This window comes from Cydia amplana, chromosome 13, assembly GCF_948474715.1.
Source record: "Cydia amplana chromosome 13, ilCydAmpl1.1, whole genome shotgun sequence".
NCBI classification, from domain to species: domain Eukaryota; kingdom Metazoa; phylum Arthropoda; class Insecta; order Lepidoptera; family Tortricidae; genus Cydia; species Cydia amplana.
The window spans coordinates 14,738,367-14,810,455 of record NC_086081.1 but is presented as its reverse complement, the minus strand read 5'-3'; positions in this window follow the sequence as shown (position 1 = coordinate 14,810,455).

The window sequence follows — 72,089 nt, the reverse complement described above, 5'->3', positions numbered from 1 at the left end:
GTAAGGTGCAAAAGTGTAAACATATCTTTGACGTCGACTGTACCTAAGAACACACGATCAAACCTTCTTGGCGCAGTCCGTACCATGTTTGTCGGCACATAGTGTAAATCCAATGCATTTTTTTGCCGTCGTATTTTTTAAAGAACATTTCTTACAAATGTGTGGGATTGGGACTGAGTTATTTCCCGTCCCTTATCCAGAGGACTACATTTCAAAATATAAAACAATTCAAGGAATTTACCTTTTTGCCAAATTTCACCTAAAGCAGTTCAGTTGTTTTGCACATTTACAATAGTTATTATTAGTACAGTTCTAATGGGATTTATAGCCATAAAGCTGATTATTTTTGACTGGTATTGTTACTACTTGGCTTGGCACCGACTTCAAACATATCAGTTGGTAACGCATAGACTTCAAAAAGGATAATATTTTATTTCATCCTTTTTGAAGTCGGTTTTCTTTTTTTGTAAAAAGTTTTTATTTTTCAATTTTTAGTTTTAACGCATTTAGTTTAAGAGCGCGACGCATGAATGAAAAACGAGATCACGTTTAACATTAAATTCGTGTACCTATTACTTTAATAAATATGTAATCAGGAATTTTCTCGAGTCCGTCTGGGAAATTATAATTCCTGTCACTATCACTACACTAAATCCATCCTCCGCCCCGCCACTGACCCAATCCCTCAACCCCCCCGATCACTCAACCTCACAGCGCATCAACCCCTGATCCAGGAACCCCTTGACCCTGAAGCAACAGCCCTTCAACCGCCAGTCCCCGACCCCTTAATCCCTAACCCTAACCCCCGTCCCCTAACCCTATCAGTAGCCTTACCAGCATACCACGAGTTTGACATTAATATATTCGCTAGCGTGTGTGTAACTTACTTTCTTTGCATCTCGCTCGTACTGGCATATTAGTGCGAGCGAGATGCATAAAAAGTAAGTTACGAAGACGTTAATAGCGAATATGTCAATGCCAAACTTGTGATATGGCTATACTGATCAGGGGTAGTGTCGAACTCATGGTAAGGCTACAGTCGCACTAAGTACATCAAATTGGTGGTTTTCCGAAACAAATGCTCGAGTTACTTTAGGAAACACCGAAATCACTTTACACGTGCTCCTCATGGATTCCATCATCAGACCAGAACCAAAAATAATACGGAAACACCTTGGAGGTAACTTCTTCCAAACAAAAAAAGAATTACTTAAATCGGATCACAGGTGCCGGATTAATCGCTGAACATACTACATTTTTAAAAATCATCATCATTATCATCAAAACAATCATCATCATCGGGTCTACTTCATCAAATTGGCGGTTTTCGGGAGAAAATGCTCGAGTTGCCTAAGAAAACACCCAAATCACCTAGCTAGCTCCTTTCAAACAAAAAAAGAATTACTCAAATCGGACCACGGATGTCGGAGTAATCGGTGAACGTACATAAAAAAAAAAATGCCTAACCCGAATACAGAACCACCTCCTTCTATGAAATTGAAGTCGGTTAAAAATGGCAGTATGCACTTGAGTATAATTCTGCAATCTGAAATAATATTCCATTTTATTCCTTAACTCGGAAACGAATTAACCCATTCAGAATAATATAATTATTCACTGCTATGGTAGGTTAAACTGTTTTGTAAATGTATTATTTTAAAATGGATCTTGGCTGTATAATTTTCGTCATTAATATTAAATAGTGTTGATACCGAAAGAGCACATTTTGGTTTAAATTCTCAAACCATCAACTACATAGCATTTTACTTTTGTTCTAATTACGGAAATCTTGAGCAGGAACTACATAAAATAAAGTATATTGAGTACATAATAGGCAGAATGAAGTAGGAATTACCCTAAGATACCTACTCCCAAATACAGGCAAATCTAAAAAAAAATGCCCACTTGAATGCCCGTCAAAGTGTTAAAGCTGCAAGTTTTGCCAAAAAGTTAGGTATAACATGTGTTTTTTTTATATTAGGTAATTAGGTACGAAATAATAACAAACGTTTACGCAATTAGTACCTAATATAAATAATATATTCCAACCAAGTTTTTTATCACTCTTATCAGTTACGATCTACTTGGGACAGGAGTTTTTGTTTGCAAATCATTGGTAGGTTCTTGACAAGCGTAAGTGCAATATAATATGTTTACATTTTAAAACAAAGATCTTTGACTTCCCTTCAAAAAATTCACTACTTTGCATTCTGCGCATCTGTCGCGGCGCTCTAACGTGCTTCAAACAATTCCATTCAAATTTCCGTCCGTTTATAATTCTGGGAAAACCTCACTGACCCTATACATAAAATACAAGGCACGTGCCGGGCTTTGAGCTCAAACTAAGCACAAGACGTTGAATTAAATTTCCTAGCAAGGTGGCACGCAGCGAAATATGGGAGAGGCCAGAGAGGTTCTAGCCTGATAAACAGAGTTATTATTGTTATGCGTTTACAAAGGCAGTATCTGTTATGCTGTGCCAAAAATATATGGGTTACGTGAGTTGCGGATATTCTGTACTTCGTGAGAATACTGCATTTTATCTTTTTATATATTTTATTTATATATGTGTATAAAAGATAATTTTATGCTTCTAAGGAAAAATACAATAATGACGCCGGAAAGTAGTGATTTGAGCATATACCTTTAAAATGTTGGTTTGTTTTGTATATTATAACCAGAGATCGGACAGATTGGCGTCATTGCTCGCAATAATGTGGACATGACGCCAAATTTGATTAAATAATTAATCATTTAATTATTTTTTTACCTGAGATTTAATTTTGTTCCCTAGTCAATAAATAGCACTTAAATATATTTTTGATATAAAAAATGAGTACCTACAGAAAATTTGGAAAACATACTGATTATTTTCTTTAATAAATTTACATTCTAAGAAATCTTTGTGTTATTTATTGATTAGGAATTAAAATTAAACCTTAGGTAAGAAATTAATTAAATGATTAATTATAAATTAATCAATTTTGGAGTCATGTCCACATTATTGCGAGCAATGACGTCAATTTGTCCGATTTCTGATTATAACCATTTACTAAGGTATTAATAATATAAGAACTTCTGTTTTGGTTTTTCTATCTACTCACTTATATGTATACGTTATCCGCCGTTATTTGACGTCATTGGATACCTACTACGTAATATACAGAACTAACATCCGTATATTGACTACGAGTGAGCAGTCGCATCTTGCAGTCGCTATAGTTATTCGCTCCTCCATAGTAATTGGCCACCACTTTGGCCACTCTTAACAGTAAGACTACTACTACCTTGTTTCTTTCTGCCTTACTAAGGAGTGGCTAATTACTATGTATGGGGCCAATATAGCAGTCACCCTACTCGTAAATATCGGCTAGCATTATACGGTTTTTTTAAATACGTTTATACCGAGGTGAGTTATGACAGAGGAAAGTTGTAACATTATCTATTTTTTTGGAACCTATTAACTGTTAGCGAGCTCGCAACAGTGCGCGTTTTTTGGCTAGTAACTTGAACACAAATCCGCGCTATTGCGAGCTCGTTATTAGTTAATAGATTCCAAAAAATCGACGATGTCACAACTCTCATCTGTCACAACTCACCTCGGGCTAATAACTCTTTAGTATGAAGAATAGAAAACAGATGCATTTAACAGTTTTGAATGATTCACGGTTTGTTTCACTAGACTTATATCGACCGGGATATGAACCGTGATTACCTTTTGTTTTGTTTTCGAGTAAATTGTATTGTATTGTTTTGTTTTCAAAAGGTAATCACGGTTCATATCCCGGTACATAAGTCTAGATGCATTTAACACAGTCGCAAATGCGATTGTCGCTTCAGGAAGCCTATGAGTTTACACAAAAGATAAAGGTCTCTGTTAGGCTAAAAATATGGCTTTTGGAGAGAGCTACGGCTATTTTGCATAGGACGGCTTTTAGCTGGAGATTTATGACAGTTACCAAAGTGCTAAAATAGCTGGAATACGACAACGAAAGAAGACGGTAATCTCTTTAATGGTAACAAAGGTATTTATCGAACCACGCAAAGGCCAAAACTTTTTCAATCTGCTCCTGAGTGGTACTACACTGGACTAGAGTTTGTTTGAGATTGTATTTCCACAACTCAAATATGGATGCTATGAGTTACATTACAACACACATATGAACTGTCTTTTGTACTTACACACACTGTGTTTATAAACCCCTATTTTGTCTCCCCGCGTTTTTTTTTTAAATACCTAATTGTTCGACGTTCGTATGTTTATAAACACTAGAATAAATCTCTGACGTTGATACGACTTGTAGTTTTTTTATAAAAAAATATATCATAGTTTGCTAATAAGCATGAATTTCACAAAATATAGGTACAAAATTGTGTCAAAACTGACTTATGTATTTAAGTTTTGATTATACCAGTTGAATACTCATATGAAGCCTTTTTTTTTAATCTTGTTTATTTTATAAGCCATACATCTTATGAGCTCATATGAAGCCTTACTTTAATGCAAAAAATTGTGTATTATTATTTTCTGCAAATAGATAAGAAGAAATTTAAAAAAATCTATATTTTAAACTTTACTTTTAAAATCTTAAATAACGGCGTATTCGCACAAAATCCCAATAGTACGATACGTAAAATGCTAATACGAAATCGTACTGAAATGAATTACAACGACTGGAAAACTGTAAGACCTGTTAGTATTTGAAATAAGGTATTTTATATCAACTATTTCTATTCTCTATGCTAAATAATACAAAGCAATAAAAATAAATAATATTTAGTTGAAATAAATGTAGCCTCGAGGAAAATATATTCCATTTTTATTCCTTCTCTCGAGAACTGCCAACATCGTTAAAGTTTTCTTAATTATGAATCGTTTTTAACTTTTTTCTGGCCAGTAATAATGTTCACGTGTACAAAAATGTGGAATATTATTTATGAGGAAAATGCACTTTTAGCAATGTTGGTTTTAACAGATACTTAATGAGCGTTTCATTATGATGCTGTGTTCGTTTATGTTTTTGGTGTTTATTCATGTGTTACTTATTATTGTACTCGTACTTATGTATGAATTAGGGCATGAAAATAAATGTACTCGTAGCATATATTTACTTTTATTCTTTAAACAAAATTATTATTTGTATTTATTTATGTTAATTTCTTTGTGGTTCATTTATTTCGAAATGTAACGAAGCGTCAATTAATTCTTGTATACCTACTGTAACCCAGACCCAGGCGAAGAGGATTTTTAGACAGGCTATAAATAATTCGGTAAAAGCTAGCGGGTTATATTTTTTCAAACGTTTTACTCAAAAATTCATTTGAAAATAGGTCATAAGCGCACTTTACCAATTAACTTGTTTCAATAAACAATTGACTGCATACTTACTAGGCATGACAACATCACCCTACACTAGCTTATTGTTTATCCATACATAATACATCAGTCCATTCATTACTATAATACAGCGCTAGCCAAACAGAGATAAGCATTGTTATCTTGGATTACTATTATAATCCCTTGATGCCTGGCCGAGCTCAGACTCACACTAATTTGCCCATGGCATTTGGCTTTGGGCTGCTTGGAATGCATACGTAAGCGTTGGAATTAGCTTTACATGTATATGCTTCAATGATTTTGGTTGGAGTAATGTTTGATTAAGTATTAGTAGTAAAACATTTTATTAAATAATAAATAAATATTATAGGGACATTCTTACACAAATTTACTCCCACGGTAAGCTCAAGAAGGCTCTCATTCGATATTTGGATCATTCACAGATTTCTGTTAAAGGTCAGAAAGTTGTTGACACAAATTATCTGTCACCATTAGAAATAAGGTTCTAGTATTCTTAAATTTAGAGAAATGATAAATATTTTCGTTTTTCGGTCTATGCGAGACGAGTCAACACCTCTATCCTCCATTTTGTGAGATCACTAGATTTTTTTTCTTGACTTAAAATATAAATGAAGGTAAATGGAATGGAACATTAGAATATCATAATATTTTTAAGATATGACGAGATTTAACGTAATGGGCTGAAGATACAAAATGGAAATTCACTGTTTTCTGATCAAAAAAAAAGATCTGTTTCCATCGATCTTTAGTCCCATTTTTTACCCAAAAAAGGAGTGTATTGTTATCAGGGTTCATATGTGTATTGTCCCGAGTTCCATACGGTCAGATGTGAAAATGTCAAAATGGGATCTTCTTTATATTTGATGTTATGGAATATACTAAACTATACTACTACTACTACTACTCATAAAAGTACTTACTCCTATTTTGCACACCTCCCTTTTTTACTTGCAGTCCTATAAAAATTAAATGATTTTTTCTTTGTTTGAAACAATACCAAATAAAACAAATATGTTACCGAGCAAGACTTGTGATTTGAAGCATGTCATACTGACATAAATACTTCATCCACCATGCCTAAAATGCCACCCTCGAAACGGCTTTCAAATGTAGATCGCCGCTAAGGAAACTTTTCCACAGACTCGCAAACGCATTCGACGAATTCCCACAAACAAAGTAACTCAATTAGCGATATTGGCTGCTCGGAACTAGTTCCTTCGTGAAATACGACGATTTGGGAACTAGTTGCATAGAAATTCGGTTCGGGATAAAATGGGCTCACAACTTTATTGAGTTTGTACATTTGCTAACGCTACGATAATTAAATAGGCTAGAGTTAGAGTTAAGGCTATCCCACTGGGAAACCTTTTCACATTTACTCTGTCATTGGCTAAAACCGAAATAAATGTCATACGAAGGTACTTGAATAACACAATGTAAAATATTTTTATAGAAAGTAATTTAATTAGTTCTTAGAGAACTTTGGTCCTTAACTATGAAAACGTTATATGATGTGTCACAAAACAGTTTATTCGATTTCATATTAAGTTACAATTATATTTGTTTAAAGATAACTTTTATATCACAATCATATAAACAAAACTCCTACTGTGAAATTAAACTTACGTTTTTTTAAAGCGGGATGTTCGTACTTAAGGTTGAAAAAAAATTGTATATTGAAAATCCTTGATGTACAACAACGGTTGGACAAAATAATTTCTTCCGAAATCAACCGTTGATCTCTGGTCAATAGCAATTCAATTAACAAGTACCCACATCGGCCCTAATTATTCATATCCGCCGTCTTGTCCAAACTTCATTCGACAGCTGTTCCCCAAATGATCCATAAACAGAAGTGTTATTCATCATGTTTCTTGCGAATCGCCTCATTGTGGTTAAGAACCTCTTATACGTTCTGGAAACACTGTAATATAAATTTTAGGTGTAACTGATGTTTCACCTTTTACAGTTTATCCAGGTTTTAAGGTGTCATTGGATGAATGGAGTTATTTTGATCATGTTACTGAAAATTTCCAAGATAAAAAGCAAATTCCTTGTTCACTATCACTATGTGGCTGGTGTCACGTACCCTCAATGTGCGCGCCGTTCACCTCGAAGATCGGCTCCGTCAGCCATCTTAGGCCGCACGAGCGCCGAGCAAACTAGGAATCGAAGTGGTCGCCATAGCCGAAATCGGCTGGAAGGATCATGTCACGGAACTCAAGAAATACAACTGACTTGAGCTTAATACTAATTACTAAACAAACTTGTATAAGAGATTTCGTTTCCGTTTTTACTTTATCTCAAACTTCATCCCCTTACTCCGATGAAATCATGAAAACCTGGGTTGAAAAGTGTGCTATATCCTAATCCAGGTTATAAGCTACATGCATGCCAATAATTCTGTCATCCAAATCTTTTGAACCTTTTGCACGATTAAGTAAAAACATCCAAATAGTAAACAAACAAATTTTCGATATGAAACTTTCGTGAGACATATTTTAAACTGTTTATTCACTTGAATTTTTAGTCGCTATTGGCGACATGTTTCGGGCCCTTCGGGGGTCCATCCTCAGGCTCGAGTGCTCGTGGCGACTGCAACTCGTGCACTGATCGCGCCGCCCGCCTCGTCGCTCGTTGCGCGCGCGCTGACAGGGCGGGGGCGGGGGGCGCGGTGCACTCCGCATCCGGAGTTGTCACGTGAAGGTTTGGTAGGGCGGCTGTATCGACTAACGTCCAGCACACTGCACTCACTATGTCCACGCGATCATCACAACGCACTTAATGCCAGGTATTACAGGTTTCCATGCAGGTGGCAGCATCCAGCCATAATAAACGATGGGCTCGGAAGGCTTCGGGAATACCAACCTAGGGAACGGTTACGCCATCCGTCCCCGCAATCTGCCGTTTTCAAGTTTCTGCTCTATAGGAAGGTGCCCGTTATTACTTGACACGTCGATTATAGTTATCGATAGCCTTGGGATTGGTCCGTTTACAGCCCAGTAGGGTTTGTAAATTTCAGTCTATACATCTGTATAGGGAAATGTGTCTATTTTAGAGTGACACTTTTTACTGTGCTCCTATTGGGATATTTTTGTGAAAAATATTTTGTAAGCTAACAATGCCTAGGCTGCAAAAAATGCCGAACAAAAATTCTAAACAGAAACAAAGCGAGTCACATCTCTAAAATATTTTATGAGAGATGAAAAAAAAAAGAAAATACGACTAAGCATTTAATGCTATCTGTTCTGTTAAATAAATAAATACCTAAGTCCCACAGTAAGCTCAATAAAGCTTGTGTTGTGGGTAATGACTACTTAGACAACTTTAGCTTATTCATTTATTGGACAAAATGACAGGTTATTTATTTATTTAAACTTTATTGCACAAAATATATACAACAATGTACAAATGGCGGACTTAATGCCAAATGGCATTCTCTACCAGTCAACCATAGGGCCAAACAGAGATACCTTCAATTGGTGCAGAGAGGATTATTGTGTAGGTACATTAAAAAAAACCTAATGATTAAGAAATCTATAGTACCTAGATTCGTTTTCTTAACTAGAAGAAAATTATATTCGAATAACATTATGCATCCTGTTAATCATCAAACAATTGGTAAGTACTTAACAAAATATCTGTAAAATAAATTACCGTAAAACCACCATACAATCTAAAGGTGACAGTCCATTTCCAACCGCAGCTGCACTACTGTTCATTTTACTATGGAAATTGACAGTAACAGCGACGCGTTCAGTACCAGTAGTGCAGCTGCGGTCAGAAATGGAATGTTACCCTAATACTACAACGATTATCCGCAAGTTCAGTGGTACGTTATTAAGTGTCCATACCAATGTCCTTTTCGGGTTTTTTCTCTCAATTCGCTGCACTTGACTTCCGAATTTCACCTTTATTGACGCGGTTGTCTGGGATTCGTGTCAAGGTGATATCGTAATAAAACCAAATTGTGAAAATAGAATTGGTCTCCTGTACACACTTAGCTTGCTCACAATTTTCCTCAACAGAGAATATTCTAGAGAGCCGCGGTCAAGTCCGAATCTAATCCCTGTCTGCGTCGTTGGATGAGCGTTGTTTCAAAATTTAATCCAAATGGCTTTTCCTGTATGTTTCGCTTCCAAACGAAACGAATTTGAAATATGATTTTTCTTTCCATTTCTTAATGCATTCGTGTGTACCTTTTTTAATTTTTTCTACTTTTTAAGGCTTACAAATGTTTATTCAATCTACTGTATGTTTTTCCTGAATAATAACACAATCTCTTCAAAACTAAAGTGAATAAATTTGCAGAAACAGCTATGTAGATACCTACATAATTAAATCTTAAATTATTTATTTGAATTTTATCTAAGTCTTTCCTTCGCTCTAATCACTACACCTAATAAAAAAAGTCCCCCGCCGCGTCTGTATGTTTGTGTTATGTTCGCGATAAACTCAAAAACTACTGAACGGATTTTTATCGATATGCCGATGCCGTGTAGGTAGGTACTTAATCCAAAAACCGTCTTTTAAAAAATGCGTTGAGGTGACTGAGGAATGTGAGAAAGCTTCTAAAAAACAACGTTAATAACAGAATCGAAGGAATAAAAACCGGCCAAGTGCGAGTCGGACTCGCGTTCCAAGGGTTCCGTACATTAAGTCCGACTCACGCTTGACTGCACATTTCTAATAGGTTTTCCTGTCATCTATAGGTAAAGAACTATTTTGTGTATTTTTTTCAAAATTTTAGAGGCAGTAGTTTCGGAGATAAAGGGGGGGGGGGGGGAATGCTCATTTTTTACTTATTTTCTTGAATAACTGCTAAACTATATATCCTAAAATTATAAAAAATATATATTTGGGATTCTTAGAATGAGCTCTTTCATTTGATATGTAACACGATATACAAACTATATCGTTTAAAACATTATTTTTTAATTTTCTCATTTACCCCCCAAAATTGTCTCCATATTTAAAATTCATTTATTTACGTTACATGTCCGTCTTTGGGTCACATACTTATTATGTGTGCCAAATTTCAACTTAATTGGTCCAGTCGTTTCGGAGAAAATAGGTTGTGACAGACGGACAGAGAAGACGCACGTGATCAGTGATCCTATAAAAGTTCCGTTTTTTCCTTTTGAGGTATGGAAGCCTAAAATCAATTTAAAAAATGCTGTACGTGAACGCATTTATTTCACATCTCTAATACTAAAACCTCTAGACTTGGCGGCTTGTTTCTTCTACAAACGTAGCACATGCGACGTCTATCGAGCTATGTCTGCAGCCCGTTTGGGTCGCAATCTGTTGTCCCGTGCCAAGACGATCAATCTCACGCCTGACCGTACACTATTGGTCACTGAGCAAGCGAGTCCAACAGTTAATCACACCATTGTAACTACTCTTTTACTTCTCAGGGTACAAAGGCGTGCGGTAAATTCAAATAGTAATTTATGTAACGGTTGCATAATACGATCTATAGTTTGGCAAGAGCTCGTCACTGAGCAAAGTTGGAGAAAATCAGGGTAAAAAACATTATTTTATTTTACTGTTACCAGATTGGCGTCATTGCTCGCACGAATGTGGACATGACTCCAAATTTGATTAAATAATTAATCATTTAATTATTTTAATTAATATTTTACCTGAGATTTAATTTTGTTCTCTAGTCAATGAATAGCACTTAAATATATTTTTGATATAAAAAAAATGAGTACGTACAGAAAATTTGGAAAACATACTGATTTTTTTTAAATAAATTTACATTACAAGAAATCGTTGTGTTATTTATTGATTAGGAATCAAAATTAAACCTCAGGTAAGAAATTAATTAAATAATTAAACTTTTTTTTTACATACTTAAATAAAAAAAAATCATAATGATTAATTATTTAATCAATTTTGGAGTCATATCCACATTACTGCGAGCAATGACGCAAATTTGTCCGATCTCTGATTATTACTAAAAGTTTTCCGGCCGGCCGGTTTCAGTTAAATAACGTTACAATACTTTGTCAAAATACTAAATATTTTTATCACTTTCTCGCACAACAGTATAAGTGCAAGCAAGACGCACACAGTCATATAAATAATGATAAAAAAATATAATTCCAATTTGTGCTGCTAAACGTCAGCGTTCGCCTCGGTATGCAATTAGTAATAACGCGCAAGAAGTGCGGACGCAGTCTTTACGACAAAAGCCGACTATGCCCGAGCCTGCCCGAAGGCGATTAGCCTGGGAAATGCTTAAGTAGACCCTTGACGAATTACTTTGGATGTTAAGGGGCATGCAAATCTGTCTTAAGATTTAAGAATGTAAACAGTTGGTGTTAAAATGGTTGATTGGGAGACTCATGTAGCCTGCTTTAATTTACATATTTGCTACACTCGCAACTTCCTACTTTCAATGGTTTGTATGTCGACCTAGTGCCGACCCTAGCGTGAAACAAAATCATACATAGGCACCTGGCCTAGTAACAATTGTTTAAAACAAACGAGAATCGAAACTTTATGGAAATTATCAACTGACTATTCGTTCACTTTGTCATCCCGATTTTTACTTTTCCCCCAATAATTAATAAATAAAAAGTGCATGACCTGCCCGGGTCAGCGTACCTACGGCGGGTAGGTTATGTTGATAGCCTCGGCCGGCAATGTTGTTTGGAATTCCATAGCCTGCGCGTTATGACGAACATATTAATGACAATATTTTCGCACATGGTAGAGAAAAAGTGATTATAGCCGATTAAATCGCGTTACGTTCAAATATTTTTGGATGTTTAATAATGTAACATTTATACGAAACGACTTATTGTATACTTACTTACAAATCATCGTATAACAACACAATTTCATCCTACAACTCGTAAATTCCTCAGCGTTCGTTTTAAGCTGGTAAATTCGTACACATCTGCTGCCTGCCCTTAAGGCTCTGACGGATTGCTTTCGCTAAGATTAAGACGGGCTCGTGTTAAAAAGGCGAGACAAATTCCGTACGAACATTCCCGCAGTAATTAAGGGCTCTCATTACAGGATTTTTGCTATTGCTGTCTGTTTAAATGTAAAAGATCTATGTAAGTATAATATTTAAAACTTTCGCGGTTTGAACACATATTAACTCACATTTATAGACGGGTCTATCGCGAAATTTATTTTATTACCGTTGTTTACCGACGTTTCGACACAGGTTTCATTGGTCGTGGTGGCGGCTAACTGATGTCCCAGCAAAATGTCAAGCAGCTACCCGACGAAAAGTGTATGAAAAAGTTTGGAGTAGACATCACATTTTCAAACCACCCACTACACATAATAGACCCGACAGACCCGTCCCCCCTATACCCCCGATCCGGGCGATAGACCCATCTATAAATGTGAGTTAATATCTATGTAAGTAGGTACCTAAGGAGATTAGAAGGGAATTGAGGTTTGGGTCTACCGTTTGACTAAAACGGTAAGCCTGACTACATGGTACGTTAAGTAAAAACATAATAATTATATAAACTAGTTTTAGTCCTCAAATTATGACCATGCGCAAGAAATGTCGTACAAAATTGAAGCAGGCTGTAAAAACTGTGTTGAATCTGATGATGATAATCTTTAATATCGAGGAGTTTTTGAAAATGTTAGTTAATTAAGTAAAAGATATTTGAATCATGTTATTTAGTGATCATTACACATTGACATTTAATTTCAATATTGATAAATCAAATTCAGAATATCAATTTTCAATCCATAATTTAATAAGTAAAATATTGATGGCCAGAGCAATATTAATATTTTATTGATGGATTCTTGAGAGAACGAAGAAAATTGAAGTGGATGTTCTTGTACTTGATGTCAATAATAAATGGGCGAGTATTTTAATGGTAATATTTTAGAAAATATGAAATTTGTGTTATTTGAAGGAGACATCCTACACTTTACCTACCTAATAATACCCCACCTCATGTTTATATTATTTAAAAAAAATACCAAAAAGCGTTAATTAAAAAAGAAAAGTAGGTATATATTCATAATAAGTGGTCGCATTTTTATCACAGCTGTCATGCTATGCGTCACTTTCGCACTTACATATTTGTTAGAACGTGACAGCCATGGTGACAAATGATAAAGAGACGGCCATCTTAGCCCTGCGGGCTCAGCAGTCTCAGCACGGTTCCATTTTTATCGACTATCACTATGCCCGTCACTTTCGCACTTACATACTTGTTAGAACGTGTCAGGCATGGTGACAAATGATATAAATGCGACCGTGCTACTAGGGCTGGTTGCATTTCGTGTCCACCAATCAGCGCGCGCCTAAATGCTATGCTAATTGGTGCTCACGATCAAGGTCGTATTAAAGTAAGATAAAAACCATATCAAATTGTTAAATCGAATCGGCCTCCATGAACGGAAAAGATTTGTAGGTTAATCTGAAAATACTGAATAGAATAGAATAATCGTCATCAGTTTAATTTTTAATTAGGTTTATTTTAATGTCAGTTTAGTTTTGTAGGTAGTTTTAATTTTAGGTTACTTTTAGTTAAAATAAACTAAATAAAATATAATCCGTGACATCGACATCATAACAACATTTATCTTAAAATATTTTATAGTCTATCAAATGACTCACAGCAATATATTTCTCAAAGGCCCCGCGTGCGGTCTAGAAACTTGCTTCCACATCAATTCTATTAATTCACCGTCCAACTTCCGAGATATGCAAATATTAGAATCTGAGGTCCACAGAACTTTAATAAAACTGATCGAGTCATGCTCTGAGGTAAGGCAGGTCTTTTAATGGAGGACTTTAATTAAAACGGGATTTTGTCATTGGCTTCGATGGGATAATTATAAAGAGGAAAGTGGAGGACCCGCGCCAAATTGCCTTTTCATACAAACATAGTCCTCATTTTCCTCTCTGGGTGAATAGTAACATTATTAAAAATATATTGATACGATTTGTTGCATATCAAGTACAGCCAACCCCTATGTTTGATTTTTTGAACTATTAATCATTATAAGAGTTCAGAGAGAGTATAGAGAGTTAGCATTTAAACATTTGTATAAAATTTGTTTTTCGCTCCTATTTTTTAAAATAATCAAAATTCGGAAAAAGTCAAACGTAGGAGGCATATAAGCTATGGTTAATATAAATCAAATTATGTAAAAACCCCTAACAAAATTAGGTTGCGTTGTTTCATCACAGAGTTCCTATGGCCACCTCCTGTCTCCATCATCAGATCAGCTCGATGGTACCATAATATTGCATTGTCACCAGACTTACATGTATATGCAAAATTTCAGCTCAATCGGAAACCGGGAAGTGGCTCAAATTTAACTTGCAAGATTCCATTACATAGTTACATACAGGTCGGCCTAATAAAAGCGTGTTAATATCCAGAGCGTTTGTATGGAGAAGCGGATGTCCTCTTAATTTTCTTAAAAATATATTTGCCTCAGTGAGTGTATTTGCCACATGTCAAATAAACATTACAAACACTTCGTAAACTAGTGATAATTATGTAATGTTAGTGAATAATTTAGTATTATTACATTAGTAAGAAATGGAAATATTTAAAAAATGACTTTTCCCTACTATATACTAAAATGATATGACTCGGTATGCAAAAAAAACATTATAAATTAATTGAAGTATGTATATTTTTTGGGAAGTTATTTGGGAAATCAAGGGTGAACAGGCACCTTCTGGGCAGGCTCGCTCCATCGTAGGCCACGTCTACGCCTCGGCTAGTCTATGGCCATGAGTAAGCCCATTTATAATATTAAAAAAAATCCCACTTTTTATTTTCCGCTATCAACTTTTCACATCAAATTACATTGTGTAGTTTCGTCCAGCCTCCTTTTTGGCAAACTCGGTGCTGGTTTGGAATTAGTCCATTGCACAACACCAACCTTTTGATCTTTGCTGAATTATGATGTTGATTGGCGTTTCCGTATTTTGCTTTTACATGCTTTGGCATTTTTTAATGCAAAGTAACTTACACTGTTTAAAGCCTTGTTTACCATTTTATTATAGTTGGAAAAAGGAATTTAAAAATACTTACTTAGCCTTGTTTACCATTTTTTTATAGTTGGAAAAAGAAATTTAAAAATACTTACTTATTTTTACTGTTAAAAAATCAAATCTAGAGTCTCATTCATGCAATAAAATCATTATTTTGTCATCACTCAATTTTGTTAAACTTTTATTAAAATTATCTTCATTAGTACTAGTCTTGATGAACTTGTGATGGTTGTTTTATCTCCATCAACAAAATATTCTAGATTGCCAAAATATTCATAAATCTTAAGCTTAAATTTTATTATTGTGTTATTTTATTTAAAAAGGGCCATCCACTATATTTTATTAAAAAAGAGGTTAACAAAGAACAACTATTATCTAAAAGGACAAAAATAAAATAAAAACTTTGTTACTTAATAAAATAGATACTCGTCACGCTTCCAGTGCTCGCTCCCCTGTTCCTCAACCTTTGTTTATTAGGAACGAGGTCAAAACCAATAACAAAACTCTGAAATATAATAAATCAGCGTGATACAAATAGAATTAGCTTGTTACTCTCAATTTCTCAACAACTTGGTAACATTGTTATTGTGAATTCGCAGTAATCTCTTAGATTAAGCTTTTTATGAGCCGTTTATTGTTGTCGCTGTTCAAAGAAATTCTATACAGCGTCAGGGGACTTTGACTGGACGGCCTGTATAATGCTCTTATAGTAACACAGCATTAGCTTTCGGAAAACCAATGAAAAATGACCTATCTACCGATAACCATTATAGGTACGTATTGAAGATCAAGATCATACTAGTTTTTGTGAAGTGAAAACTCGCCTGCTATTGCTAAGGGAACAAATGGCTGGGCTATTCGATCATCAGCCTCGTATTTTTATTGACAGCTATTGACTACATAAAAAAGGAACCTGACTAATAGGAAAATTTTGACTTTTTATTAGATGTCAAACGCTGTGATGCTGATAAATTTGTAGAAAAAAAAATAATCACCTTAATATTGAGGGTATTTTAGAGAGGCTATAAAATTATTTACATTCAACATCACAATACATTTTAACTACACAATGGAATATTGAATCTCTAAATACTATTCGGTACAATAGTTACAAATAATACTTCGAGTTCAAATCTTTAATATTCGTATTGTCGTAATTTATTTCAAACAATAGTTTTAGAGCAACAGAGAATCTTCTCTCACAATATTCAGCAATAATTAATTATTTCTTATTATCGCCTCTTTAGAACCTTAAGTGCAAATTGCAGCTCTTTATGTCTCATATACAGCGTGCTTCCTGTAACAGGAGCAATAAATTAAACTAAAGGCTGTACTCCTCAAACTGACCAACATTTGTTCAGCAACTTTTGAAAATTATTAATCCTTTAGACTTCCTCTTTTTCATACAAAATAAATATTGCCTTCAATGTACGCTGACATCAGTGTGTTTGACGTTGCTTGTCACGCTTTAAACATAACAAAATTTGCAATACGTTGCGTCTTAGAATAAACTTAAAAGTGTAATAAAAATCAAAATAGGAGTTATTTTTAAAAGTTGCTGAACAAATGTTGGTCAGTTTGAGGAGCACAGCCTACAGTTTAATTTATTGCTCCTATTACAGGAAGCACCCTGTAGATGGTTGTACAATTCACTTTGAGCTAACACTAGCTGCTTAGCATGCATTACATAAGATCTATTATAAAGGTAATTTAGTACAGATTAGAATTTGAATCACGCTCTTTTTAAACTCGCCAAGAACCAGTACCACTTAATAAGTCCACGTAATCATTGAACATCTCGTATTGGAAATCGACCGAGCGCATATTCATTTTAAATGTATAGATTTCTGAATTTCTATGGTAAGTAGGTGTTCCAGTTTGAAATTGGGTTTTGCATGTGAATTACAATTTAGAAGCACATTTGAATATTGATTTCGTTTGTGATGCTCTCGCGTTTTAGCTTTTGAGCACTTGAATACCCATTTATGGCACAGGGGCCTGTTCAGATAGTCATTTCTTATTATGAAATGGTTAAGGATATGATTTCATGATGATGATGTCTTCATTATAATTTTTAACAAGCAGAGACGTCTGCGAACGATGCTATTAAGCTTAGAATAAATTTAAAAGTGGAAAAATTACTGTCTTGGGTGAGACGAACTCACGGCCTCTGGATCGATACTCCAGAGCTCTGCCATCTGAGCCACCAAGACCTCATCTATGGCTAGCAAATCTTTCCACCATATGGGTCAAGGGGACCTGAGCGACAAAAAAATAATAATGCAGCGTTTCCCCCGACCACTTACCGCCCCTTAAATCTCGACAGCGAATTGTCAGACATTAAAACGATCCAAACTTCTTAATGGACAGCGTGGATTACCGTTAAGTAGATTTTAAGAACATTAAAACTCAACAATTCGCTAAGTGTCGATCGTAACAATAAAAAACTGCTCTTAACAAGTTTGCCATAGATTTGAAAACCTTTCCGAAGAGCAATTTTTTTTTAACATTTTTGTTTTCAACTGTATCTGGATTTGAACTTCACAGATCTCATATTGACATTACTCGTTTTTCATGCGATTCACGACAATAAATATAGGTACTTGAACAGTCTATTCAGTTTCGTCTGAGTCGTCTGACCTCTGAACGAAGAAGGTTACTCGAAAATTAGCTAGAAGAGATCCCTTATAAGTTCACCTTTGTACCTCAATATCTACCTTAAATGTTATGGAAACCTGTGTTGTTTTCAAATACCTACGACGTCTGTTGTGAACTGATGTTGACGCGGCGAGTCCATTTAGAAATTGAAAATGTCAATCGTTCCGTATGTCAGTTAGCCAGACAGTCAGTCGATGTTTAGTCATCACGGATGTTAGAAGCTCTGTCGATATTAGATAGATCGAAATGTATTTATAGGTATTTATTATCTCTCGTCAAATAAATGCTCTAAGGATGGTCCCTATGACAGTTCGTTGTTATTATAGGGTAGCTCTGTTACGTAAAATTTTGTAGACATTTTTTGGATGTATAATATGAATGTGAATTTATTTAGAAATGTAATGTCATGTATTAAAATGACATTACATTTCTAAATAAATTCGATGCAAGAGGTATTACTAGATCGCAAGTTATGAATGTTTTTTTGTACTACATCAAGACCATTGTCATTTTTCAAGAAATCTTCTAAAGTGAGTGATCGATCGTATTCAGACTTTCAATTAATACCCTCTGGGCCTCTGATAGAAAATCTTTGTTTGTTATTCTTCTGTTTGCTTTGGTAGATATAGAATCTATTTATAGTATGACTCAAATTTTTTATTGGACTTTATTAGGTAAGTATAGTACCAAAATTACACGTCATACATTAAAAACGACATTATTGCAGAGGCCGGGAAATTGAAATGGTTATGTCGGACGATGCGAAGTATACAGAGTCCGACAAAAAAGACGAATCCACGAATTGCTATTCCTGCCGAGGCATAGGTACAGCATGTGGCCTGTAACACGGGCGAAAAATTAAAACGTAGATTTCACTCCTCACCTAATGATAAATAAAGCAGGGATCATATCTAATAAAAGTAATATAGGACAACAAAGACAAATCAATAGGATAATAGGATACAATAAATCACGCAATAAGACACTAATAAAAACTAATAAGTCATTGACGACCAACTGGAGTAAAGTGAATAGGCGAATTGATTCTTATGTTAGGATGGGGCCATTAATGGAGCAATAACTGTAAATGATGTGCTAATAAAATGAACTTAGGTGTTCATTTAATAATATAATAATAAAAACAACTTGATATTTGAGTACACAATACTTATTACATATATAGGTTCTTTCTTTGGACCACCGAAATGTATTGGTATAATTTTATTACTGATTCTTATAGAAATACTTATGTGCTAGACAGGTTAGGTGCAAGATTTTTGTATTAATGATATAGGTATGTCATTAATTTCATAGTAAAATTTAGCTCTCGTAATATAGCTCATAAACGAATTACAAACAATTAAAGTTTTTTTCTTCTTATTTCAGGTAATTGGCAATTTTTTGATGTACTGTAGTGACATGGCGTATCTTCAACCAAATCATCAACCTTTGTAGGTACGTAGAATAAATAAAAACGAACTTTATACTTTGCACCGTTCAAAAGCAGGCGAACTAGTTAAACTAGTTTAACTATATAGCTCGCCTGATTTTCGCTTATTTTCTAAAGACAGAAAATCAAGTGAAATTTACCTCGAATACAAAGCTTAATTCACCAGCTTCTTGAATTAAGTAGTATTCCCGTTAGCAAATGTGTCTTTTCAGCCGGGCTAGCACATGATTGGCGCGACAGTATCTCGCGGCGAGATAGACTACCCATCTTTTTCTACGTTAGTAAAAGAGGGTCGGATAGTCTGTCTCGCCGCGAGATACTGTCGCACCAATCATGTGCTAGGGGTGGAGGGGCCTAGTGAGATTCGAGTTCATAGTCGTTATTGCGCCCGCTTTCAAAAAAACCACCGCCTTACCAACTCACTCTAACTAATAACATTATGAATAGGTCCATCCATCACAACCATGGAGCCGGCGGGATCAGAATCACCGAATCATTTACCATTAGGTCTCGATGAAATGTTTTTTGTTGAAGAGTTTTTGAATACGGAAACGGTGAATGCACTGCATGGGTTTGAAATGATATGAGGTGTTATTTAAGTAAGTGCATGATTATTCTCATCTCAACATTTGTTTTGTAGGTATATAATCTCTTATGTTTTTGGAATCGTAAAAAGTTAGCGTAATACTTGTATAAGGTAACTTTGTCTAAAAACATCGACCACGCAACTCAAAAAGTTTATTTTATTTTATTTTAAAGTCTTATCTACCTTTTTGGCAATATAAGTAATCTATTGCTAATATTTCTGGCCGGTTAAACCTGAAACTGTATATCCGTCATCAATAAATTCAGTTAGCAAACCGAGAAAAAACCATTATTAATTCCTTCCGAACATTTTTACATGTCAGCAGTATTTATTTCAAAATGAAAGCGTCGTGTTCGAAACCGTTTATTTGATTAACAGCCATGAAAAGCTTCCGATGGTATTCAATACCCGATATACCAATTTACTGGAAGCAAATGCGTAATATACAGATGTAGCGTATAATACGTTCGTATTTGTCATGCTACTTCAGTCAACCTCAGTACTTTTTGTACTGAGACTGACTTAAATAACAAGACAGGTTCGTACGTTTCCGTGAAAATTCGATGGAAAATAATTATGCGTCGCAGGTTTCGCGCAGCGTAACATATCTTTTGTTTTCTTCTAATTTCCTGGCTGTAAGCTTTAATTAATAAATGAAAATTTAATATTATTTCAACCGTGCAATGCTCCTTGGCAATCGAATAACACCTTTTTCCATTATTTCTACACTTGCATTTTGGAAACTGGACTTCATTATGTAATTAACACTCTACTGTCATTGCATCATCATCATCATAATTCTTAAGAGCCTGGCTCTTGTCGGTGGAGTAACCGCCATTCCGTTCTTCTCTCTGCCACTGTTTTGAGCTCCTGATACGTCACTAGTCACTACGTTGATTTGCTCTTTGGCTTGGTCCAAAAACGCACGCCTCGGTCTTCCTCGGCCTCTCTTTTTTTCTATTCTTCAGGTGCCCCAAAATGTTTCCCCTTCTGTATGTCATTGCAAGTATTGCAAAATCAAGTAAGCTTGATCAGCCGGGTTAGCACATGATTGGCGCGACAGTATCTCAAGGCGACATAGACTACCCGTCCCTTTTTTATTAACATAGAAACAGACGGGAAGTCTATCTCGCCGTGAGCCAAGGCCTACAGGCAGATCCGAAGAGAAGAATACCATGAAAATTTTGTAAACGTACGATCGATCAATACCACGACACTCTGGCCCTACCACTCGGTGTATTTTGCCCCAAAAGGGTAAGGATATTGTTTATTGGTCATTAACAAATTTCGGTATTCATTCCCTTTGATACCTTAATTTGTAAAGGGTATCGGAAATTAAATGTCAGACGCGCTTTGTTGGAAAATTTAATAAGAAATATAATAGAAATACGATAGTTATCATGCTAACGATATTGAAATTTGAAATTTATCACCATGGAGAAAGGTTTAATGTTAGACTCAATGATACGATCTAATGAAAACAAGGTTTGTGACATAAAATAAAGGAGTTATTTAAATAGGCCTAAGGTCGTATGGACAAATTTAGAGGAACGCAATAAAAAGGTTTACTTAGTGAAGTCCTAGAAAAAGTTCTCGCCGGTATTTTGAACAGTCAATGATTAAACCATTTGGCATTATAATTTATTCAAACAAACGTGTTTTTGCACAAACAGATTGTTCGATCCCTAGAGCGGTATTTAGATTTTAATTTGACCAATTTGACCAATAGGCCAATTCAAACTTACATTTTGACATAAAAACTATATATCTATATCGTTTTTTTAATATTCTCCCGTGCGTAAAGGGCTTAAGTGGCTCCAGTGATGTTGCTTATGTCCATGGGCGACGATGTCCGCTTCCCATCAGACGGCTCGTTTGCTCGTTTGCTGACAAAAAAAAACGGTTTTAATCCGCCGGTCAGACAACTGCCTTTTCTGCGGTCCTAAAGCAATGAGAATAATGCCCAGATACTTATAGCTGGTCAACCAAATCTTGTCAGTAAAAAAAGGCGATAATTCAAATTTTCTATGGGACGATATCCCTTCACGCCTACATTTTTCAAATTTGCCGCCTTTTTCTACTGTCAAGATCTGGTTGACCAAGTATAGTTTAGATCCGTTTGGTCATTTCGTGAATGTAATTTGGACAATGAATTGCATGTGGATTGTTTGATTTGGACCGGATATTCAATGGAATTTTCAGGCATAATTGGAAATGTAGTAATTTAGCGGGCCTTGTTTTGAAATATGCGTAATTTGAAATGTTCATTTGCGGTTGTTTATTACAGTTGTAAATTATTATACAGACATCATATTTCATTAGATACGTTTATTGTTGTTAGTATGTGTACAGTCAGTAGCAGAAGTTGCTAAGCGGGCGAGGTGTTCAAAATTACCTTGTCGCGCTCTTATCCTTTTCCCCAATAAAGTCGCGTCAAGATAATTTTGAACGCCTCGCCCGCTGCGTAACTATTGCTGCTGACTGTACCTAAGTGGCATATTTTAGAAACGAGGACTATAATACGTATACCATGGTTTATATAACAGAATATATGAATAATACCTTATTCCGTGGTAACATGGCGGCCGATTTTTACACGCCTGCCTAAAAAAAGAAGTGTACCTATTCGTCTATTTAATATATTATAAGCTAAAATTATTATTAAATAGTTCCCAGAGTTAAGAAAATGATTGCTTTGAATTTGATATCCCTATTACCATAATTCATTTGTCTTAACTTTTAATTTATTCTCTCAAAAACATTCAAAGCGTCACAATACGAGGGAACTCAAGTTTTTTCGCTCAAGAATCCGCGCAAAGTATCAAATAACTCCTCAGGCTAACAAACGCAATTTTTCATCCAAATCGTGTTTAGCTCGTTAAGGTCCCAAGTTATTTCTACCGTGGAAAGGAAGAAAGATATTCTCGAGAGACATGGAACGTTTACTAGAAGCCTTTCCCACGAGTTTTGACAGTAAACTCTCACTAAGTACTTACCTACATACGTTAATTTATTACATACCTACCTATAGTTTGTCAAAGGACTGTCCCATTTCAAACATAGACCGAGAGAATCACACTGTCTTTATGTTACACCACCTAGTACTAGGACCCAAAAGAAAAGGATGAGTACCTATAGTTTTATTTTGTTCTTATTGACTGAAAAATTGGTTGGACCAACTATACTTACATGTCTAATATATGTCGATAAAAAATAAACGAGCTTATTTTCCAATTAAATCATATTACATCTGTGGAGCATGGTAACGACGTAGCTCGCAAATTAAATGATAGTAGTAGCAGTAGAAGTAGTAGTAGTAATATTATTTCTTGTGAATATTTAAATCAATAATTCATTAGTATTTGATGGTTCCGCTATTTTACCGCCAGGTGCTAGATTTTAGTCACTTGGATTTCCAAGGTATTTATTTCATTTCCAAAATACGATTTAGTTTCACACGTGTTCAGTGTTAGTTATATTTTCAGTATTCATATCACGTCCTCAAGGTCACGAAGCTTGATTTATATTCTTTTCTAGATTTTTATTCCCTTACCTTTTTCTCAGACCATTATAAGATTGATCTCCCAACACAAACCATCTTTACCCGTTTCGAGGTCTCGCTTACTGGTACCTATGTGTAAGACCATGGGAATAGCTTTAACTTATGATAATGAAGAGTAACAGTGACGTATGTCAGGCTCGGTAATCCTTGTATACGTCCGACATGTTTGTGTTACGTCATCTTGATTTAGCCCTGATCAAGGATTCAATGTTGTTGAGTGTTAAGCCTATGAAAGTATGTATTTTTGTATAGGTATAATCTTAGAGATTTCGTGTGTAAGTACATTAATTTTATTGGAGGTGATATTTTTTTATCCCAGAGACTTGTGTGGGATTCTTCGAAAAGGGGTTATGTTTGTCAAAAGGCGACAGCTTATAGCCGTCTAGGTACCCGAAGCTAACCCTTCAGGCCCTAAATACACATTCAATTTGATGTTATTAGGCATTGAGATCTACCTATGGTTAAAATAACACCTGCGCGAGCTGTGTCCTGTACCTACGTTAAAATAGGTACCTACCTATTTTTTTTTTACAATTTACAATTTTTTTACACACACATTAAAAACAATGGAACAGAAATTATAATATTTAATAATGGAGGGAGACAGTCACAAAATCGCGTTCAACTGGTCCAGCTAATAATGTACCGTTTTCAAAATACTGCATTTCGTGCAAAGTGCGCTTTCCCAAACTTTTAATCTGGATTAGGCGGTCTTTACACTGGGGCCGCATATACGGTTTGACGCCGCCGGCGTGATAACCGCCTTAGGGTCCGATTCGGATTTTGAACTAGATATCTATTAGATATCTATTAGACATCACCAAGATACGACAACTATATTTTTAAGATCTAGCCTGTCAAATTTGACATTTCCGCGATTCTGGAGATACTCTTGAACGATTTCCACAATGTCTAAAACGTCTCGTTATGAATTTTTAGATCTCAAATCGACTTTGAAACGATCTTAATACGATAATTTAACGTAAAAGTGACATTGGTTGCCCGAATTGAGCTGCAATTGATATCTAATTGAAATCTAAACTACCAGGTATCTAGTAATGTCTTATCGTTCTCTTCTCTAGAACGGATCTTGTTTCCGAATACCGCGTTTAGAAGCTTGTGACACGTGCAAACTTAATGTAAGTGTAAGCATAAACTGTGAACTTGGTTGTTCACGACGATAATTAAAATTCTTTTTGCGACGGAAGCGTGTGTATCGACGTTTCGTGTTTCGTACCAAAAACAAACATGATTGAATTTGGATACTAGGTTCTTCAAAATAAATATTATAGGTTGAGATTGGAATGAAACTGGATTTTTAACGGGTCTGAAATATGAATATATTATAGATTAATAATAGTGTAAAATTAGTAGCCAATAAAGCCATCGATTATTGTGTCATTTATGATGTGACTCCATGGAAGCTATTCATGCCACTGCCACGCGATGTTGACTGATAACTCAATTTAGGTACCTACATCGCTTAACAATAATTATTAGATAACTTATTTCTCTGTAACTAATCATATTCTTAATTAAATACTATAAATCATATTAATTTAGATAAAACTCCTAACAAATCTACTGATCCCCTCGAACTACTTACTTACGCGTTTGCGTTGATGAAAGAGGTTTTCACATTTTTTTTACGCGCCTCCAATTATTTTACTTTAAAACCTAGTAACATTAAATAATGCGATGATACTCAAAATTATTTGCAATATGATTCTAATATCGGTTAGATGTCATGCAGTGCACGTTCAAATTGGCCTGTTCAAATTGGTTCATACTTGATGTATTAGACACTAATTCTTCTTCTTTTTCGTGTACGATCAAACTTCCTAAAAAACTAAATGTTTGTCTGCCAATGCCTTTTGCTTGACACTGTAATTGTTTTGATGGAATCACCTACGCTACCAACTTGCCTAATTTATGAAGTGACTTAAAGCCATTCATGCCAGCACCACACGACGTTGACAAACAACTCGATCCTAAGCCGAACAGATACAGTGTCAAGCGGAATAATTAATTCCGATGAGAGCGATCTGTCACTACCTAACATGAGCATTGTAAGCCACCGATTACGTAGTATCTATACGTACCGTACTGGATTATTAAGCTAATAATACGGTTTAACTGAGGTATTTTTAGTCACTCGCGTGACATGTATCGGAGAGCCTAGGTCTCCACTTTTAATCACTAATAGTGCATGAGTAGCGTTCACGATAGTCGCGCGCCGCGTACTGCTGTACACCGCGCCGCGCGCTGGGCGCGCTATGAGATAACCGGTTGGGACTATTGGGAGTGGTCGTGTTATTAGGTTAATGTTAGTCTGACCCACGACAGTTAAGTTTCGTGTACTGGATTATGTTCAAGCCCCGTTATAGATGTTGGAGATAAATAAAAATATTAAAGATTGGAAAAATACGTTCGCTAATTTCGCCTTCGCCTTAACTGGCATCATATCACTATTGCACTATAGGTAAATTGTATCATGGGATTTTATAAACGCTTTCAGCTAGCTATATGGCATTAAGTTCGTCTTTTCGGTAAGATTTTTTTTGTGAAATAACGATTAATTTAATAATTAGCTGCTATTTCGAAAAATCACTTAGGTATAGTACAAAGACACTTTGAAGTTCACAAGGCTGCAAATAGCTAGTGTTTAATCCAGTCAAAGAGATTATTTCCATGAAGTGTATAATAATCTACCTATTACATACTTACCTGCAATATCAAGATAATTAATTGATATAATATACCATGAATATACCCGAGCGATTTTCCGTTAATGCCTCAATAAATTTCAACGGCCTCATAATTAGACATAGAAATTTTTCAAGCACGAACGAGGCAAAGATATATATTCCTTACGATATTTTAGTTTATTCTTGTTCATTTATTTCCAAATGTAGCCTTTGTACATGACATTTATAAGGTACTCTACCAGCGTTACTAATCTAGCGTTGCTGCACAGCAATGCTGTCGACCGCACTGCTGTAGCAATTCAATCAGCAGCATAGTCAATGTTGATATGGATATTTGACATTTTTTGCAGCAGCTTATGTCGATAAATGCTGCAGAAATAACGACAGTATACTTAAAATCGAATTGTGTAGTAGTAAATCTGAGCCGTGTCATGTTAGTATCACATCAGTAGCAAATCGAGTTGATATATTTATCTTCTAATAGGCTTCCAGTTCTAATAGTAGGTACTAATTGGGACTCCGACAAACACCAAGTTTAGCATCACGACAGCTAAACAAGAGTTAGCGTCATGTCATTATTAATTGGATTGTAATTAGAGTAGTGAACAGCTAGTGAACATCAATTTGTATTGATCAGACGTGTGTAAAGTTTCAAACTGGCCTTGTGATTATACTTGTATCGTGAGTGTAGGTGAGTTAGGAAAACTAGTATAAAAGGCCAGGCTGGGTTCAAAATAGGTAAATATTTTATTAATTTATTTACTTAAGTATTATAATTTTGATTCAGCGCTAAAACATATATTACAATTTAACACTTGGGCGACAGAACGGCGATAGTTTCCTGGAAGCGTTTGTTCTTAAGTCTGATTTGGCGTATTGCCTCACACGGCGCAGTAGGCACGGCTAGTAACATAACAACACTTTGAGGTGTTCTTGGTGTTCAAAAGGTTACATACTATCTCACGATTCCTGTTTTTATTTGAACATTTCGATATCGTTTGCAGAGCAATCTTGCCCATGGTACATATTTAGCACAACCAAGATACATTGCGAATGGTGCTCAAATGAGCCCAATCGTGAAATTCAAATAAGGCCGTAAGTAAACTCGTAGGTTTAACAGTTTTGAATGATTCACGGTTGGTTTCACTAGATTTATATCGACCAGGATGTGAACCGTGAATATCGAGAGCTCTAAAACAATACAAAAGGTAATCACGGTTCATATATATCCCTGTCGATATAAGTCTAGACGAACTCGTAGGTTTGCCGAAACCAATGACACGCCTGTGATCTCTGTAAGCCTTTGGAATTAAAGTTGGTATACATTGGTGACGTTGATTGGTAATGATGACGACTCAATCTAAACACCTCGCAAATTCTGTGAATTCAAATTAAATGTTTGTCTTGTTCCAACAACAGTTCTGCTTTAATAGAGATTGATATCGTGATAACGATTAGAATAGTCAAATAAATAGATTTTAATTAAAAATGTTGGTAATAAACTTAAAAAAAGCGGCCAAGTGCGAGTCGGACTCGCCCATGAAGGGTTCCGTATTTAGGGGATTTATGACGTATTAAAAAAAACTACTTACTAGATCTCGTTCAAACCAATTTTCGGTGGAAGTTTGTATGATAAATGTACATCATATATATTTTTTAGTTTTATCATTCTCTTATTTTAGAAGTTACAGGGGTGGGGGACACACACATTTTACCACTTTGGAAGTGTCTCTCGCGCAAACTATTCAGTTTAGAAAAAAATGATATTAGAAACCTCAATATCATTTTTGAAGACCTATCCATAGATACCCCACACGTATGGGTTTGATGAAAAAAAAATTTTTTTGTGTTTCTGTTCTAAGTACCTATGGGGAACCCCCAAAATTTATTGTTTTTTTTTATTCTATTTTTGTGTGAAAATCTTAATGCGGTTCACAGAATACATCTACTTACCAAGTTTCAACAGTATAGTTCTTATAGTTTCGGAAAAAAGTGGCTGTGACATACTCGGACAGACGGACGGACCGACAGACAGACATGACGAATCCATAAGGGTTCCGTTTTTTGCCATTTGGCTACGGAACCCTAAAAACTATTTTAAATAATTTCAATCGATATTTTACTGTGTTATACTCGTAGCAGAAGTTAAATATTTACCTGTACTCTAATATCAATTTAATTAATATTAATTAAGTTGAAAGTTATTATCAAAATAAACAACTACAGATTCCCCTGTAGGTATTATGAAATACCCAATTTCTCATTTAATTAAATAGACGGAATCATGATTATGTAACAGGAAATTCCCAGACGTGGGAAGGGATTCCATCGAAGTTTCTATGTGTCTAAACTTTGCTCGATATACTTCGGAAAATACTAGCAAACATTCCGTCGGGGGTTTTACTTGTAATAAGATACGGTTCTACCTATATACAGTGTGGCTACCGTTTGGCACTGACATTAAACGCTATCGAGAACGTAACTTAGTTTCTATGCATCTCGCTCGTACTCGCATATTAGTGCGAGCGAGGTGTATAGAAAGTAAATTATGTAGACGTTAGCGTAGCGACCAGTTTTGACACTGTCAATGACTCATGGTACGGGTATAGACGTAACATTGGATGGTAACAGTGAAAACCTTTTGGTGCCAAAGGCCTGGTTTGCGGTATTACAGCTAATGTTAAATACTGAATAATTTTACGGTTTAGACTTACTTGTGTTAAGTAACTCGCGCGACATGCCGCCGCCGCCGTCATGGTCGTCGTGAACACTGCTCGCACTGTTAGTGCTTGAGAAAGGAGACCTACGGCCCAATTCGAACTTTAAGTTAAGATACGTCAGTTAATAGATCTAGAAAAGATATGAGCCCGTACCATGAATCACTGACAGTGTCAAAACTGATAATTTACTTTCTATACATCTCGTTCGCAGTAATATACGAGTACGAGCGAGATGTATAGAAAGTAAATTACGTTCTCGATGGCGTTTATGTCAGTGCCAAACTGGTGGTAGCCGTAATGGATTAGATATGTCAGTATCAAAGGTGACGTTTTTGTTTGAAGAAATGTCACATTTGACACTGACATATATAAATCCATATCTTTTCTAGATCTATTAACGGACGTATCTTAAAGTTCGAATTGGGCCGCTAGGCGAACGCTAGGGAAACATGTCGCGCAAGTGACTTTAAACAAGCGAGTCTAAACCGTAAAATTATTCGTTAGTATGTCTCACAACAGTTTAAATTCGATAAATGTTAAATAGTTACATGCAATTTTGTGTTCGTTCCCAATTCAATGGGTACAGTGCAAGAAGGTAGGTAGGTAAATAAACAAACGGAACGAAAACTAAAACTGAAATAAACGTTAGTAAGTATTTACGTCGTTTTTATTGCGGACCGCGAAGAAAGTCTGTGAGTTTGTTTGTCTTAAGTCTAATCGTAGCTAAATGCAACCTGATAACCGCATGTATAAGTTCCAAAATGAAGTAGTTCCAATAGAACTTTCTATATTAAAAACTATTTATATGTTACCCTGTGCTTGTTTTTCGCGTGTGACGACAACGAACGAGTTAAAGTTCCGTTTCCGTTTTATCCCGCATTTCCTGTTTTCTATTCATTGCGTTCCAGTAAATTGATGCCTTTGAATACCATTTTAACATTAGTTTATATATGTTTACAAAATTGGTACCTACCTTTACATATAGACTATAAATAAAGATGGTTTTAAAATTGTGCCGTGAGAGTGTGCTAAAAAGTATTAATTATTAAAAAACGATAATGAAATTAAACTAGTGATTTTTTTAGCTATTTGTAAATACTAATAGCATTTTTGTAGGCAGGGATATTTGACAGAGAGTTAGTCATACAACAGTCACGTATCATCATAAAAGAGTTATAAACATTCAGTTATAAACTTTAGTACTTATAACATTAAATATGGAAATTGGTGTAGAAAACAATCTCATACGAGCAAAGTCAATAGAAATCTCATTTCATAACTTTGTACAACTTCAGTCAGTGAAAGGTAAATAATTCAAAAGTATAAAGTAGCGTCTTTAAGCACACATCGCATAATCACATAATATTCTCTGCAAAGTTATCCCGGAGCGAACCAAAGTACGGAAAATGATATATGGTGGAACTTTTGCAAAACACATCAGCCTGATATAATGCTGGGATATTCTTTCTTCCGTACTTCTTCGAGTTTTTGCATGTATCCTTGTTTCGAATTTTGCCCGGAACTGTGTTTTGGTTTCAATATTTATAAGATATATTTTTTTATATCGTAAATATGGGACTACATGATTTTTTCGAGTGATTAATTTTCAAGTTTGCTAGATGAAGAGCTTAGATTAGGATCATATATTAAATACATTTTTAAGTAAAACATGTAAAAATAATAGGTACCTTTAGTATTACATTTTATGTTCAACTCACTCGTACGAAATATGTATAAAAGTTTTATTATTGTTCATTTGTCTATACGTACAGATAAAACTAAATATATTTTAATAATTGACATATATAAACATGGTAAAAATACCTAACTAGTTATAAATAAAACAAAAACAAGCACGAAATTCACGAGCCCAAAATTATGATTCGTGTTATTGACTCGTTCTACCGGATATTGGTTTGTTTACTCATAAATACTGAAGCAAAATTTATGTGCACCAGGAACAATTTGTTTTATCACGGACTATCAATTAATAATGAACAAGTCTTAAAGCGCATACTTTTTTATCAATTATTTATCGAAAAAGTATTGATGATGATGATGCATTCCTGTTATCTCTCGTTAGGGACATAGGGCTCGCAGAAGAATCTTCCATTTGTCGCGATCTTGAGCGGCAACTACCAGCTCTTTCTAGCCGAGGACAGTTGAAAAAGTAGTATGTTACAAACATTATTTTAAATTATTACCATGAGTTTATGTTTTAATGTGGGTTTTTGGACTACATTGTCATTGTTATATAACTGGCGGTCTAGCATAAGTTGCGATCTGGCGCGCGAGTCCATACTTGAAGTCGCGCTAGATGTATGGAGTCGCGCGCGAGAAGGCAACTCATGCTAGCAGGCCTGAACGTGTATCCTTCATTTATTTATAGCAATAGAGACAGGATGCGTTGCTTTGTTTGCAGTACTTCAAATAATGCATAATGTGGCATAGATCAATAAGTACTGAATAAACCAAAACAACGTTGACAAATAATTTTAGGAATACTATTCTTAGGTACTTACGCGTCTTTTAATAAATGTCAGTAAAAATTTCAACTACAATCATTTACTAAAACAAAATATATATATTATCGTATTCAAAATAAGAATATTAAGGAGAACCTTTAATACTTTAGCTTTTATTGGAAAACACGTTTGTTAAATTTATTATCAATACTACGTGGTAAAAAAAATTAGCGTATTTTTAGACCATTCTGTAAATACGACATTAAGAGCCCGTTTTCACTTGCCGATGTCGTACCCGGATTTTAATCGGATGTCCGAGTGGCAGAACATTTTATATGAAGCTATTCACACTTGCCCGACACAAATTTGCCAGCAATCGGGACCTCCGATTAAAATCCGGGCCCGACATCCGACAAATGGGAACGGGCTCTAAAATCGATACTAAGAGATTGAAGTACGTAAGTAATTATAATTTTTCCATTCTAGTGTTCAAAATGAGTGATGAAATGAACTTCATAATTGCGACATTAATACGGCGAACGTCTCTCATTTTATCAAAGGTGTCGACAGATAAAGCGACGGATTAGGTAACGTTGCCGCAACAGTAGGTAATGCAACTGCAGTTGACATCCGAACGTCACACGAAGCCGCCACCAAAAAGCTACACTCCCATTTAATTGCAGAAAGTGACGCACTCATTTTATAAAACGACATGCTTAAATTACATGAAACTTAACATGAATATTTACGTAACATAATTATGTAAATGTGTCTGGTATTAGTTTCCAATGTTAAAATAGTTATACGAAGAAAATACAGCGAGTAAAAATTTTGTACGTAAAACTTCTCCTCGCTCATTATCTTTATGTTACAATCTAGCAAAAAAACTAATACCAGATATAGAAATATGTTACTTGAATGTTCTTATTAAATTTCATGTTATTTCAAAAGGTTTCGTCACACAGGCGCGTTTTCCGCGTGTGAGCGGAGCGTGAGCGTTTTATATGTCAAAGCGGCGCGCCTTTAGAAATGAAATAGTTAATCCACATAAACATACAAGTTGTCTATTCACGTAGAAATCAAATTACATCTACGAAACTGCTTAGCAATGCAGTTGCAAGCTATTTTAGCTCAGCACTGGAATTTCAGATACTCTTAGGAGATATTCAGTTCAAGTTTCACATATCAGATTAAAGTAGGTACAGCTACATGAGATCTGTACATGTGTGCCCAAATAACTAGAACCCTTTTCGTTGTGAATTCGTAGGATTATCGGGGTCTTGTGTAATATGGTTCGCAATCATTTATCTTCGAAGAAGGAATTAGATCGGTTCAGATGACGCTCACGCTTTGTACGGTTTCGGTTAAGCACTAGTTGTAAATAATTGGTACGGACTAGGGATTTAAGTAGTTGCAATTCGATTTACGGGTATTAAAGTTACTAAGTGGATAGTAACGTTCATTAAAAACATGGGATTATGTGGACATACCGTTTTGATGTTTACCGGACGCCTTTCTGTGAAGAAAATCATCGTGAGGAAACCTTACTAATCCCAAATTCAATAAAGTCTCGGAGGAAGAACCTCTGAGTTGGAAAGTAAGATGACAGTCGCATTTTGTGAAAACTAGTGACTGCGCCAGTTGTTGAGGTTGATTGTAAGTGAAATTACCTATCATTTAAAAGTATTTATTAATATTAGCAACTATTACTCATTAAAAGATTTTAACAAACATACCTACGGTATTAGCCCGAATATTAAAATTTAAGCCAGTACAATCTTAAAAAAAATATTTCATGTCATATTAAATCTTACTCTCGATAGGTTTTACTTAAAATAATAGTCCTTAGTTTTAGTATGTTCTTTCTCCATTTAAACAAATCTTGTGTGAGTTTAGTTATTTTTCAAGCAGAACGGCAGAAATTCTACTTTATTTGCGCTATTTTGTTATTAAATCAAACAAGAAATATTTGAGTAATAATTAAGTATGTAAATACGATATAAGCTTTTTAGCGATAAGACCGCCTGTTCACTGTTGTTTGACCTCTACTTTTCTGTATTATTTAGTATGGTTTTCTGTAATGACGTGTGCAATAAAGAGTATTTGTATTGTATTGTAAATAATCCACGTCTGTGAAAAGTAAGTTTTTATGCTATTGATTCATTTTGTTTCAATATTTGCTAGATTATTAACTACATCGTTTTATTCTTTTACACAGGGTAAATTTTTGGACCGTTAGCCATATTGTGCGAGGTGATTAGGTAGGCCATACTGAACAATTTTTCTATGGGACCAACTCCGAAATCACAAAATTTTTTTGGCTGTTTCATACATTTTGGTCGAGTCGATGTAGACGTTTTCTATGGGAAAGCCATTTTTTTTCCTGTGATTTCTGGGTTGGTCCCATAAAAAAAGTTGTTCAGTATGACCTACCTAATCACCTCGCACAATGTGGCTAACGGTCCAAAAATGACCCTGTATTTAGCGTTCCTTGGTCCCTATTTAATACCAACAAAATCTACATTGACAAGCACTAATGTTTCTCATTAGCATTTCAAACCCACAACGTTTCTCGATTAATTAAGCACTAGATCTCAAACCTAACAATTATAATCAACATGCAGGTTGTTTGTAAACCTCTTAGCCGGCATACAAACAGTTCGACGCTCTGTGTACAGTACACCTAATAGATTTTGGCAAACTCCGCTAGCTGTTCGGTGGAGCGAGAGGACAGACTTTATTGTTTGATTGTACACTTGTACTTGATTCTGTTAGTTCAATGTTACTAGAGTTGAATGGGCTAAAAGAGAACTTTAGTCTAGCTAGCTCAATATGGTTTTGTCCCGGGTACTAGAAAATGGTGTACCCATATGCTAGATAGATAAATATAAGTAACAAAGTTCAAAGAAGATGTCTATGATTAAAAAGCAAATAAATAGAAATTAATAGGTACTCGTATATCTATCAGAATCGGTAGTACCATCGCTCACACTGTTAACTGTAGGTATAACATACATTATACATCGATGGACCTTATGCCTTTTGTAACAAGGTCCACCGATGTACAGTTAGGAGTGTTGTTGTTTGTACTGTATGATTAATTATGTATACATGTAAAAGAAATTAAGCAATAAGGAATTATTTGTTAATATCAGAATATTAAAATATTATCTTACAAATAAAGGTACTTATGATATGAACAGTAAACAAGAAATTCTCGTTCGTATTATGTAAAACAAACTCCGTAATTAAAATCTGCTGTAGGTACATAATTGTAAGTTATTGTGCTTCATATTATTAACTAAGGGGAATAAAATTGAAGCGCTGGTGGCCTAGCGGTAAGAGCGTGCGACTTGTGATCCGGAGGTCGCGGGTTCGAACCCCGGCTCGTACCAATGAGTTTTTCGGAACTTATGTACGAAATATCATTTAATATTTAGGTAGGGCAAACCTTGGCTTATCGGTGATACTTGGTAATTCGGTGATACTGCGTTATAATCTTACACAGTTCTCACCATGAGGAAATGCGAGCTATAAAATTGTTGGCAGCTGTTAGTTTTGATGCTTGCAATTGGGTTGGCAGCGATTTAATTGCTTACATTTCAGCATTGTAAGCTCAGCGTAAGATAACAACGCATCATCACCGAATTACCAAGTATCACCGATAAGCCAAGGTTTGCCCTACCAGTCGCTTTTCGGTGAAGGAAAACATCGTGAGGAAACCGGACTAATCCCAATACGGGCCTAGTTTACCCTCTGGGTTGGAAGGTCAGATGGCAGTCGCTTTCGTAAAAACTAGTGCCCACGCCAATTACTGGGATTAGTTGCCAAGCGGACCCCAGGCTCCCACGAGCCGTGGCAAAATGCCGGGACAACGCGAGGAAGATGATGAAGGGGAATAAATTAAAACGAAAATAGGAAAAAATATGATGTAACACTTTAAACTCTAGCGTTTTGTACATATATTTAATTACACAAACGGATCTGCTGCGATAGTTTCATGACTGATGAAAAATATGATGACTAACAAAAGAAACAAAATGCAAAAAAAACAAAAACATTTTAACAAAATTTAAATTTTATCATAAAAAGCATTGATTACACCGTTGTAAAACGGGAAAAGTAGGTCATCTATAAAGGAATCCACGATAAATAAACTTTAGAAACTTTACTGCAGTGGATGGTTCGTAACACAGATGCACAAAGTTGACATTAAACGTGAATACGGTGAATAAATGCAATTCAACATTGATTTAAACCTGAGCGGCTTTAGGATTGTGGAAATCTGGTTTTAATGTGATATTATGCTCAGTGCATCCCGTTGCAGTGTTAGGGTGGCCAAGGGGTTCAAGGCGTTAGCCCGGATTGCTAAAGACGCCGGTTTGAACCCGGCCTTCACCACTGGAGGGCTTCGTCACTTTTTCTTTAATATATTACATCTAGGTATTTCAATTTATAATTTATATATAATAGTGTGACTACTTAAATAACACAATTCAAAATATTTAATAAAATAATTTGATTTGTTCCCAAAGTTGTGTATATATTTTTTCATGTAAAATCGGTTTATAATATTTCGTGTATTATTCCTATATAAAATCTTAATATCGAGTCATCGTAACTAACTTACTTTTATACCAGCGAGCTTTCGAAATTGCTATCATAAAATTGTAAGAAAATTAAGAAAGTCGGCGACGTCGAAAATAAGCATAAAACACCCTCAAATCGAGGTACATTTATTATCTATCATTTTGAATATTAAAGTAGGTATCTTAATATAGGCTGCTTAGTAACGGCTGCCATTTCGAATCATCAAAATCAGCCGTAAATGGGGCAATTTAGTCCTTTTGTCGTTGATATAGGGTGTAATTTTAGAAATGTTATTTTGGAAGGGAAAGGAGGCGACGATTATGTAAATAATGCTGTAATGGCGTCATCATGGTTCACGTTCCTGTACTCAGATTGAAAACAATAAGAGTTGTCGGGAAAAATATTAGGAATTGGAAAATGCCAATTATTTGCTGATGTAGAACAAGGTTTACATAATTATTTACGTTTCCTGCTGTAATTTGCAAATTTGTATAAAATACATTTGTATAAAATACCTCTAAAATATATTTTATTTAATGCTAGTTTTATATTTACACTACAAATAAATTTGTTTTTTTTTACGTTCAATTTGATTATTTATGATAAAGTGAGCTTATGTTGACTGCGGTACGAATATTTCCTTTATTATAGTGTTTTACTTTGCTTTTTTGAGGTGTAGTATACATAAAGGAAAATCTATTGCATAAGAACTTCTACATCAACAATGTATAGTTAAACAATCTGAAGAGCATTTAATAATTATCAATTATAATACAATAAATAATACAAAATGTCCATAAACATATACTGAATAAATAATGTTTTTATTTGTTATCCCTTTATTTATTTTTCCTCTTACGTTAGGTTATTTATAATATGAATATATTTGTTATTATTATTATGCTACAAAAGGTACTGTTATTTACGTCCTCACCTGTCAAATATCAGGAGTATTCAAGAGGTATTATAATAAAGATAAAATAATACTCACTGAAACGAGCCAGATTTGAAATGATAAAACAATTCCAAAGGTGGCGTGGCTTTGAATAAATGCTGCCACTGAGGGGCTGATGATATTATGTTCATATCGTTCGAATCCCCGTTTAAATGTGTTTCATATTTTTTTTATTCATTTGGCAATATGTGGCCTTTTTATTGCACTGTTTAGGTTTATTTTATAACAAATGTTAGGGGTAATTAAGTAACGTACGTGATTGAAATGAAACCCAAGTTAATCTAACGCAATTGTAGCTCGGTTAAAGTTATTTATGATATGAATGGACCATAATCATACTTGTATTATAATCATGTCAATGATTGTAATGTCCAGGATCATCCGAAGATGTTAATTAAATATAACCCAAAATCAGTTAATTCTAATAAGTCTTAATTATCATATCTTACTTGTTTCAGATACGAGTGTATTCAAGTCTCGACAAAAGCAGAGCATCAAAGGTATATATTAATAATATAACTGTATAAGAAACTACAGGATTAGATCATAGTTAAGGGATCATAACTAGATAATATTTTGCCAATGTCTTGACTAATAAGTTATAACAAGACACCCAATCCCCTTGACCAGCTCTAGTAGCACGGTCGCATTTTTATCGTTTGTCACCATGCCTGTCACTTTCTAACAAGTATGTAAGTGCGAAAGTGACGGGCATAGTGATAGTCGATAAAAATGGAACCGTGCTGAGCCCGCAGCGCGTAACTAAAACGCTGCTTATTTTCATTGTCGATGTTTATCGTCAAGTTGCTGTTTTATCTGTACAGCTACTTGACATTAGATGATGTTCACGGCGAGTATAATACATAATTATACTTATTAAATACCATAGTGTACCTATTTATTCTAAGACGATATTAATAAGATTAATTGTATATCAAATTGGGCAAAATGTTCATCTTTTCTTTGTAACCATTTAATGATCTCGGAACGTGTAGACTGTATTTATCTCAACCACGGCTGTGATATATATACACCTAAACCAAAATGTCAGATACGTACACTGATACCTGAGAACTTGTGAGGCGAACTACCTAAGATAGCGCAGAAATTGAAATTGATCGAAGTGACATTATATCAATATTTTGACATTTTTTTATTTGTTTTATTAATTAACATTATTAACCCTTAATCAAATAACGGGAAATTATTTCCCACTTCGTTCTAATTTACGAAATATTTTTTATCTTTTTAATGGCAGCACTCAGCGATACCAACCATACAGATTTAAAATCTTAGTAACATTTTGAATTTGAAAAATGGCAACACTTTTCTAATGGCCGCCATTTGTGACCATACGTCAAAGTCAATGTCAGTTGTCGTGATTTTTTTTAAATAACAACATTTTTTTTGGTGTTTTGAGCTTAAAGTGCGTAAAAAAATCTGGTAAGTGCATACACTGAATACTATCATAAACTAGACTTATTTTCCCTGTGTTTTTCTTGAAAATAATTGTAATAACGATATGAATTAGCCAATATTTTAAGGTAGGTTAGGTTAGGTAAGTGGGAAATTATTTCCCATTGTTTGTTCCTGAACTTACGATTTACAAAAAAAAAAGTAGGTTTTATCAAGTGGGAAACTATTTCCTTGTGTTTGTTCTACACCTAAATTTTAATTTGTTTCCATACATAAAAATATATGCCCGTTTGCCTGTTACATAAAAAAATCTGAGTCTTCTTTTTTCTTTTATTTATTTCTTTGATTTTAGAAGATAACGTTAAAAAATCATACTTGAATTCCAAGCAAAGCCGGGGGGAGCTACTAACTAGTAAAAATTTCGTAACCGTATCGGACAATGGGAAACTATTTCCCACTTATTCAAAATTTTGCTATTCCATAACGGATAACGGGAAATTATTTCCCGCCGCAAAACCCCCCTTTCCCCCCACTAAATTGTTTTAATACATTTTTTCGTAATCTACGCACCCAAATTACCTAAAAACCATTCTTAGTTTTCAAAACTACTACCAAAAATATACTAACAAAAATGATCCCTGATGGTCCTGAAATAAATGAATTTAATTAATTAATTAATTTGAACAGCCGGGTACAATATTCTCGAATGGCGTCTAAAAACTTGACTCCCTAAACACCATAATTAGTTGAAGCCATTTATTAATTTCTTACTGTTGCTCTGACCAAAATGTCTCGTTTAATCATGCTGTCAGAATGCTTTGACCTCAGCGTCGTGATTCGTCAAAAGATCATGATTGATGGCGTGATTTAATGAATTAGCCATCCGCCGCCGATTTTCCTTGTTATACAGATTTAACTCGTTTCTTTGCGTTTTGCAAGATATTTTTTGATAAAAACTGTTAACCCACAGCCGAATATTAGCGGCATTTTTGAGCGTCATAAAAAAGATTGTATGTAGTACAATTAGAGACCGATTCCGATTTAACAATTCGAAACACGTCACGTTACTACATGTTTTCTCCTGTCATGCCAAGTCGCGCTTAACTCTTTTGTTATAAAAAAACTGGCTTGTTTTATTACGCAATTCCTGGAAACCAAATTACACAAACATGCGCAACTAAGCCTTTTATGTACAAAGTAAAATTTAAATACTTTGATATATTCCCGTACATATAATTAGGAGTGAATATTCTCCAGCCCTTACCGAGTTTCCTTCATTAACTTTTATCTTTTCAACAAAAGATCCGGTGCGTTATGATAACCGCCACATCACGCAACAGCGTAATTGCGATTGGAAAATCCATTCAATTTTATACCGTATTCTTAAGCAATAAATTCCAAAATCAAACTAATTTTCTATTGGCTTATACGGCTGTTATATGTGATGGGGAGAACGTAGTGATGCGACGTTAATACGTAAAGTTTCGTTCAGACGGAAGCAGTTTTATTGTTGTGTATGAAATCTTACAATACGTTATATCTGAATGTTCTGTTGTTTTAGCTTAATTATGTTTTACCATCTTTATTAATACAATACAATACAAATACTCTTTATTGCACACCTCATTACAGAAAACAATACAAATAATACAGGAAGAAGAGGTTAAACAACAGGCGGTCTTATCGCTAAAAAGCGATCTCTTCCAGACAATATTTAGGTAGCGGAAATTAATAAATGTATGTCATGTCAGTAGGTGTTTCATATTCAATATAAGAATTTTAGCACAGAAAAACAATACAAGACAGTATAACACAAATAAAAATAAAATAAAATAAGATACACACAGCGTGGAATTTGACGATGACGACGGACCTTTCCGGAAATGGGAGATAGTTTAGCCTTAGCTCTATATTTTCTCCATAGAAACTATGTTAATATGGGCAACCGTTTCTAAATTATGGCCTTTTAAACATCCATGCAAAAAACTACTTTGTTCTAACCCTAACAGGTCAATGAACTTACTTGTAAACAATCTTTAGACGACAGGTATGTGAGGTATGTTAAGTTTTGCCCCTTAGGTAGGTTTATTAATATTTATTATTGTATTCTTTTTCTTTAGAATACAGCTGTAATGATATTTATTAATAAAAAAAAACAACGGGTGCCGGAGTGCCGGAATCAGAATCAGAATCAGAATTATTTTATTTGCTATTGCAAAATGTCTGCAGCACTATGTATAATTGAGGTTAACGCCATCTAGCGTTATTTCGTCGCATTACTTGAAACCCCTAAGCATATCACTGTTAGTACTCGAGTTATATTAATACCAGTTAGATCAAAACTCACTAGATGGCATTTAAATCAATAAAGAAAAACTCAATGACACTGAAGTAACAGTTTTTCGATCAGGTTCGACACCTGTTACCAGTTTAACATTTTTTCTCCATCACAAAAAGTGCACAGCGTCGCTAAAGAAGTTTTCACTTCAAAAAATGTTGTTGTACTTTAAGGATCTCGTGAAATCATCTTTTTCATTCTACTAAGTACCTACCTGTTACTTCAGCATAACAACATAATGAACTTAGATATGAGTAGGAGTTGGCACGTATCATTAACAACTCATGTTCATGATTACCGAAATATATATTTATACGCTAGGAAAGTTTACACATAGACAAATTACGGACAAAGCCTTCTACGTGGACAACTTTGCGTTCAGAATTTCCTCACCATAAGTCAAACAAAGTTTTCACTTAACCACACATAGTTCTGTTCCCATCCTCCATCGATCCGCCGCAAACGTAATTTCCCAAGACAAACTAAGTATTTGTTCTTTTCATTGTTGTCAACCCTTTGCGGCGTCTCCGCCATTGTTACTTTTGTTAGACACATTTATGGCTCACAACTTTGCCTGCGTTACTTCCCTACTTATAAAACGTATTAACTGCCAAGGATTTTGTTAGACGATACGCTGTTTACGAAAGTAAGGCCGGTTAGCTGACTTCTATTATGTTACAGCGTGAAAAGGGATTAGGGATGGAATCGGAACTTAAATAACAAGTTGGACAAAGCACAGGAATACACTCGGAAACAGTGACGGCGTTTGTGGTATTGTCTTCACTGTCACCCCGGTAGTTCCATTTCGCCAGTTGTACTTAACTATCGATGGTGACAAGCAAGACGTGACTAGCAATCAGCGCGTGTTTTTTATTAGAAAAAAATCTTTGCTTATCAACGATTTATAAAATGAATCTTTTTAGTTTCTAGCTGTCGATCGAGAACCAATTAGCTGCAGAAATTGTCAACTGAGTTTCATTTGCAAGTTAGAGAATTCAAAGTTGCATGTGTATTTTAAAACTGCCATTGAATTTTGCTTCTAGAGTTTCAGGCCTTAAATAACATGTTAGTGAATAGTCACCACACCATAAAAAGTGAACGAAAAGGTCACAGTAATTCTTTAAAAAATATGCCGTTCAACTATAAGATCCTAACTTTGCAGCGGCTATGTTTTGTAAACAGGCTTTTACATTTTAACTAGGTATATCTTCAATGCCATCTCCTTTGTGATAAACCTATTGGTAGTCTGTGCTATGTCTAGTAAGTCAACGCTTGTCTAATAAGATTGCTTTTACCAAACCTTGTTACATAAAACGTCTTCAACTTAAAAAGGGTTTCAAGATTCAACCAGACTTTCGTATTTGATTACGTGTAGGAGTTGTAGGCAATATTATCCGATCTGTGTTGGATTTAAATTAAAGCTAGAAAGATACGCTATTTTATACATTTTATTTCTTAAGTTTTTTGATCTTAGGCGGTTATCACACTGGCATGACAATCAGACGCGGCGACGGTGTAGATATCGCCTTACTAATATAGGAAGCATATTCAAATTGTAATAATTGTAATAGATGGATTTGTATTGGATATTATGGAGGATATACTCGTTAGTGACATTTCTGGTTAAAGTAAAATATAATCTGTTAAAATATATTACAATAGGAATGACCCTCCTGGTATGTGAATTAACTTATTAACAAACTGACTCGATTTTTTTAATTACTAGTAAAAGGGTTAAATTAATTACTAATACATTGTGATCTCCATCAATAGACCTCTCCTAAAATTCTAAAAGTAATATAACAAATAATAAAAAGCCTTAAAATAAAAATTACTAACTAAAATTAAAAACTAGAATTAAAAACTAAGCTAGACCTCTTATTTTGAAAAACCGAGTAAAATAATGGTTAATGTTTTATTAGTAACATACTCTCTCTTAATACTAAAGAAAAAGCGACCAGGCTCTCCGATGCCCAAGGGCTTGGTCACTTTTTCTTCAGTATACGAGTATGATATATATTTCAGTGTATAAAACTGATTCCCGGGCATTGGCTATCTTTTCTAGTTTGCTATGGATATTTCTGCATTAGGTAAAACAAAAATAGCATCAGAAATCACACTTAATTGTCCTTAACATTGCAATGGTACACTAAAAAGCATTGAAAACAAAGTATAGAATGTTCATGCAAAATTAATGGATATTTCTGCATTAGGTAAAATAAAAAGAGCATCAGCAATACTTAGAAATTGTCCTTAATATTGCAATGCTCTATACCTACACTAAAAAGCAATGAAAACAAAGTATAGAATTTTCATGCAAAGTCATACTTTTTCATTGCTTATTAAGTGTTTACTTGGCTTGTTGAAAGTGCTGGCTTGGCAAGGGTGCCAGCAGCCTATCAACCTAGATAAAAGCATTATGGAGATGCGGAAAAATAGGCAATAAAAATGCGTAACCTATTAGTTCCCAAGGTTCATTAAATTAAAGAAAAAATAAAACGCTGATCTAAGAAACTATTAAAACAGGTAAACTGGTAAGTTTATAATATATTTTCTTTTTATTAAAAACCATAAAGGAGTTAAAAATATTAAATATTATTTTAAGTTATAAGTTAAGCTAGGCGTTTGCCTGAACAAAAAACAAACTTGAGAATATTGACTAAGTTTGCATTAATCGCACACTGTTTGCACTCAATCTCCGATACACAGAGTTTCAAAGCCTCGTTATCTATTATATAAAATATTAACTTTGAAATACATTATTAAAATAAATAGGTACTAACTAGCTTAAGTAAAAGTTTTGTTAACTTACCGGGATTACAAAATAAATACCTTTGATACATTTTGAGTACCTACGCTGATTGGTGCGCACTTAAAGTCGAGTCATGTTCAATTGTATGTATCTTCAGGCTCGCGTTTATTCGTACTACGCGTGAGATGCCTAACGACGATAGTCAGTCTTACCAAAACAAGATCAAAACCGTAACAAATGTTAAAATTAGAATCGGCCTCCACACCTCATAAACATATTTCTATTTGACGGTTTACTCACTAAAGTCTGCTCCTTAGTTTTCACTCTACGGAGGATCACACGACACAAAAAATCTGTGACTTCAGGCGAAAAATGGGTGTCAGATTAGGAAAAAATATGTTTTTTTTTTATTACGCTTGTAATCTCGGTTCTATTAGAATTCCACTGTTTTCTCTACAAGACTGTATCACTTAATCAGAATTCATTTTATTCTTGCTACGACGCACACAGAAATTTTCATTTTTATTCAACCTTTACAACTTACACTATTGTTATCCTGGAGTCGTATTTAGATTTTATAATTTATTTGAACTTTGATATATTGCAGCAAGCTAGGTATCTATTAAGAATTCATTTACCAAACCATACCATACCTGATATAATATAACAGATGTAGCGACGTCCATACGGAGTTCATAATGCTAAGTACAAAACAAACTTCGAAAGCTCTTCCTTGATTGGCTTTTAGCTGTAAAAAGCTCTTGAGACAAGACCGCGGGTGAATGTTCACAAGACCACACGAATGAGCTTTTGTACGTGGTATTATTGGAACGACAAGTAGAAAACTAGTAAAAGTTTTGCTGATTGGTAAAGTTAAATAACTATAATTGTAGAACAAACTTTATCTATACCCACACATTAGTGTACTCATACCTATTTTATAGCTGAAAACTCATTATGATTATCACAAGCCACCTTACGTGGCCTTACTATACTTACATTTTATTCCCTATGCTAAAACATGTTTCCTTTCATTGTCGTATACAAAAATTTGCTCCTATCTGTGCCATCTTCCTCTTCCAAATTTTATAATTGCTCATTTACTTTTCGGGCCATTCGACTATGGAACTCTCTCCCTGTTGAGTTAAGACGTTCTCAATCTCTTACCTCCTTCAAATCAAAGCTTAAGGAATACTATCTTTCCCTACCTTAGTTTTATTTTTATAATAATTGACACTGTTGTTTCTTTATTTAATATATAGTTTTTATGTATGTATGTATGTCTAGATTTATGTTTATGGTTATTCATATTTAAGTATGTTTATCTTTATTAATGTTTTGTGTTGTTTGGTTATAGTCAATTCGACTTTTCATATTTTTTCTTTGCGCCACCTACCGTATATTCTGATTCTTTTGTCTCCGATACCCAAAGGTTGTCTGGAAGAGATCGCTCTTAAGCGATAAGACCGCCTGTTGTTACCTCTATTGTCTTTGTTTATGTTATTATACATTTATTGTAAACTACGTGTATGTGAGGTGTGTGTAGGTATACAATAAACGAAATAGATGTTAAATAGATAAATTATGCGCTAAATTTTCTGGATGATTTATACTTATTTTCTATTTACTATTAAGTATTATTTTGTCAATTTATGCGTTCATAATATAAGCATGTTGACTTCTTAGAAATTAGGTTCTATTTTGGATGTTTACCCAATTAAATGAATGAAATTAATTAAATGTGATGTTTCAGATACTCTTTTGATAGATAAATCTAATTAGTAATGTCTACTACCTAGGTATTCTTGTTACCGCCTATATTATTTACCATTCGGCGTAGCATAACTTCAACGTATTGCCAATACCACTCACAGCCTGTATAAAGTTTACCTAAGTTCTTATACTAAGTTATATTATAATACTTAGACCAAGTTCAGATTTTCGTAGCAGATTGAAAGTAAGACCGGTTTTAGTTTCCGGTCGTGCGTAGGTGGCGTAGGTACAGAAACCCTAGCCTCCTAAGGCCCAACGAAAAATTGAGTATGTAGTCAGTACGGCCCGTAGTCCTACCAGTAGTACTATTGTTTTATACTCATTCAGACCCAAGTACTTAAAAGCCTTTTTTTATGTTATTGTACTTATACAGCACCTTGTACAGCACTTTGATTTTACGAACTTGTTAAAGGGCTCACAGACAAAACAAAACAGTCCTTTAGAAGTTCCTACACGCCAATTTCGATAAGCGCAAAATTTAAAAAAAAAAAAAACAAAATTATGGAACTACACAATTGTTGTAGGAGCTGGGTCTGAATAAGAAAGTTAATAAGTACTATGGGTAGGACCTTGGGCCTTAGGAGGCTAGTGTAAATTTCATTACGAAATACTAGTTAACACAGCAAGTCACACACACACACACACTCACCCATACATTAATTCGTCATTTGTACCTAAACTAAGTCAGGTCAATTAGGGTATAGAAACTTTTAGGTACATAATATACCTAAAAGCCTAAGACGGTGTTTTCTTAACAGACGGTTCTATCCACATTGATAGAAGAAGTTATTATAACGAAAGTTATTTCGCTCAATAAGATAGCTTATACGAGAAAGTACTCATTATGATAGCAAGTATCAACTGAGAGTCTTACTTTCTGTTTGAGGACTTCGAGTTGACCTCGTTTTACGAAGTTTTGTTTTCTTTGGCCAACTTTTACGTTAAACATTTTAAAACAACGCTGCATCCGCTAAAGAAGTTTTCACGTAAAAAAAATGGTATGGTGTAATTGTTTTATTGAGGTTGTGCAATAAAGAGCATTTGTATTGTATTGTATATTTTCAAGGTCAAACTTCAACCAATACCTTACCTACTAGGTTAAAGTTGTCTCGATAAAATAAATACCACCATTTAAACCATTTTTAATCTACGATTCATTTTTGAATCTTGAAATTCAAAGTCCTTAACATTGCTGTTCACCAACTGCATTACACACCCTTTAATTTACAATCAGTGAAATTTCCGATAAGGCACCCTTCTGTGTACAACCCGTAAAAGACGATTCCTTTATCGCCGCGACACTAAACTTCTCTTGTCGTCCGGCAATCGTCGGCACTGATTAAGTCGCGCGCGTGATTAATGGCTCTGGAGGCAGATGTGTTAATTAGATCTGCACATCACTCGTAGTCGTGCTCGTTTGATTGTTTTACGTCTTGGTAACTGGTATATTTGGGAGATTGGGTTGTTACTTTAAAGTGGCAGTGTATATTTGTGTTGTTTTCAGACATGTAGGTACTACTGTGTCAGTGGTGAAGCTACAAATCGTTTTTATTTAAATACCTAGTTTCGTTAATTAGATATTGCTAGACAACGGATAATCTAAACCGTTGAAGGTGTTTTTTTATTTGAAATATATAATAGGTATATGACGTTTTGAAAGCCAACCCCTAACTGGTTGAAAATGGAGTTGAAAATTTTAAATAACTTATACGCAGACGTACTTTTAACTAGGCAGATTTCTGTCACTCATGATAACTTATGTCGTTGTTGATATTAAGTGCATAAGGGAGCCGCAAATTGAATTACATATATTCAGTGATTGTCCCTCAAACACGCAAAAACAGCTAAACTGACAAAAACTGGTATAATAGTAAAGATAGATGAATTGGCATAAAATGGGAGGCAAGGATAGCAGTAAATTTATAACAGGGCGAAAGAGCTGAGGAGCAGTGTGTAATACCTTACCTACCACTTCTACTGCGACGATGTCGGGAGCAAAAGCTACTCTATGGTTTAAGAACTTTATTCTCAAAAGAATTTGATGAACTCTGTGATAATAATTCCGCCTCCGCAGACACAGTGATAAAATATGCTCAAAGCTGCTAACAACTTGTGCTTTTAGCGGCGAGCGGAGGCCATTTTGATTCTCACTACTCACTGAATAGTCTCAACACTCGGTGTCGGGTGTCGAGTGGTGAAATTCATTCAAAACTTAGGCCAAAATAACCGTTGTTGCAATTCTTGACAGTGTGCAAAGCACTATTTACAAGAGATATTTTGAGATATAAAAAAAAATCAAGAGAAACCGCCTCTTACTATAACTAAATTCAGAAATAGGTAATGTAATTTTTTGTTTTTCTATAGAAGCTATACTTATTTAGAATTTAGTTAAGCTCAGTGAGCTCTAAACCACGCTCCGCGATTATGCTGTCAATACCTTGAATATCCATTAACAAAAATTATATTAGCAAAACAGGTTTTGTCAGGTGGATGCAAATAAACAAACAGGCTTTTACGAAGCCATTAGTTCAACACGCAAGAGCAATTTAAACAGGTAACTTGATACAGAAATTCAATACGATATGACCCGTTGAATTAGCGCTTGAGTGCAGAAACGCTGTGCAGTATTATCACTAAATATACCTATTTAATAATTCCGTAGTTCCAGCCGCTCTTGAAACAGATTGAGCACTTACCCAACCATGACAAAATTAAACTAACACAGTTATAAGGGTCAGACGACTTTGTTGGCGAGAGGTTAAAAGTGTCTGCACCGCAGACGAAACAATATCAAAGTCATCTAGGACATACTGTTACCTACAGCCATAGACTAGGAATCCTCTAGACGGAGTATAGAACAATTATTTCATGAAACGATGCTGAGGTGAGCGAGTCCCGTGCCGTGATTGGTCCGTTCAAAGACACGGACGTCACACAAAGACACTTTGACTCGAAAATAGAGGAAAACTACCGTATATTTGTGGCAGAGGGGGTAGCGCTACTATGCTCAGTCTAGAGGATGTCTTGTCTGTGCCTACAGCTAGACTGGTTCTATATCTGAAAATAGTGCCTACAATGTTTCTTACTAAGTTATAATATAGATTGTTGTCTGACGTGATCACGCCACGGAGACGTCATCTTGAAAACCAGTAGAAGCGACACATTTTTATATCATTACTTTAAATGTGATTCAACAACAACATATTACACATTATTCAACACACAGGTAATAGGGTGGAGTGAAAGTGGCCAAAATTTTTTTTTTTCTTTTTTTCAAATTTCCTGTATCATTAATCGATGATCCTAAGTAAAACCTCTATTCATACCAAAAATCAGACATCTAGGACTTAATCTTCAGGTGGCGCACCTTGAAGGTAGTTTACAAAAAACTTTAATTTTTACGCTTAAGTGGCTCCCACTATTCGAAGTCGATTCACGATTTAACTTTATAAACGCGGTGTTTTTAATTGTATCGAAGTGTCATCTCGTATATGAATCGGTTTTATTTGAAGTAAATACAATTAATTGCTTGTGGCGAAGAAGTGAAAATTGAAAGTAAAGTGTTACAAAATGCCAAAAACTCGAAAAGATTTGAGGTGTCCTGTGTTTGGCGATCCACAAAAATTAAGTGGTAACATGTTGCCGACGTATAGTGATGTGATTAAATATTACTTATGGCACAGAAACCATCTACTCGAGTTGAATAATGGAAAAGATCCTTCAGTCAAATATATTTGTGAAATAATTGCTACGGATATCGAAAATATATGGGTTAAAGCATCTATCCCTACAATTAGTCATCAACAAGTTGTCGCAAGATTGATTGTGTATTACAACAAGTATAAAGGTGTAAAAAAACTGCGTAATGACTCCAAAAAACAAACCTTTTATGAAGATTCTCTGAAAAAGTTATTTGATATCGCAACATGTAAATGTATATCCAGAGAAGTATGCAAATGTGTAACTAAAGTGCCTGTTGCTGAAGAATTATTCTTGCAAGACCAACGAACTGATCGCAAAATGTATATAGGGACTGTTGACAAGGTGATGACCCAATCTATCCAGCAAGGCGAAATTAGGAAGCGAAAGTATGACCAGTTTGTGCAAAAATCCATGTGTGCTCCTAGTACTTCTTCATCTGCTTCAAATATAATTTGGACGTCTGACAGTTCTTCTACAGAAACAGAATCTGATGAAGATGATATTATCATGTCAACAGAAAAAGAAACCTCTAAACGATACCCACGTGAAACTCAGCAGATGAGAGGTAAGCTGCAAAATCTAGCTTCAGCGTGCGATAGAACAGGAATTTCCGATCGATCTGCGGCATTTATTGTGAACGCTGCATTGGTTGATTTAAATGTAATCAGCAAAGAGAACGCAAATAAAGTTATAGACCGAAGCAAAATACGTCGAGAGCGAAAAAAAGTACGCCAAGATTTGCAGAGTGTTATTGCCAGTAAACCTTTAAGGGCTATTTACTTTGACGGTCGAAAAGACAAAACCTTAGTGATGACAACCACAGACAATACATCGCATCGCAAGACTGTTACAGAAGAACACATCTCAATATTATCAGAGCCAGATTCTGAATACATCGGACATCTTTCCATTGATTCTGGGAAGGCGATGACGATTGAGAAGAGTATTGTTGACTTTCTTGAGGGTAAATTCGAATATCAGTCTTCTTTGGTGGGTGTTGGTTGCGATGGCACAGCTGTGAATACAGGACATAAAAATGGAGTTATTGTTTTACTAGAAAAACACCTGAAACGCCCATTGCAATGGTTTGTGTGCTTGTTACATGCAAATGAATTACCACTTCGTCATTTATTCTCCAGTTTAGATGGCACAACAACAGGCCCTAATAGTTTTTCTGGCAAAATAGGAAAACAGCTACCTAAGTGCCTCGATTTTAAAGTGGAGGAATTCGAAGCCATTTCCACAGAATTGCCAGCTTTGAATCCTAATTTGCTAAGTACTGATCAAAAATATCTGTTTGAGATTTGCACCGCAATTTCTTCTGGTTCGGTGTCGCCCAACTTAGCTAGCAAAGACCCAGGAAAACTGGCACATTCCCGATGGTTGACTTGCGCAAACAGGATTCTCCGTTTATACATTGGAACAGCTAAACCAACAAAGAATTTGAGGGATCTCGCGACTTTCATTATGAAAGTTTATGCACCAACCTGGTTCGACATAAAGACAAAATCATCATGTAAATATGGTCCAATTCATGTTTTTAACATGGTTAAAAGATGTCAGTATTTACCAGATAACCTGAAAAGTATTGCACTGAAAACTATTCAAAGAAATTCATTCTTCACACACCCAGAGAATTTGTTGCTGGCTATGTTGCAAGATGATGCGTCTCACATAAGGGAGCTGGCTCTTCGAAGAGTGTTAAAAGCACGAAAAGAGACCAAAGGAAAGAAGGTTCGCGAATTTCGACTCCCAGAACTAAGGGCTGACGCATCTACTTATTATGATTTAATAGATTGGACGAAAGGAAAGATTACAGAACCTCCTATGACAATGAAATATAGCGACACAGAAATTTCAAACCTGATTACTTCAGGAGCTTTGATGGATTTCGAAAAGTATCCTTGCCACACTCAGGCTGTCGAAAGGTGTGTCAAGCTGGTAACGGAGGCTTCGTTAGCAGTTTGTGGACCAGAAGCTAGAGATGGATTCATTCGTACAAGGATAAAAGCCCGGCAAGACATACCCGTTTTCGACACCAAATCTCAATATTTTCGTGTTAATGAGGGCCCTGAAACTACTGATTTTCAACAATAAAATGTAATTTTTTGAGTTTATTTTGCTAGTTTATTATGATTTCAGTAAAGTTTATGATTAAAATTGTTAAATAGGTCCATATATTGTTTTCAATAAATAATATATGTGAATGTCAAAAATTACATTATTTCAAAACTTTAAACCTAATGCGCCACCTTAAGATATATATTTAGAAAACTAAAATTTTGCATAATTACTTCTAATACTATGTATCATCAATTAATGATACAGGAAATTTGAAAAAAAGAAAAAAAAAATTTTGGTCACTTTCACTCCACCCTAACAGGTAATTCAAACGACACTTTGACATCTATAAATGCTATCTAATTGATGTCATATTGGTTTTTCACCCGCGCGTGCATTTCACTCATACTGATTCCGTACATGGTTGTTTTATTGGCGCGACGCAACGCGCGGGCAAATGAGAACAAAATGAAATCATTTAGATAGCATTTTGATTTCAAAGTGTCGTTTAAATTGGCCTCTAGGTAATTTATAAAGACGTAAATTAAACAAGACATAGGTTGTATATGCAGATGTCAATCGCAATGAAAAAATCAACGATGAGAACTCTGGCTAGCGTGGGGCTCGAACCCACATCTTTGGATTGCTGGTCCAACGCATTACCAATTTAAAATAAATGATATGCAATTGATAAATTCGCGGTGAACGACGGATGGTTAGTTGGCAAAATTGGTTATTTGGTCGTGAAATATAGAAATTACTACCCATGTATCGTAAATAAACTGTTTCCGTCGCATTTTCGTCGAAGCACCATTTAATACTGGTATCATAAGCGCAAACCGCTGCTTGCCTCTTCATACCAAACAGCAGAATATTCTTTTATTTCGGCCATGCTATACCTGGCTGTATTGCAGTGACATCCTTTGTTAAAAGAGATTACCCCTGTTCCCACGTAAACAGTAGCGCGCTATGCTAGATAATCCAGAGACTTAGTTCCAACAGTATATACAGAGCATACGAACGTTAAGGCAGGATTCCACCAGTGTCCGGCACTGTGCATAAGCATATTCAGTAGGTACAAAAATACTTGTGCCTTACAGTGCCGCATTCTGGTGGAATCCCGCCTCCAGCCTCCTAAGGCCCAACGAAAAATTGAGTATGTAGTCAGTACGGCCCGTAGTCCTACCAGTAGTACTATTGTTTTATACTCATTCAGACCCAAGTACTTAAAAGACTTTTTTTAATGTTATTGTACTTATACAGCACCGGGTACAGCACTTTGATTTTTTTTACGAACTTGTTAAAGGGCTCACAGACAAAACAAAACAGTCCTTTAGAAGTTCGTACACGCCATTTCGATAAGCGCAAAATTTGAAAACAAAATGATGGGTTTTCTATTAAGTCCTACTGGTAGGACCGTGGTACGCTATGACTACACAATTGTTGTAGGAGCTGGGTCTGAATAAGAAAGTTAACAAGTACTATGGGTAGGACCTTGGGCCTTAGGAGGCTAGGCTCGTGCAAAATGTTTGGGAATTCACAGAAAATTGCCAGAGAAAAATGAGGACAGCGACAGACAGCGATAGATCGAGAACTATATGTCCAGTAGTGGACGTAATTTGGCTGATATAACGATATGACCATCAATACCCTCATCTTTTGTCTTAATGGACACAGTTGTTCAGAAAACCTTTCTTTGCAAATTAACTATTCAAGAGTCTTCTACGCTTTACGGATTTACTAACTAATAATAGTCGACGTGACAAGTATAAATTGTGCAAGCTGTGCCCTATATGTTTATTAAAACTGCCGCGTCATCTATTTGTTCAAACGTAAAAGGAATTACAGGCTATTAGATAGACTTAACGACTCACTTTTGTATTGGGAACGCAATAAAAATGTCGTTGGTTATTTTATAGCAATCGTTCGTCTTCTTTAGCGTCGAGGGATTAGTGTCGGCGTATGAACTGTGTGCGAATTGTTATAGAGCCGCTTGTGGGCTGGTCAATTTATTGGTTTTGAAATTTTCAGTTTAACCTGACTTTTAACCGGAAATTTTGTAGGGGTAAAATACCGAGTAATGGTTTTTTTTGACAGTTGAGGTCGAATAATAACTATACACAGTTATTGTCTACGAAAGTGTAGAATTATAAATCAGGGTGCGCTGGCACTGCTTTTTAGGGTTCCGTACCCAAAGGGTAAAAACGGGACCCTATTACTAAGACTCCGCTGTCCGTCCGTCCGTCCGTCCGTCTGTCACCAGGCTGTATCTCATGAACCGTGATAGCTAGACAGTTGAAATTTTCACAGATGATGTATTTCTGTTGCCGCTATAATAACAAATACTAAAAACAGAATAAAATAAAGATTTAAGTGGGGCTCCCATACAACAAACGTGATTTTTGACCGAAGTTAAGCAACGTCGGGCGGGGTCAGTTCTTGGATGGGTGACCGTTTTTTTGCTTGTTTTGTTCTATTTTTAGTGGATGGTGCGGAACCCTCCGTGCGCGAGTCCGACTCGCACTTGGCCGGTTTTTTTTTAATTTATAATACAGTAACACTTAGTAATAAAGTGCGAGCTGGATTCGCGTTCCAGGAGTTCCGTACGTTACCCAACTTTTAACAATGTATTTTTTTATGTGGAAAGTGAATGAATGTCTTTAAAAAACCCCATTGGGGTCGGATCAAAAACTACGTAATCAAGTCCGACTCACGCTTGCCTGCACATTTCTTATTAGTTTTTTCTGTCATCTATAGCCAATTATCTATCTTTTGTATTATTTTATTTCAAATAATTAGACCTAATTTCGGAGATAAAGGGGGCAATGGTCAGACAGACAGACGCACAAGTGATTCTAGAAGAGTTCTGTTTTTTCCTTTTGAGGTACGGAGCCCTAAAAAAGAAAAAAAGTGGAGCAAATAAGCAATAAATAAGACCTGAAATACTTATCTCTTTCTTACACTAATATACAGGTAAATAAGGAGGACCCGGACTAATTAAGAAGGAGCCTTATTCAGGTTACTGGCTTATCTTAGAAAATTAATTTTAACGTGTTATTAGCTGAACTTATCTTAAATGCACATAGTGGAGTTTCTACTGCGTAAACAGTACGTATTCCATGTTATTTGTAAGACACTTAGTTTTAATTGTAATGCGATATTGCACACGTTGAAGTCATAAAAAGAATTTATAGTCAATTAAGATAAAGAGACATTCGGATAGTTAGCGAAAAAAGCTCTTTTAAAGTGTTATTTTATTTTCTTGAATACTTACTGGCAATCGGCTTTATGAAAGAATGCACAAAATTTCACTATGCACATAATATGTTTCAACGTTCATTCTAACTCACAAATTTATTATTTTTTATCGTAAAGAACTAAATACGAAATATTATCAGGTTTTAACCTCAAAACCTGTATGTTAATAGTTATTTGAATACATAAAAAAAAATTGACAATAAATTTCGTAGGTACGTACTTCATAAAGAGTAATATTTGGTGGTACCCAAGTACCAGCATTTTTTGTAGGGTCCAAACCCTACAAAAAATGCTGAACTCTGGATTTTGAATTAACAACTCGTACGTAATTCACTTAATTCATATCTTAACTTCCAAGTTATCCTTCAGTCCCATAAACGCTGGAATGTTTACGATACATAAATAAACGGCATTCACTCGAAGACCTCCATAATCCAGTAAAGACATTTCAAATCGCGTTAGCAGAAAGACGAATTTCGTACACATATAAAATATGGTTATAGACGAGAGCGCGGGGTAACAGTGTTGGCGGTTGCATGTACGTAACCCGTGGAGCGCCCTAACAAGACACGTGTGCTAGTAACTAGTATAGGAGTTCCATACTACGGTAATTCTGGGGCGCTCCAGGGGGTAATGACCATTTGACCAAAATCCATAAACAAATCCATTTTTGTTTCATTTACTAATTTACAAACCGGTTGTGCAAAAACAACAATACACATTCATGTATCCCTACCTACCGACTCAAAAAATCACACTGCCACTCCTTGGCTGGCTTAGGTCAATTCTGCCTATTATTTCTTACTTTCAGAGAAATGAAAAATCCGTGCCATTTTTTGTACCAGGCTTCGGAAAAAACTTAAATAGGTATATAAATATACCGTATATAATGACAATTCATAAGGGGATGAAATTAGTGTCAAAAGTTTCATACTGATACTACAGTGGATACAATAATGATAATTTAATGTGTTATTTTATGCTAGAAATTGTAGACCGAAAGTCCCACACAGATAGGAATTTCAGCTTTAAGCAAAGGCAAGTAAATATAGGTACAGTCACCAGCATAAATAAATGACTATGGGCAGCCGTGCAAAAATATCTGATGCTCCATTGGAGGCATAAGTATATGACGACACTACCTCGGTAAAAATATGTGATCCTTTGTGACCAGCAAAAATATCGTTAGTCCGTATCCGCATAAATATCGGATCGGGTCGCTTAAAAATATTTGATTACTCATAAAATTCAAAATTATGTGATTACTCTCATCTAGAATAAATATCTCTCCACTGTAAAAGCAAATACATCGGTCGGACGACAGACCGCCTATTTATCTGACACGTTGGAAAATCACAAATATGTTATCGACCTTTAAAAACGAACCATACATGTTTGGTATAGAGCCGTAATCAATCAATCTTTGGGTAATATGGCTCCATCGATACTGTCGATGATTTCGCCAACGTCAAAGTGGATCCCACGTGGGATCGAATTATTATTATTTTGATTATTTGTAATAAAATTCAGCCAGTGTACGGTATAAAAGTATAAAATTATGGCCTCTAGGGCTCTAGCCAGCCACGGTTAGAGGTAGAAATACCAAAATAAATGCTCTAGAGCACGACGTTGTTCGGTAAGTAGTTGGGTCTCACAGGTTGACCTCTTCATCATTCTTTTTTATGTAAGAAGGAGGTTTATTACACATTGTCTATTAAAAGTCTACCTGAATTATGTCACAATTTAAAATTGCAAATGAAATATGTGAGACAGACATATGCAATGACAAGTCTGCACTCTTTTCGTGAATTGTCAAATCACTTCAAACAATGTAAGGCTCTATGCTATCCAGGTATGGTTCGTTTTTGCCGATTGATGACATATTTCATAATTTCGTGTCAGATATATAGGCGGTCCGTTTGCCATCCGATGTATTTGCATTCACATTGGAGAGATATTTATGCCAGATGAGAGTAATCACATAATTTTGATTTTTATGAGTAATCAAATATTTTTAAGCGATCCGATCCGATATTTTTGCGGATACAGAGTAACGATGTTTTTGCCGGCCACAAAGCATCACATATTTTTACCGAGGTAGTGTCGTCATATACTTATGCCTCCAATGGAGCATCAGATATTTTTGCACGGCTGCCCACAGTCATATATTTTTGCTGGTGACTGTACAAGTATTTGCTATCAGATAGCCCGGTTAAAATATCCTGTTTCCAATTAAATTGTCAATCATTCCGCTTCCTTTGAACAGTTTGAACCGCTCATGCGCCCGCTGTCACTCAGGCCGCTCCAATTTAATATAGGCGAAATTGCAAAGAGGAGTGAAACGAAACGAAATTGAGACAGATTTCAAGAAGCAAAATCATTTAAGACGGGATTCAGAACGGAAATCCGTCATACATTGGGAGGCTTTTCAAAAGCATAATTGAATTCCAGAGGGTTCTAGCTCGCATGTGAATAGTGAATTATCTTCGCCCTCCGTTTGAGTACGTAAACTTCTTTCCAATTAGGATTATGATTTCGGGACAAGAGAGATTTTCGAGAGCTGGTTGATGCATGCTTGTTCTTAAATTGCATGTTCGAATCTTCAAACACTTTCTTGTAGGGTTTTTGGTATTTAGCATACCTATTTAATTCGTTTTTAAAGTTACGGGTAGTTTGAAATAAGACCTAGCATACCTACTTAATAAGTTTTTAAAGTTAAGGGTAGTTTGAAATTGAAGACTGTTATTGGTTGGGTATAAAAAGAAAGACACTTGGCGGACAGCCCTCTTTTGGTTGTTGAGTCGTGCTAGCAGGCGGTTGTCAAGAGAAGAGATTATTGTGAATTGGAAGAAGACAAGAAAATAAATGGATAAATATCTTCAAGGTGTTGTTATTTTTACACTTCAGAAGTGTGCAGAACGTAAGTACACGCCTACTGCTATTACTTATTGATTTAGTGAGATAACTGATAACATGACCCTTATTCTGAGCTTGGAGATAATTAATTAACTATACGAAATTCTAATGGATTACGTAAGAAATATGGTACTGGTAACATTTTTATTTAATTTAAATGAGTACCTGCATCATTTATTAATAATATTATGATGATTATGATTATAGGCTATCTAATTGCATATCAGTTAAACTTAGGTTAGTTTGACCCATAAATGTAATTAAATGGACATAATATCAATGTGTAATCATAAGAATATATGCGTCAGTTGGTCGAGAATTCAAAGTATTTAACCACCATGCCACCGACAGCTAGGCATAATAATGTTCAGTTAACAAAATCAAGTACACGTGTTCTTCTTAATAAATAGGTACGCGACTGTAGTTATTAACTTCTTTGCTACTTACTTACCCACACACATGTGGGAATTAGGCAGAATATGTCAACACGTGGGTCTTGATATGTGTTGGTTGGAGTATTCAAGGGTGCCTTAATTTTCATTATTTCTTCACTACGGCGCATAGTTTCAGAGATAAATTGATATTTATGATTTATAACCAGGTCTCGCAATTTAATTGAAGATTTTGAGTTTTGATTTTGATCCTTAATGTTAAAATTTGTGGAATATAAGTAGATGGCTTACTATGCAAACGGGGCATTGAATTTTCAGTCATTTTTTTTGCTACGACGCATAGTTTTTGAGATAAATGAATGTTTATAATTTGAACTACCATTAAACATTATTTTGTCATATAATTCCTTTATAGGTTAGTATTATGATATAGTATATAGGTATATGTAACACCGGATACTTTTACGTTTCATGCCGAGTTGTTGGAGAATATGGCTGACGATGACTCATGATGATCAACGGCGCTTGCGAACACCAGAAGCCTCGGTCTTCGCGAAAGGGAATGTAGCTGGAATAACAGCGGCAGTGAAAAAGGAATCCAGACCGAAGCAGAGTCCTGTTGTGAAAGTCAGGAGTAACCCCGCTTCGACAGCCTTAGCGAGAGGCACGCGCCACTGGACATCAGGTCATGTACACCTACTTTTACTATTATATTATGAATGATTTGATATGGTAATGTGTGTTAGATACCGTGAATTGCTTGACTTCATCTCGTTCATCGACATCTAGCACATATAACATAAGTATAAGATGAATATATTGCCAGAGGATAAGTTGAGAAAAATAAATTTGATGAACCGATAGAAACTATTACTTGTGTACCAATTATGAGAAATTTTTGCCTAAATATGTCAATGCGATATAATAACGCGTATATATCTTATCTTACGAAATAATAGATACGATCTATGAGTGGTGCTCAGCCGGTCAGGCCTTTGACCAACTTTTGTGATTTCTATTTGAACTGCAAGGAAGCTCCACATTTATAATGCCATCTGATTATAAACAAAATTGGACAATAATTAGCTCATTAACGGCACATTTTCTGTGAATTGATTGATTTGTTGCTTTGTTTATTTATTGGTCGAGTATCGAGTATCGAGTATCGAGTATCGAGTATCGAGTATCGAGTATCGAGTATCGAGTATCGAGTATCGAGTATCGAGTATCGAGTATCGAGTATCGAGTATCGAGTATCGAGTATCGAGTATCGAGTATCGAGTATCGAGTATCGAGTATCGAGTATCGAGTATCGAGTATCGAGTATCGAGTATCGAGTATCGAGCATCGAGCATCGAGCATCGAGCATCGAGTATCGAGTATCGAGTATCGAGTATCGAGTATCGAGTATCGAGTATCTAGTATCTAGTATCTAGTATCTAGTATCTAGTATCTAGTATCTAGTATCTAGTATCTAGTATCTAGTATCTAGTATCTAGTATTGATAGTCATTTGGTTTATTGAATTATGGAGTCATTTGGTTTATTGGATTATAGTCATTTGGTTTATTGAATTATTAGAGTCATTTGGTTTATTGAATTATTAGAGTCATTTGGTTTATTGAATTATAGAGTCATTTGGTTTATTGAATTATAGAGTCATTTGGTTTATTGAATTATAAGGTCATTTGGGTTATTGAATTATAGAGTCATTTGGTTTATTGAATTATAGTCATTTGGTTTATTGAATTATAGAGTCATTTGGTTTATTGAATTATAGAGTCATTTGGTTGAGTCATTTGGTTTATTGAATTATAGTCATTTGGTTTATTGAATTATAGAGTCATTTGGTTTATTGAATTATAGAGTCATTTGGTTTATTGAATTATAGAGTCATTTGGTTTATTGAATTATAGAGTCATTTGGTTTATTGAATTATAGAGTCATTTGTTTTATTAGAGTCATTTGGTTTATTGAATTATAGAGTCATTTGGTTTATTGAATTATAGAGTCATTTGGTTTATTGAATTATAGAGTCAATTGGTTTATTGAATTATAGAGTCATTTGGTTTATTGAATTATAGAGTCATTTGGTTTATTGAATTATAGAGTCATTTGGTTTATTGAATTATTTGGTTTATTGAATTATAGAGTCATTTGGTTTATTGAATTATAGTCATTTGATTTATTGAATTATAGAGTCATTTGGTTTATTGAATTATAGAGTTATTTGGTTTATTGAATTATATTTGGTTTATTGAATTATAGAGTCATTTGGTTTATTGAATTATAGAGTCATTTGGTTTATTGAATTATAGAGTCATTTGGTTTATTGAATTATAGAGTCATTTGGTTTATTGAATTATAGAGTCATTTGGTTTATTGAATTATAGAGTCAATTGGTTTATTGAATTATAGAGTCATTTGGTTTATTGAATTATAGAGTCATTTGGTTTATTGAATTATAGTCATTTGGTTTATTGAATTATTTGGTTTATTGAATTATAGAGTCATTTGGTTTATTGAATTATAGAGTCATTTGGTTTATTGAATTATAGTCATTTGATTTATTGAATTATAGAGTCATTTGGTTTATTGAATTATAGAGTCGTTTGGTTTATTGAATTATAGAGTCGTTTGGTTTATTGAATTATAGAGTCGTTTGGTTTATTGAATTATAGAGTCGTTTGGTTTATTGAATTATAGAGTCGTTTGGTTTATTGAATTATAGAGTCGTTTGGTTTATTGAATTATAGAGTCGTTTGGTTTATTGAATTATAGTCGTTTGGTTTATTGAATTATAGTCGTTTGGTTTATTGAATTATAGTCGTTTGGTTTATTGAATTATAGAGTCGTTTGGTTTATTGAATTATAGAGTCGTTTGGTTTATTGAATTATAGTCGTTTGGTTTATTGAATTATAGTCGTTTGGTTTATTGAATTATAGAGTCGTTTGGTTTATTGAATTATAGAGTCGTTTGGTTTATTGAATTATAGAGTCGTTTGGTTTATTGAATGATCGAGTCGTTTGGTTTTTTGAATGATCGAGTCGTTTGGTTTATTGAATGATCGAGTCGTTTGGTTTATTGAATGATCGAGTCGTTTGGTTTATTGAATGATCGAGTCGTTTGGTTTATTGAATGATCGAGTCGTTTGGTTTATTGAATGATCGAGTCGTTTGGTTTATTGAATGATCGAGTCGTTTGGTTTATTGAATGATCGAGTCGTTTGGTTTATTGAATGATCGAGTCGTTTGGTTTATTGAATGATCGAGTCATTGGTTGATTGAATTATAGTCATAATTTAGTCATTGGGCTTGAATTATAGTCATTGGGATTGAATTATAGTCATTGGGCTTGAATTATAGTTATTGGGCTTGAATTATAGTCATTGGTTGATTGAATTGTAGAATCGTTGGTTGATTGAATTGTAGAATCGTTGGTTGATTGAATTGTAGAATCGTTGGTTGATTGAATTGTAGAATCGTTGGTTGATTGAATTGTAGAATCGTTGGTTGATTGAATTGTAGAATCGTTGGTTGATTGAATTGTAGAATCGTTGGTTGATTGAATTGTAGAATCGTTGGTTGATTGAATTGTAGAATCGTTGGTTGATTGAATTGTAGAATCGTTGGTTGATTGAATTGTAGAATCGTTGGTTGATTGAATTGTAGAATCGTTGGTTGATTGAATTGTAGAATCGTTGGTTGATTGAATTGTAGAATCGTTGGTTGATTGAATTTTAGAATCGTTGGTTGATTGAATTGTAGAATCGTTGGTTGATTGAATTGTGGAATCGTTGAATTATTGAATTGTAGAATCGTTGAATTATTGAATTGTAGAATCGTTGAATTATTGAATTGTAGAATCGTTGAATTATTGAATTGTAGAATCGTTGAATTATTGAATTATTGAATTATTGAATCGTTGAATTATTGAATCATATTTTTAATTCATAGGTTACTGCAGTTAATGTTGCAGCATTACATTGAAATGATTTTAATATGATGATTTTAATATAAGCGATAATGAAGAGTGCATGGTTGAACCTGTAGAACTCACCACAATTAAACCGAGATCGAGGAGGATTGATGGCCTCTTATTGGTTATATTAAATATTATGTTTAAATTAATTAGATAAGCTGATATATTAAATAATGCATGAACTATAAAAAACTCGTCAAATAATAGTAGATTACCATTGAGGCAGTTTTTAAAAGAGATAATTTAATAATAAGAGATATTAATTTCAACTGGGAGGTTATTAAAGACACGTATTGCGGTAAAGAATTCACTTTTATACTTTTACTTATTGCCGAACTTGAAATTTGATAATTATATTTATACTAGTGCGCAAATCGTAATTAAAAGATTTATTCTTAATATTTTATGTTTACAAAAAGGCGAAGCTCCAGTATGTAGATCTCAATTAACGCAAGTATTTCCTTGAAGAAATCTCTGAGTGGATATTGGTGATACATGTTGCGTGGGCAGTTTTCTTACAACCTAAACATAATTACAACGTCGTCGTAATCACCCCAGTAGTTAAATGATACCATATTTCAGTTGCAAAATATGCGATTCCATGGTATATATTTTTGATTGTATTCTAGAACAAGTCGGAAGGTACGGATAGGTAAAACATCAGGTTTTTGCAGTTCTATCGTTTATGTCTGCCATGTAACATTTGAAACGTATAATTTATTTAATTCAACGTGTAGAGAGAATATTACTGGTCCTTTTTCTGCGGAAACACGCCTATTTAGGTGCTATGTTTATTCCCGAACTGCGGGATTTGGTATGCTGTAAAGACGTTTAGCGAATTAATATACTGTTAAAGTCTTTCATAAAACAATATGCATATTATAAAAAAAATCTAATAGTCTGAAAATCCCAACGCGTCTTGCAATTGATGGACTAAGTACTTTGTCAGCTTGGATAAATCCTAACAGGCTAGAATATACGACCTTCTCTGAAAACATTGGGAGGGGAGCTATTAGGTATAGGTTTTTAGTACCAGATGATTAATGCATTGATAATGGGAACATAATAGGTCAAGTTGTACACAATAATTACTTAATTATCGCTGTTATTCATCATAGTAATATTTTATAAATTATAGTCAGGGTTAAAGTTACTGAAAGGTTCTCGGGAAATATTCCTGTCTCAAGAGTGAGGTTTATAATTGAAGATTTCTTGACATGATAATGGAAAATGATGTTGAAGCCACGAGAATTTGATTTGATTCGTGTGCTGACACAGCTAAGTACTACCATTTTAGAAAAGATTTGAACTGGTTCATATTATATATGGCAGGAAGATTGATAGTGCTTCAGTCACGAGAATTGAATTGGTTCGTGTACTCTGTTGTTTCAGTCACGAGAATTGAATTGGTTCGTGTACTATCTACCTGCAGATAGAGATGATCATTACTCATGAAAATCGAATAATAAATGGCAATTAATAATCTGTTACCCTGAATTACTAGTCAAGGTGTACACTGTTGTGATTATTAACCCAATGTTGGATATTTTTAGCAAGTTGAGCGCCGCACCTCTACCGGCGTCCCCCGCCTCGCGCCGCCAGAGTCCGATGCGAGCCGTCACCAGCAGGAGCCCGCCTCGCGCCGCCAGAGTCCGGTGCGAGCCGTCTCCAGCAGGAGCCCGCCTCGCGCCGCCAGAATGTCTCCGGCAGAAGAGTAACAATTTTAACCCTTCGTATGCTTTGGTCAAAATTTACCACTGAATTAATAACCTTGAAACTGTAAATTCTAGTCCAAATTGTGTGGCAGGCATACGAAAGGTTATTTAGATGTTTTTGAGATTTTGACTTGCTGATGCCTGATTGAAACTGTTTCGTATCCTATGCGATTAGTGTATCCACTGTTAAGTAGTATACGTAGTCTGTCGGCCAAGTGTAGGGTTTCCACCTGGCACGTGTATGAGGACATACACGGAGTCAGGATGGACGAGTGTAGGGTTTTTGGTATTTAGCATACCTATTTAATTCGTTTTTAAAGTTACGGGTAGTTTGAAATAAGACCTAGCATACCTACTTAATAAGTTTTTAAAGTTAAGGGTAGTTTGAAATTGAAGACTGTTATTGGTTGGGTATAAAAAGAAAGACACTTGGCGGACAGCCCTCTTTTGGTTGTTGAGTCGTGCTAGCAGGCGGTTGTCAAGAGAAGAGATTATTGTGAATTGGAAGAAGACAAGAAAATAAATGGATAAATATCTTCAAGGTGTTGTTATTTTTACATTCTTTAAGTGAACTGTCGCTGTAGCTAGGTATAGTAAATAAAAATTGAAAAAATAAGTACCCGTCACGTTCTAACCAGTATGTAAGTGCGAAAGTGACGGGCATAGTGATAGGCGATAAAAATGAAAGCATGCTGCGCCCGCTGAACGTGGCTTAAAACTACAATATTAACAGTTGAACAACAAATCACACTAACATAATTAAGTGATTTTAATATTTTTTTATCTTTTATAAATTGTATTCTGTAATTGTACTACCTAAGCTCCAAACGATATCTGAAGTTCAATTGCAATTAGTTTTTACTTTTATAAATAAAAAGAAGAGGCATAAATATTTTTCACTCTATAAAATAAAAGTCATATGGATATGACATTTAAAATCCCGAATTCACTTCACAATTCTATTGTCTATGACCGATACGACCTGTCACTCAGGCTGGTGACATGTTCGAATTTTTTAATTTTTTTCATGAACTAAATTCAAGATACTAGTCTGTTTTATTTAACCAAGTACGAAGTAGAGTGCGACATAAAATAGTAGAAATTAAAAAAAATGGACCTTAAAAATATCCATACAAAATTGTTTCCATGTTTAAGCATTATACGTCAGAAATGAGACAGTTACGTTGGAAGTGGCGCCCTCAGTAATTTTCTACAATGTCTGTAAGTACAGCCCATAGGAAATAGTATGGAACGCTCATTTGTTTCTTGCATAGAATATGTATGGCATAGTACTTTATAGATGGGATCTAGTTGTGATCTTTAGCAAATTTTTGACGTTCGGATCAGGCCGTTAATGTAAAATTAAACAACTACCATCGCCCACACTGTTAACTGTACATCGGTGGACCTTATGCCTTTTGTGATAAGGTCCAACGATGTACAGTTAAGAGTGTTGCTGTTTTACATCAAATTCAAATGCAATATCGACAGTAGATAGCGCGCCGCGGGCTATGTTTACTGCAAACTGCAAGGGATGTTAACTGATACAATGTTTCATTTATGTCATGACGCAACGCAGGTTGCATGCATTTAAATATGTCATATGCAATAATACCAATAACAGCATGCAAAGTCCGGTATTAATGTAAAAACATAAAATAAAAAATAAATAAAAATAAATAAATCGTTTATTCAGATGAAATAAACCCTAACATACATATTTTTTTCTTCTGCCAAACTGCAGGACAGTTTGTTGGCAGAGGGAACTCCCTTAAAACATAGATGGGTAAACTTAGCTACTTAGGCAATTGCTTAATTAATTGTTAACAGTAGGTACATCTTATTGCTTATGATGGTAACTTTAATTTAATTTTGTCTAATAGAAACATAATAATAATAACATAGATCTTGGACACGGCGCGGATAGTCCGCCGGTTCCTGTCTCTGCAGCCCTGACCACCGGTAGCTTGGGCCTTGCCCCGCTGCTGGCGGCACCCTAGGTTAGGTTTTTTATAATGTGTTTATATGTATTTTGTATTGTTTTTGTAAGTGTTTTTGTATTTTATTTTTATATCCATATTATAAAATAACCTAACCTAAGATCAGAAATAAATAAAGTGAATAATAACATAATAACATAATCATAATCATATACATAATTTCGTATTCGTATGGCATCATCATTCTGTTGTTTATAAAGCTATATTATTTTAAGGTTCTGTGCCCCTAGTGTTCCCGTTTGCGTTAAGTGTAATTTTGTATGGGATTTTGAGTTTCCAAAATGTCCCGCTTGGCGCGATGGTCAAAATCCCATATAAAAATAGACCACGCAAACGCGAACGGTGCTCACGCTATCGAATTAAACTTACAGAGATGTTCTGTACCTACCCATTGGATAATAAAAAAAGCGGCCAAGTGCGAGTCGGACTCGCCCATGAAAGGTTCCGTATTTAGGCGATTTAAGACGTATAAAAAAACTACTTACTAGATCTCGTTCAAACCAATTTTCGGTGGAAGTTTACATGGTAATGTACATCATATATTTTTTTTAGTTTTATCATTCTCTTATTTTAGAAGTTACAGGGGGGGGGGGGGGGACACACATTTTACCACTTTGGAAGTGTCTCTCGCGCAAACTATTCAGTTTAGAAAAAAATGATATTAGAAACCTCAATATCATTTTTGAAGACCTATTCATAGATACCCCACACGTATGGGTTTGATGAAAAAAAATTTTTGAGTTTCAGTTCGAAATATGGGGAACCCCAAAAATTTATTGTTTTTTTTTTCTATTTTTGTGTGAAAATCTTAATGCGGTTCACAGAATACATCTACTTACCAAGTTTCAACAGTATAGTTCTTATAGTTTCGGAGAAAAGTGGCTGTGACATACGGACGGACAGACAGACGGACAGACGGACAGACGGACAGACAGACAGACAGACAGACAGACATGACGAATCTATAAGGGTTCCGTTTTTTGCCATTTGGCTACGGAACCCTAAAAAAAAACAAATATCATTTATTGTCAGGCAAATAAGGCCCATGACACCTTACAAACTAACATACATACAATAATAAAAATCTTATAAGCTAAAAAATATTTCGGCGATACGGTGGTTTTCTGGTGTGTCGCATGTTCCGGTGTAGAATTTGGCAGATTCCCACGGAACCGCCGAAACACCACGCCCTTCGGCCAGAAGTCCGCGCTCGCGATGGTTTCCAGCAGCGGCCGCGGCACGCGCACCACGAACGAGGTGAAGTGCACGTAATGGCGCGATCGCAGCTGGAACACTTTCAGCTTTCATAATGTCACTGTCGAGGGTAAACGACGAGGGTTTGCAGGGTTTCCGTCGTATTTGTTAAGTGGACAGTACGATGTGCTCGACGTCCTGCACAGGAACCCCGCAATCGCACTTTGGAGACTCTACAGATATCATTAAGAATGATTTTCTAAGAAAAATATAGTTCACACTTCACACATCTTACTTAATTCTGAATCCTGAATTATACATAGTAACAAAGGTGTAACCGCGTTTAGTAAAAGTCTGGCACTAACTAGGAACAATTTTATATGGATTCCCTAGTTAGGATGCCAGTTAGAACGACTGAATTAAGTTGGTAAGGTGTGTAAAGTGTTTAAGCGTCCGTAGACAGTTCACAGTTAAGGTGCACAATGGGCACAACAGGGACCTGTTTCTCAAAAGCTTGTAACTTGTAATACAAGTGGAAGTCCCTTTTTAACAAAAGCTGTCAAAAAGTGACATCCGCTTGTATTACAAGTTACAAGCTTTTACGAAACGGGCCCAAGGCCTTTGTTTTTATTTGTCAACATCTATCATCATAATCACATGCAAAATCAATTCAACACGTTGTTCTGTCCCTAAGTAAAACCAGATCCAAGACTCAAAGTATCATTTTTAAAAGTATAAAGAGCTTAGTGAGCATTAGACGGATTCCTTTTATCCCAGATTTAGTAGCATTAGCATTATTATACTGCCACTTAAGCGAATTTGCAAGACAAAGGCTAATAAGAAAGGCAAATACAAAATGAATGGTTAGGTAATTCGAATAAAAAAATCTTATTGTACGTCAAAATCATTTGACTTAAGGGGCCCACTGATTAATAAATAGTCAGCCGGACGGTATCGGCCTGTCAGTTATTCGGAACTGTCAACTTTTTGTTCTAACTGACAGGCCGATACCGTCCGGCGGACTGTTAATCAGTGGGCCCCTTTAGCCAGCACCCAGGATTTTTATTTTACTCACACTATGTTATGTTGCTAAGTAATCTCATCTCATAGTACGAAATAGATTTTTTGTGAATTTCTATGTAGGTATATCGATATAATCTGTTTAAATAGTTTTATCTTATAAAAACTATCGCGGTAACCGAAGACAATACTCGTATTAAATATTACTTATTTAAATAATAATAAGCTATAAATCATATAAGTTTATTTTGTGTGTCACCCGCCGACACTCGTGCGATACGTAGACGGTATCGGCATTATTTACCTCATGAAAGCGATACGACACGTGTTGTGTAAATATTATGAAGTACGTCTATTGTCTAAATGAGCCATGTCAATGGCATTTACAACCCGGGGATCCTACAACAAATGTATTTATGTGTGCCCAAGGGGTACGTGGAGCGGAGGCGGCGACCGCGTCTGCTGGTGGAGCCTATCGGCAGAACAAACCTGCTTCGTAAGGCGCCTCTCAGTCGCACCATCCGTACACTAAATCTGGTGGCTGATCAAACTGACTTGTTTTCATGTAATATGTCCGAATTTATAAGAATCTGTTCAAATGTTATATGTTGTTATTATAATTAATATAAGTTAATATAAATTACCTACATAGTAAGGCACTATTGTATTAGGGTTAACCTGTAAGGATAGTTGCTAAGTGACAATAAATAAATAAATAAATGTCATTTGAAAGGATGATACCTACGGCATGCAGATTTCATATCAAGGTATATTACATCTATAAGGTTTATGGACATTGATATCAATCCTACATGACATTTAAATATCCGAAACGTTGCTCTTTGAACAGCCTTTGAGAAGCAAAATCTTTCTATTCCCCAATAAAAATGGTGCAACTTTCAGCATTTGCTACTAAAATTATAGGTACTCGTATTACGTAGCTCAGTAAGAGCTACCTCACAAAGCCTTAGTCCTAGCTTCAGAAAAAATAACCCTATTTTCTCCAACACCGCATAGGCACCTAAATCTCACCAATTCTTTTCCTAATTTCATAATCCGAGTCGTATTTCTTTGCTACGAGCCACTTTAGCGGAAACACGCCGGGCGGAATGAAGATATGAGCAAAATGGCAGACTATAAATAAGGACAAGGAGGTGCTTTACGATTGGGGGCACGTGACTTGGAATTAGCTATGATTGTACAGTTTTGTTAGCTTTAGTTTTGAATTGGTTTAATTAGTTTAGTTTATTTATCTCTCAATACAATCGTCATAGTTAATGCAAAATAATTTATATGCAATTATGTACTTTATCTGATAGTGATCGTCCGATACAATGTGAAATTTAGTAGTTCAAATACAATTTAATATTATCATAGTTAAGGTAGGTACCTACGAGTACCTTGTCATACTTAGGGTACACTTGTATACAATGGTATATAAATCTATCACTTGTAATTTAAAAGCAATTATGTATTAGATGGACCGATGTTTTTTCGTGGATTCACTTTTTGTCAGATCTTTATAAAATGTGGTGGATATAAATTAAATTAAATAATTATTTATTTCAGAAAAAAAGTCCATAATAAATATTAGGCAAATACAAATATTGAGTTATTCAAAATGACAACAAAATAAAAATTGGGCCAAACTATGCTGTCATCGAGTTTTAAACTACGTTAATAAATACTATTAAATGTTCATAAAATAACAACGGGTTGCACTCAGGGAGTGCCGGCAGAAGTGAAAACTCAATGACAAGTGCAAAATGCACTATTTATAATTGAGGTTAACGTCATCTAGCGTTATTTCGTCGCATTACTTGAAACCCCTAAGCACATCACTGTTAGTACTTGAGTTATATTAATACCAATTAGAGCGAAACTCACTAGATGGCATTTAAATCAATAAATAAAAACTCAACGACATTACATGTAACAGTTTTTCGATCAGGTCACGTGTCCGTCTTACGGTCACGTGATCTCTCGCGAGCTTAACATTTTTTTCCCACCTCAAAAAGTGCACAGCGCCGCTAAAGGAGTTTTCACTTCAAAAATATTGTTAGTTAAGAAATTATTGAGAACACAAAATAATTGAGTTATTTACTTGGGAGAAAAGCTTGTTTGAGCACTAAATAATCATACAAACTACGCTAGCTTTCTCAGCTCTCATATACATAACAGTACACCAAAACTACTTTGTTTGTCTTCAGCACTATTATTATGTCTGGCATCGGTTCATAACCTATATTTCTACGCATTGTCCATGACAAAATGTGATAATAACCGGCATCGCAAAAACTGAAATAAATAACAAAAGCACGATGTTAAGATGTTATTCTTATCTATTTTTCCCGCAAGAAAATAATATTTTCCTGCAATGCGCGACACTTGAAGATGTTTATGTAACTGTTTATTATTTGTCGCCCCTTTGTAGGGTTTTGGTGTTTTGGTTCTGTTACTTTTAAGGGTTCCAGGGAGAACAGTGGCTGTCTATGTCTTCTTAAGAGCCCATCAACGTGCACACTAGCGCCACTGCTAAATAATCGTGATAATTTAAATTTAACGAAAGATATTTAAAAAAAAGGGGGCCGTTACGTACTGTATCTTGTAGTAAAGTACCTTTTGAATACATCAAACTAGTTTCTATTTTGCTGAATTCGTCAATCTATGAACTCAAAACAAAAACGGTCGTTTTAACTTTGGACGCATAGATTGACGAATCCAGCAACATAGAAACTAGTTGAATGTATTCAAAAGGTACTACAAGATACAGTACGTAGCGACCCCCTTTTTTTAAATATATTTCGTTATATTTAAATGATCACGATTATTTAGCAGTGGCGCTAGTGTGCACGTTGATGGGCTCTTAAGTGTATCATATAAGTAGGCACTGATTAAAGAAATATTATTAACATAATTAAGTGCAGGTCGAGTTAGAAGACTTAGCGAGAGATTGGATACTAACGGCCCGATTTGAACTTTAAGGTACGTCAAATATTACGTCTAGATACGATATGGATTAGATATGTCAGTGTCAAAAGTGACGTATCTTCACACAAAAATGTTACTTTTGACACTGAGATTTCTAATCCATATCCGTAATATTTGACGTATCTTAAAGTTCGAATCGGGCCGTAAGCAAGGCGTACATAGACTATAGTTCGTTTTTTTTAGCATTATAAATAAGGTAAACAATCTTGATGTGTCTTTTAATTGAAAAACACATTTTAAAAATAAGTTACGGCAAATATGTAACAATTATGAATCTAATACGATCATTTATATTCTTCTGCTTTCGTAAGTAATAGTTACTGATTTTTAAAAAGCGTTTTTCAATTAAAAGACATGTCAAGATCGCTTACCTTCTTGCAAGTTCTTTCTAAAGCTAAAAAAACGAACTATAGCACGAACTTGCATGTAATTTACGTTACATTGCCGACTACTAAGGTAAACTGCATTCAAAAGTTTGATCAAATACTGTAATGTAATGAAAATTTCAGGCGAGTTCTAGACCTCGCTTTAAGTAACAATATTTTTTGAAATTTTTGGTTTCAGCTTGCGTGAATTATTTTGATTATTTGATGACCAACTGAGATATCTGAAATCTGTCATTACATTCTTTATCTTAAAATTAAATTTTCGAATTTATTTGTTTTTAAGATAGGTAGGTATAGGTACCTACCACTATTGGGCTTATCAAGGCAGTGTACGATTATCAAACCAAAAGTTAACTTGTAAAGAACGTTTTTTTGGGCATGTTGTTTAGTTCTGTCGGCGCCGTAACTTCTGTCTTGACATCGAGTCCCTGAGACTCGACCGCGCCTCGTCACGTTTTTACGACTGTATATAAATACAAAATCCTTAAACAATTACCACATTTTATGACAAGGCAAAATAGAGGGGAAAATAAATAATAAAACCGAAAACGCAAACGTTTTCCAGCACACAATATCTAGTATTGCTATGTTTAAACAGCTCTTGGGCACAAACTTGGGTAATTCCTTTTGCTAACTCAACACGGGTTAGTCTAAGGCTCAGGATAACCAATATATGTGAGCTCCTCGATGACACATAGTTGCTATATCACGAGGTCTATTTATACTGGTGTTACTAAAAATTCCAAGTCGCCCATGAGGCGTATTGTGATTGTAATAACAGGTTATAATTTTGACCTAGATTTGTAATGGATATGATCTATGTGTTGGAAGTGCCGTTTTTGGTTGAAGAAACGCTGATTGCGAGACTGCGTACCTAAACAAAAATGGCCAAACTGTTCGAGTAGACGATCATATCCTGTGTTATTCACGGCTTACCTCCATACGACCTGATTTGAACTTTAATTAATTAATAGTCTAAAATTTGCTAAAGATACGACATTGATCGGATATGTCAGTATCAAAAGTGACGTTGACGACATGACGATTCCGATCTAAATCGTATCATTAGCAAATTTTTGCCTTCTTTAAAGTTCGAACCAAGCCGTTAGTCACATCAAAAGAATTAATTAAA